Source organism: Mirounga angustirostris, unplaced genomic scaffold (assembly GCF_029215605.1).
Source record: "Mirounga angustirostris isolate CCGP_5_RB_7025 unplaced genomic scaffold, mMirAng1.0.hap1 SCAF_8, whole genome shotgun sequence".
Classification (NCBI taxonomy): domain Eukaryota; kingdom Metazoa; phylum Chordata; class Mammalia; order Carnivora; family Phocidae; genus Mirounga; species Mirounga angustirostris.
In genome coordinates this window covers 82,965,479-83,019,016 of record NW_026991716.1, presented here as the reverse complement: position 1 = coordinate 83,019,016, position 53,538 = coordinate 82,965,479, and the positions used below count along the sequence as shown (strand labels likewise).

Genomic DNA, 53,538 nt, shown 5'->3' with positions numbered 1-53,538 from the left:
GGTGCAGCCACCACCATAAATGAGTTTTAGAATATTTTCAACCCCCTTAATAAAGGTGCCTCATTCCCACTTAGAATTAATTCCCGTTCTCACTCCCATCTATTCTCTGTCTATAGATGTGCCTTTTCTGGATATTATATATAGACAGAATCAAAGAATCTGTGGCCTTTTTTATCTGGCTTCTCTAACTTAGCATAATGTTTTCAAATGTAATGGCATGTACCTGAACTTCATTCCTTTATTCCTTTATTCCTTTATTATTTATTTATTTATTTATTTATTTATTTATTTATTTATTTATTAATATTTTATTTATTTATTTGACAGAGAGAGACACAGCGAGAGAGGGAACACAAGCAAGGGGAGTGGGAGAGGGAGAAGCAGACTCCCTGCGGAGCAGGGAGCCTGACTAGGGGCTTGATCCAAGGACCCTGGGATCATGACCCGAGCTGAAGGCAGATGCTTAATGACTGAGCCACCCAGGCGCCCCCTGAACTTCATTCCTTTTGATAATGGAATAATAGTCCATTCTATGCCTATACTATGTTTTGCTGATATATTCATCATTTGAGTACTTGAGTTGTTCTACTTCTTGGCTATTATGAATAATGTTGCTGTGAACATTTGTGTGAACATATGTTTTCACATCTCTTGGGTAGATACCTAGAAGTAGAATTGCTGGGTTTGATGGTAGCTTTATATTTAACTTTTTGAGAAGCTGCCAAAATATTTTCCAAAGTGGTTGTACCATTTTACATACTTGCCAGCCATGTATGAGGATTCCTGTTTCTTTACATCTCAAAGGACTTGTTACTGTCATATATATCATAATCATTCTAGTCTGTGTGAAGTGGTATCTCGTGGTTTTAATTTGTATTTTTCCTAATGACTAATGCTGTTGAGCATCTTTTCATATGCCCAAATCATAAATTATAAAGACTCTCTTTAGATAATGCATTAATTGAGATGCAGGCCATAGGAAGACAAGTGGAATTTGCAGGAAGGGTAATAGAGCTGCAGTGAACTGTTCGCAGAACACTGAGTTGCATTTGTCCAGAAGGCAGCGAAAAACCTGAGACTGTACCTCAGAATTTAAGGCAGAGGATATAAGTTTGGGACGCAGCTACACAGAAAAGGCAGTTAAAATCATGAAACTAGAGGAGCTCATTAACATAGAAAACATAGAGCAAGAACCTTGAGGAGAGGATATTTAGAAATACCTGTTTGTAAGAAATAGATGATTGCTTTCTTGTTTTTATTTTATAGAATTCTTAAAAAAATTCTAGTGAAACATTACATTAAAAACCTAAAATAAAACAAAATAAATCATAAAAAAAAGAAATAGATGAATTGTGTACAAAGTTTTAGGAGACTTAGGAGAGACTGATATCATGGATGACATTGGAAGAAACTTTTTTTGTTGTTGTTAATGTTAAAATTTTATTGTACTTCTTTGTAGACTTTTCCTTCACACATAAATAGCAACATTGAATCATATCATACATGTTATTTTATAACATTCTATTTCGACTTAACCTTGCATCATGAACATATTTCCATGTCATTAAGTAGTCTTAAAGTTATGTCTTTTTTTTAAAGATTTTATTTATTTATTTAGAGTGTGATGAAGGGAGAGGGAGAAAGAATCTCCAGCAGACTCCCTGCTGCACATGGAGCCTGGTGCGGGGCTTGATCTTATGACCCAGAGATTGTGACCCTAAGATCATGACCTGAGCCAAAATCAAGAGTCAGAGGCGTAACCAACTGAGCCACACAGATGCCCTTTAAGGTTATGTTTTAATGGCTATTTTAAAAGTATTTCATTGCAGTTAAGTACCATAATTAATTTTCCCCTTTTGTTTTATATATATAAACACACACACACATACATATACATATATATGTAAGTATATCCACATAATATATATAATTATATATATAATTACACATAAATATACATATATATATATAGAAGTTCCCTTTTATTTGGACCTTTAGGTTGATTTCTTGTCGGGGGCTGTTTTAACAACAGTGCAATAAACACTCTAGTGTAAAAATATTTATGTGGCTCTTCAGTAACTTACCCAGTATAAGTTCTTAGGTATTGGAATATCTTGGCCAGAGCTTATGAAAACAATTTAAAGACTCTTTTTATATGTATTGCCAAATTGTCATGAGAAATGTTTTTCTCTCCCCAGCAATGTATTAAAATAATATGACAAATATATTGAATATGAAAACTATCTCATAAATACAAGGGAAATATTTAATATCATTACTATTTTAGAGGATCTGTTTCCAAGACTGCTATGAGCATCTACTGATGGGACTGCCTCTGAGCATTTGTGTTTTTTTTTAAGTTTTTGAAATTATTTTAATTTTTTATTTTATTTATTTTTAAAGATTTTATGTATTTATTTGACAGAGAGAGAGATCACAAGTAGGCAGACAGGCAGACAGAGGAAGATGGAGAAGCAGACTCCTTGCTGATCAGGGAGCCCGATGTGGGGCTCCATCCCAGGACCCTGGGATCATGACCTGAGCTGAAGGCAGACACCTAACCGACTGAGCCACTCAGGTGCCCCAATTATTTTAATTTTTTTTTTTAAGATTTTAGTTATTTATTCATGAGTGACAGAGAGAGAGAGAGAGAGAGAAGCAGAGGGAGAAGCAGGCTCCCTGCTCCCAATGCTGGACTCAATCCCAGGACCCTGGGTTCATGACCTGAGCCGAAGGCAGATGCTTAACCATCTGAGCCACCTAGGCGCCCAATTATTTTAATTTTTTAAAGTAAAAATTGTATATATTTAAGATGTACATCATGATCATTTGTCATCCATATACATAGTGATTATTGCAATCAGATTTTGAAAAAACAAGGAGAGGCCAACAATATCTCACAACAGCAGAGAACACTGAAGAAGATTACTGACTTTGGCAACTTCATAACCATTGGTGGCATCTGAGAGAGTACTTTCCCTTGCTGGGAGGAGGCAGATAACCATATTGTAGTTCTCAAGTACAAAATTTTATTGCAATTTTTTTAGTCCACTTAGTTTGTTTCCTGAGAATGCCTTGTAGTTTTGGAAATTTATTATTATACAGGGAAAAAGTTTAAAAATTCAATTTAATTTTCTATTTTTTCAGGAATGTCCATTTTTATCACCACTCTTTTTTCTCCATTTGTCCTTTATCCATACTTCCTCATTCATTTCCTGTTTGAGGGCTTGGATTGGGGTTTTCTGATAAACAGCTTCATATGTGATGCTGTAGAGACAAACCAGGGGTAGGCTGTCATTTGTATAAAGAAAGAATAGGCCTTTGGGATTCAGTGTGTGGACTTCCATAAATATCAAACTTGATTTTTGTTTTTGCATGTGATGGGAATAGCATTTAATGTCACTGTTTAAGTCATTGAATGGATGTCTGTTGAGCTCATTACTGTTTCTCGTTCAGAGAACCCTTTATGGACATCCACTCCATAAATTTATTACCATTCGTGGGAAAATATTTGACCCAAATACTCTCTGCTCCTCTGTGACATGGATCATAATTCTATCACAGTGAGCTGTTTCCTCTTCAACCACAGAGATATACAATCCAGTCATTCCAGATACACACAAATCCTGTTATTTCTTTTATATAGACTCAAACTTGAGCATGAATCTCTTGTTTCTTTTCCTCCCTTTCTGGTTCCCAGTTTGTGAAATCTCTTTCTCACCTTCACATTCAATGAGGTAGCTGGTCCTAAAGCTGGTCATTTAGGAAAATTCAGAATGGCCAGAATTCTGAAAAAGAACTTCTCTAATTCGCTCTGGATGATGCATATTTAGTACCATCTAGGAAGCCATACAGATGTCCCAGTGGATGGACTCATTTCTAATTTCTCTGGGTGGATTAAGTGAAGACTATTGGTATCCTTGCTCCTTGGTGTCCCTTTGTTATGTTGTCATAAAAAATCCAGATGCAGTAATTTCTGAAAAGCTGTAAGGTGAAATCTATCTTATGACATATTTTCTCAAGTTTTGATAGATCTTCTCGACCTGTCCCTAAAAAGAGGTCTGCTTTGTAGGACCTTTACAGTTCTTTACAGTTACCCCCAGCTAACTCTTAAAGTGTTTCTAGTTGAATAAAAGAGATCTAAAAGGTCTGACACTTCCTGGGGGAGAGGTTTAGGATAAAAGTAATATCCTAGCAATTATAATTTTTAGTGACATTCTGACTCTTTTGTTGAAGAAACACTATTCCAAGACATAAAGTTTTTTGTTACCCATTCAAATTTCATTATATTTCAAAGTAATGTGATTTTAAAAAATGAACTAGAAATGTTTGGTAAGAGATATTTTTCCAAATGTTTCTTTGTGGGACACATTTGGGCGTTAAATGAACTCGTAATCTATAACATAACTCTGAAGAGAACCTAACTAATGCTTATAGTGTGAATTAGCTAGTTTCTTAACGGTTTGTGTTGCAGACACAAAGTTTTCTTTAGATAAAATAAATAAGAGTTAAAAATCACTGTGATTTCTTTTGAGGTATAATTGACATATAACCTTATATTAGCTTCAGGTGTATAACTTAATGATTCAGTATTTGTATATATTGCAAAATGATCACCCACAAGTCACCATACTACTTACAATTTTTCTTCTTGTGATGAGACTTTTAAGATCTACTCTTAGCAATGTTGAAATATGAAATACAGTATTATTAACTATAGTCATGATGCTGTATATGACATCCCCACGACTTATTTTATAACTGGAAGTTTGTACTTTTTGACTCCATTCACCAATTCTACCCTCCCCCACTCCCTGTTTTTGGCAACCACCAATCTGTTTTCTGTAGGCAAGAGCTTGATTTTTTCTTTTCAAAAAATGTGGGAATGCAAGCTGGTGCAGCCACTCTGGGAAACTGTATGGAGGTTCCTCAAAAAGTTGAAAATAGAGCTACCATATGATCCAGCAATTGCACTACTGGGTATTTACCCCAAAGATACAAAAGTAGGGATCCGAAGGGGTACGTGCACCCCGATGTTTATAGCAGCAATGTCCACAATAGCCAAACTGTGGAAAGAGCCAAGATGTCCATTGACAGATGAATGGATAAAGAAGATGTGGTATATATATACAATGGAATATTATGCAGCCATCAAAAGGAATGAGATCTTGCCATTTGCAATGACGTGGATGGAACTGGAGGGTATTATGTTGAGTGAAATAAGTCAAACAGAGAAAGACATGTATCATATGATCTCACTGATATGAGGAATTCTTAATCTCAGGAAACAAACTGAGGGTTGCTGGAGTGGTGGGGGGTGGGAGGGATGGGGTGGCTGGGTGATAGACACTGGGGAGGGTATGTGCTCTGGTAAGCGCTGTGAATTGTGCAAGACTGTTGAATCTCAGATCTCTACCTCTGAAACAAATAATGCAATATATGTTAGGAAAGAAAAAAAAGAAGAAGAAGAAGGTAGCAGGAGGGGAAGAATGAAGCGGGGGAAATCGGAGGGGTAGGCGAACCATGAGAGACGATGGACTCTGAAAAACAAACAGGGTTCTAGAGGGGAGGGGGGTGGGAGGATGGGTTAGCCTGGTGGTGGGTATTGAGGAGGGCACATTCTGCATGGAGCACTGGGTGTTATGCACAAACAATGAATCATGGAACACTTCATCTAAAACTAATGATGTAATGTATGGGGATTAACATAAGAATAAAAAAAAGAAAAAAAAATAAATTCCAGTTAGTTAACATACAGTGTAATATTTGCTTCACATGTAGGATTTAGTGATTCGTCACTTACATACAACACCCAGTGCTCATCACAAATGCCCTCCTTAATCGCCATCACCGATTTAACCCATCCCCCTGGCCACCCGCCTCCAGTAACCCTTAGTTTGTTCTTTATAGTTAAGAGTCTGTTTCTTGGTTTGCCTCTCTTCCCCCCCTGCCATGTTCATTGGTTTTGTTTCTTAAATTCCATATGTATGAGTGAAATCATATGGTGTTTGTCTTTCTCTGACTGACTTATTACACTTGGCATAATACTCTCTAGCTCCATCCATGTCTTTGCAAATGGTAAGATTCATTCTTTTTTATGGTCAAGTAATATTCCATTATATATATACACACACATACCACACCTCTTTACGCATTCATCAGTTGATGGACATTTGGGCTCTTTCCATAATTTGGCTACTGTAGATAATGCTGCTATAAACATCGGGTGCCTGTGTTTATATCCCTTCGAATCGGTATTTTCGTATCCTTTGTGTACCCACGAGCTTTAAAATCACTAAGAATTCCAGCAATTCCTCCAATACAGAAATAATAAGAAATTAGCTAAAGACTATCTCAGTCAAAACAGGATAATCAAATTAAAATGGGCCTTTTCTGATAGGATATTTTTAGAATCACAGAAATGATAATTAGAAATAAAATAACTCCTAGTTTAGAATATTTAAAAATTTGATCACTGTAAGAAAGATCACAGATGTGTTTCTCTTAGTTTAACAAGAGAGACATTACTATTTGGGTCAGACAGAATTCACTTATGCTGTTTTTTATATTAATACTCTGAAATGGTATCTGAACATATAGTTAATTGCTGTAAAAATGGACGGGACAAGAAGGTAAAAGTCATCATACTACCTTATGTGATAGAAGTAGAAACACCGCAAAGCTATTCCATACTGGCACAGTTAATGTAAAAAATAAATCTCTAAAAACAACTTGAGGAATTTGTACTATGCAAATTTATTCAGCATAAGAGATTTCTGAAGATGACAATTTGTAAAACAAGTAAAAACTATATTATTACAATAGTAAATATCTAAATGTATTTGAGAACAATTTATGTGCTCACTTAAATGTATCTAAAACATACTGTCACAATCATTTTCTCATTTAAAATATGAATTACTATCAATATGCCAAGTAGATTAAAAAATACCTTTTTTCTTAAATTTAGAAATGGTGTTACTAACATCAGATATATGTTTTTAGGTTGATTTTTTTATTTGTGGCTCTATATTTCACAACAATTTTTAACCAACACCATTTGTGACAACGTTATGCATTTTCATAGTGGTTGGCCAATCTTTCATTCCGATGTATAACTTAATGTTTCTTTTTTTCTTAATGTTTCTTTTAAAGTTATAGTGACTGTGTAAGTTTTGAATCCATGATGGTACCCTATCATACTTCACTTAACCAGTGAACCTAGATTGTTCCAGTATAACACGTTTATGATCTTGTTAAGTGAAAATTGAAACCTTGGGTACCCTACCTATTATTATGGAGACAGAAATTCTTTTCTGCATTTTTCTTTGTCATATTTGATCCTAACATGATAACATAAAATATTTTGATTTGTCGACTTGTATTCTCGTCGATAGCTCTTGCCCTGCATTACCCATTGCTCCTTCTTTCTTTTCTGTAGCCACTTACCAAATGTGATACTGCATTAAGAGACTTAGCCTTTGAAATCCTGCCCTCTTCAGATCTAGGCCACACAGACTCATTAGCATAATGCTCCTCAAACACAGGCGTAATGCTTTTCTCCTCTATTTAAGAGCAGTTAGTAATTTTCTAGTGCCTGTTATATCACATATAAAGCTTTTATCCTCAGAGTTAATATTCTGTCTTCATCTGACCTTTTCTCTTTTAGCTATGTCATTTCTTTTTGCTCTTTGGCAGTCTCTCTGCTACTTCCAAACCATCTGGTTGTTATTAGCCCACAGGATTGGCTTCTAACTGCTTTCCTGCCTGTGCAGAGATCACTCCTTGAATCACTGGGTGCCCACTGCTTCCTGAGACAGTCTATTCCATCTTCCATCTTTGGATAGGTCAGTTAGAGAGCTTTTCTCTTTACTGACCCGAAGTCAATTATAGGATACAGCATAGGCTTTTTACTTGTATCTTTGTGTGTATGGCAGTCTAATGAGGTCTTCTTTCTTCGTTGTTTTGCATATGTGTATTACGTCCACATGGCACTGTTTATCAGCTACTGTGAAGATCTCTGTACGTGGCAATCTCGCATTTCTGTACCCTGATCTCCCACCACCCCAGAACCACAACAGTTTGAACTCTAACTCTGTGCACGGTACATACATATCTGATAATGAAGCTATATTCTAAATATGGAATTATTTATATGTGAAAATATATACACTTAAGTATATGTATCAAAGGATAAAAGAATCTCTATTTCAGAAATGATTGTGAATTTTAATCGTACAGATAGAATGATCTGATCATGTGCATACTCACCCCATACACAAGGAAAAATGCTTAAACATCACTAATTGTTTAACTCAGAAAACATTACATTTTGCCTGTTTTTCTATAATTGGTTAACTGTGACAATATTACATATTGTATATTTATCCAGACCTAGAAGGGCTTGGTTTTCTAAATGTATAATGCACTATTATGTTCTGGATTATAGAACGATTGGCATATTTAGTTCTATATGTGCAATTTCAAACAATGCAGGAAAAATATTGATAGTTTTACATACATTTTACACTGTGAATGTGAAAAATTATCTTGGAGTTGTTACTACAAAAAAAAAAAAAAAGATAGTTAATATCTTTCAAATAGCCTTTGTAGCCTGACCTTTTACTACCAGTTCTAAATTGTTAGCATCTCCAAACGTCCTTGCATTTGGAACTATCTCAAAAATTGTGTTCCCATAACAATTTAAATTGCATCTCCTGTGATACTATTTTAATCATTGTAATCAGCTACATCATATAATTAGATTTCAATCAGAACCTTTACTGCTATGCGGTAATCTGAGAAGTAGACACTTTAAAAATGTTATGTCTGCGTGTGTTTCTTCTCCTGACCTCCCTCTACTCCAGCTAAGTGACACTATAATAAGGACAATAACTGGCCATGGAGAAAAGAGGTTGCCTTTCATTTGTCCCTCATAATGTGGAAAATATTGCCCAGGAGCAGCTGGGTAGGGCCATCATCAGTTGATGTTTGATAGAAAGATACGCATATGGTAATAGACTTTTCACTAAAGGCTGTTACTTCTCTTGTGACCAATAAACACTGACTTATTTGTAAAATGGCTGCTCAGGGTTGGAAGTGCACCTCTGGGCCATGCGGGAGATTGGAATTCTTGGGACATGGTTGGCATGGGGTGAGGTGGGTGGCCCAGGTATGGAGCAACAGTGGGGAGGGCTCATCTACAGCCCACATTGCTGTATTGTACTGCTTTGCAGGTCCTGAATTAACAGCAGTGAATTATTCTTTCTCACTTCTTATTATTACTAGATTTCGTTAAAGCCCACTTTTATGTCTTCCCATTAATCATCTGTGTAATTTTAGAAGGCAAAATGCATGAAGCTCAGAGTTAATTATGCATTCTATTATGCCTTTAGATATCTGGATGAAAGTCATGTTCCATCGCTCAATCCCTTCCCTAAAACTCATTTCCACAAGTGATGACTTAATGATCTATTTACTTTAAAGGTTTGCCTTTAAAGGTTAGCTGATTTGAAGGAAGAGGCTTCACTTCCATGGAATGAAAGAGAAGAGACTTCTCTCTCATGGAATCTGTAAGTATTTAGAAAAATCACTGTAGGCTTTGAAAATGCATTTAATATAACATATGTTGAAACCTAGGCTGGGACTATCCCTAGGTAGAGAGGACCCCTTTATACCCATGCAGAGTATGAGAGCCATAGTGTCCAAATTCTTGTTTCCATTTGTTAAACATGGAACCAACCAGCTGTGGAAACAGTGTAGATGAGGGTAAATTGCAGCTTTGTTTTGCAACTCCAAAGTCAGTATGTGTGAATAAAAGAATGATAAAGTGACAGAATTCTCAAATAGGATGATTACTAATCAGTTTTCCCTGATCAGTTTTGTTCTTCTACCATGAATAGCCAATCTATCATATTATATATCACTAGCTAGATAGGAATGCAAACATTAGCTTCACGTGTGCCTGTCAATTTAATCTCTTAATTTCCTTTTTTACTCTGCAGTTTTGAAAAACATCACTCTTCGATAATAATATCCGTGACTTCTAGGTATAGGTCATGTGTTTGATTACCATAAGGAGATATTTTCTTATGTTTTTAACAGTAGAGTGCAGTGTTTTGCAAGGAGAGATGCCTTTGTGAGTTAGGATATATTCATTCCTGTTCGACTGTGCTTTTTCTGAGCTCTTACGATATAGTTCAATCAGAATGTGTGCAAAAATCCTTCTACTATAAACTCTACATTAATATTTGCTAAAATGTATATCAGAAATACTACTTCAAGCACATTCTGGATTTAGTGAGAACACAAGCAAGGTGGATTTCAGGTGAGGAAAGACTGCCTCCCTCTAGATGTCAGTGTCCAATCCAGAGCCACACTTGCGGCAGAAGATTTCCTTGTTCTGGGTCAGGAAGCCTTCCCCCACCAAGGAGACCGAGCACTTGCCACAGTTAAAGCATTCACTGTGCCACTGGTGGTCTTGAAAGCAGATAAACTTGGCACCTCTGAGACCTGGAAAGGAATTGGAGGAAAAGAATATTCTTTCAATGAATAGATTAAGCATTCCCTCAGGTACTCTCCTAGGAACTGCAGAGAACAGCAATGACCAAGAAGACTACAGCGAGGCAAGTATGTGGCCTTCCATGCCCCTGTGTCCACCTGGAAATGTCACCCGAGGCAATGTCCTCTGATGAGATCCAGCCTGATTCCCAGTCAACCTTTTCTATAATCTACAAAAGTAGGTAGAATCTGAATATACAAAATGGGTATTTTTGGAAACAGAGAAAGTTTGCCTAAGACAGATAAGGAAGTACAGTAAAATGCTGTGGGAAGGGGAGATAGATTTCAAAGTCAGAGATATCTAGGTGTGAATATGTTCTTTCTCTCTTCGTGACCCTCTTAGAAGCAAAATTAAGGTACAGTAAAATAAATATATACCTCCTAGCCTGGTGTCTGATGTTTTAATGACTTTGAGTTCTCTTTCCTCTATTTCTATGTTTAGTTTTACTTAAGATAAAGTTCCATGGTGATACTGTGGGTTTGGGACACAATCTCCAAAAGCCCCCAGTAGAAGATTTCATCCGGACCATTGTGTAGCTAGCCTAACATGACGACCTGATTACCTTGCTCAGAGACAACTTCAGCCCAGGCTTGCAACAAAGATCTGTGAGTCTAATCACTCTGGCCACTGAGGCCATGCTATCCAGTAATTAGCCTCTAGGAAGTGCCTTGTCAGCCCCCACCACCTCCACCTGGGCTTCACGTGAGCCATAACGTTTCTAAGAAAGGTAATAGAATTTGAGTCTTCAGTGAGAATCCCTTTCTAAATTCCTTATATGGATCCAGACTACAGTTTAAGGAATTGATTTTGAGGAGTTGAAAGGGAGAAAAGGTATAGCGGTTGGGAAGGGTTTGAGATACCTTGGGTCTGTTTTTATTTGCCAAGTTTTTTCCCAAGTGCTTATAGTGGTACGAACTTCCCGTGATTTGCTCATTACTCACAGAGTGTGGCTAACATAATCATGTGTTGATTCACATATAATTTCCAAATATTCCATTTGGGGAAGTAAAAAAAGGTGAATAAGAGTTCTACTTCAGATAAACTCTCCTTAAATATGATAATGAACTTTTATTTCCATGCTAGAAATGTTATTTGATGTCTTTACATGAAATTTACTAGTTTATAAACAAATGCACATCAAATTTCTTCACCTTCTTTGATTAAATTTATAGCTTGCTTATTTATGATGCTATCATCACTACTTGCTAATAAGAGTAAATCAATAATGAACCAATTAATTCCCTGAATGTTATTCAAAACAGTAATAAGCTGACTGCAAGAATCATATTCTATATATGCATGAATCATCTCTGTTCACAAAACTAATTATTACACATCTTGCATTTTGATGCTCATGAGCTTTTCTTGATTTTATTAGTAAGCCTGTACAAATGGGGATAAATATAAAAATAATTCTTCCAGAATTTTACAAAGAAAAGAGAAATAGAAGCATCTGGTAGTAGGAATTTAAGAAAGGCGGATTCAACGTGTGAGATGTTTATAAATTATTTCAATTTTGAATACATTTACTCCCTCAAGTCATGAGGCTCATTTGTATTAAGAAAGTCCCCCAGGAAACTGGTCTCTGGCACTTGTTTTATTTGACTTCATTTATTACTGAAAATTCAGCAGAATAAGAGCTAGCATTTGTTGAGCACTTGAAAATGAGTCAGTCACTATTCTAAGCCCTTCACATGTACTGCTTCACTAGCTCTCACCTTACCTTCATGAGTAGATATTACCGTCAACTCTGCTTTGCAGACTAAAATGGATGAACAGAGAGGTTCAACCACTTGCCCAAATCAGCCAGCTGGTATGTGACAGATCTGGGATTCAGTCCTAGGCCATCTGGCTTCAGAACCTGTGCTCTTAACTTCCCCAAATTCAGTCTGAATTTATCTTTTGTAAAGACCATAACCAGGAACATTAGCATTCCTTTCAGAAGAAATAACATTAGAAACTCCTTTTACTCAAAATAAGCAGAAATGGCAGAAAGCAAAGATGTGATCCTATTCAACTCCTCATTTGCAAGCAAGGCAAATGAGGACCTCCGTGGTGGTGAGTTCTTTACCCATGGTCCCACAGGCCTCAGGGGCAGAGCCAAGGCCAAGGTCTTTTACTCGCTAGTCCAGAGCACGTCCCTACGTCAAGCTACTTCATTTATCCCAGAAAATTTGAAAGGTTAATCGTACCTTAGAGGAGAAAAAGAATATAGTTCTACCTTGAGTTTGTTCAAATGAATCAAATTTATTTTGATGGGATTTAAAAAAATCACACCTGAGACTCACAGGTAGATTTAATTAATATAAAAAAGTATTTTGAAAACACCCTAACATAGTTTCTTAGATTGACACATTGTTTGCATGAATGTGCAACTTTCAGAAGATAAATATATGGCAGCATAAGAATTCCCTGTGGTACATTAATTCAAAGAGCTCAATTTTAAAGAAACACTACTGCAAAGCATAATATATATATATATCAGATAAAAAACCAGTGAAGTGAATTGGAAGTTTTTGCAGGCATTTTAGTCTCAGGTGTCTCTCATCACAGCCAAAAGAAGATTATGATCATTATCAAAAAGCTGATTATTCTAAGTTAAATACATAATCCTGTATTTGGATTACTTTTGGGTCAAATCTGTGGTTCTTGATCATACTTATATTACCTGCAGGACAATGTGTTTTTTCTCTCTGAACCTGAAAGACCTGGGCTCAGTGATTAACAAGAAACAACCCAACAGAAAAAAGTCACTTAGCTACATGAATCTGCGATGGATGAGAATTGAAACTCCTCAAGTTCAGGGCTCACATAGGCTCTTCGCAGGTCAGTATTAGCCATTTGGGTACCCAGGAAGTGTTTAAACCCATTTTGACTTGTTTAATTTTCTCATTTCCTCATGGAAGCCCCCCTTTCTTTTTCTGGCTAGTTCAAGAAAAGTGTTCTAGACTAAATCAACTGCATGCATTGGGCTATAATTGCAGATTCTACCAAGGAGATTTATGAGCTCCCAGGACTGACGCATTTCTGGAAGTCCCATTTTCTAACTAAAACTGGTAGCGACAGTGGCTTATTCCCCAGACTGTAGGAGCTGTGAGATGTGTAGAGGCAGGGGAGTGGAGTGGTGAAGAGCTCAAGCTTTGGAGCCTGGTAGTCTGGGATTGCCAACGGAATCCAATGCAAGGGTTGGGAAGGTAACAGAGCTGAGAGATGGAGACGAGTTGTGGGGAACAGAGACCCAGCTGGGAGGTCTGCTCACCCCGGCAGGTTCTTCATGTACTTTTGGCTGCAGAGATGGGTTTTGCACTAGTTGTTTCCAAACATGTGCAGGCCAAACAAAACACACCTGCCAGCCAGCTGTAGCCCTGGACTGGGGTGAGATGCTGAAAAACATGGTGCCCTGTGCAGAAAAATGGGACCTTGTCTGTTTGTCTGGGTAAATCTCTCCCTCCCCTTGCAAGTCAGTGAAAACCGGCCAAGCTGGGTTGCCGTGAAACTCTTTTCTTTGAAGATTTAAGAAGATTCAACTTTTATTTTGTGATGTATTTGAAGATGGAGGGGAGGAAAAGGATAAAATAATCTTTAATTCTGTGTTACATAAACTAAACTAAAAGAAGTGAAATCTGATCTAAGAATCCTAGGAATGGGAACTAGAAGTACAGTTCTGCCTAAAAGAATAGGTGCTGGGGTTCTCAGGTCATGCCAGCTTCATTTTTTTTTTTTTTAACTATAGGATTAGCATTTTGGAAATACTTCTGGGGAAAATATAATGCATCATTTTACCTTGAAAATCTTTTTAACATGGATCAATTTACCATTTGTGATATTTTCAAATCATGTCACGTGTATTTTGTTCGTTCAGCAGAATGCCATCTTGTTTTATTTTATCTATTCATAATTAAAATGTACTGCAAGTGGATTGAGAGAAATGAGAATGATACACTTGTTAGAAGCATCTTAAAATGAAGTTTAATTAACTCCTGACCTATGCCACCCTAATTATTACAGCTTCAGATTTTTGTACAATACTTGCATTTTTAATTAAAACTTTTTCTATTTTAGGGCCCTTTGCCCTTGTTTGGAATTAAGCAGGATTTTTATTTATAAGTATCCCTTTCTCCCACTCAAATCATTAATCGGCAGGCCTCCTCATGAAGTTCTCTGACCTCTCAGCTCATCCTGTTCTCCTCTTTCCCTGAACGATTACTTAAGTCATTACCATTAGGTTTAGTATTAATTACCCTCTACAGAACATGGCAGCCCTAATTATGCTCTCCACTTGCCTTGACGGGGTCTGTGTAATATTTGTATTTACCTGTGGGTACCCCTGTGTGTGTATCTCAGAAGATTATCATTTTTTACTCGCGTTTCCCAAATTAACTATATAGCAAATCTACATAGCCATTGTAGGACCATACTAAACTGAAGAACTCACCAGTAATGGGTTTGGTGCAGGCTGCACACTTTTTGGCATAAAGATGGTTGTAGCAGTCCAAACAGAATGGATAATCATCTCTGGACATAAACTCTTCTTCGCAGAGCTCTTTCCTACAGCCACTGCACAGAAAACACTCTTTATGCCATGGTTGGTCATGAAACGTTATCCCACCTGAAGTTATCACCTGCCAAAGGATCACAAAAAGGCAGTGACCATAGAAGCTAGTACAATTCGGACCTGTCACGATCCTCTTCTGTGTCCACAAGTGGTAGTTTTGGCTACTCTATTACCTTGTGTCAGGATGTCCTTTCCCTGTGATTTTTTTGAATCAATATGAGAAGCAAAAGGTTATAAGGATTAAATAGAACTGGCAAGACATATCCTAATTTTTCTCTTACAGTGGAATAGAGAAGAAGCAGGGCCATCATGGACTCAGGAAAATGAAAAAGAAGTAGATCCTTGATTCCTTTTCTCATCTTTCTCTTTCTTGTTGGGCTTCAAAGATCTGCCATCAGAACTAAGGTATTTTCTACACCAGGTTCTTATTTCCATGTCTAACTTTTAAGGATGCTGAAAAAAACTACTTTCCCCTGAAAGCTTTATTCCAGCAGTAGCAATGCTGAATGGCATTGTTAAGGACCATCATCCACTAATCATGACTAATATTTCTGAAGTGAGCTTTCAGTCTTCAGCCCTGTGCTAAGGGATGACCACTTCTTTTGTTCTTAACATCCGACACAGCCAAGACTATTATCTTGCCCCCTTTAAGAGATGAGAAACTACTGAGTATTAGAGTGGTCAGGTCCCTCGCCAGGTCACGCAGAACTAGTATGCAAACCTACACAGTCTGACTCCTGAGCTTGTGTGCTTAGCCAGTAAAACAATACTGAGGCAAGGTTACTTTTTGCTCATGAACAGTTGATAAGTCCTTGTCAAATGAATGAACAAACACCAAGGGGAAAAACATTTGGACAGCAATTCTGGTATTGTATCTAGCACAAATGGGGTGCTTTGCCGACTGCATGGGTTTTCAGCTTTAGAACTCTAAGTAATGATGAGCACAGCTTATATGTTGAACCTTAATGTGTGATGTGCGAGGGTTTTGTCAGAGATGATTATTATTCCTCCATAACATATATATATTTTTCTAAACCGGTTTAATCCATGGGTTGTACTTTTTAAAAGGCTGAGACATCTTTATTTAGAATCAAATGGGTAAATATTGGACACCTGTTCTTGGGTAGCAATTTTTAAGTCATAGCGTCTTTTGAACCCATGGCTGTTGAGCTCTTGGAGTAGCTGTGGAATCTGGAATGTGTTCATGTGCTCTCTGAGGCGAGTGCTGTAATCTTTGTATTCAAATTAACTGGATATAGAAAATGTAGAGCCTCTTCTAAGCCATCTTATTGATGAAAAGTTAAAAAAAATGTTATCTATGATACATGCTGTTGAAAAGATGATTCTAAAGATATTTTTGAATCTTACAACAAATATCTTAAAAATTAAAGATATTTGATAGAACAGTTATTTTACCTAAAGGAAAAGATGTATACTAGTCTAAATAAGTAAATGGGAAACATAATGGTGTGTGTGAACTAAAGCAATTTAAAATACCCCCTACTGATTTCAAATGGCTCACCACAGGGACAGCAGAATTCAAGATTCCTTTGATTTGTTTGGTCAAATTATTAGCAGGCAATGCTTAAAAGATTCCAAACTTGAAAAATGTATTCACAGCAAAAGAAAACTTGATAAGTATTCCAGAGACTGTTTAATTAGGGAGAAGAAACTCTGGAACATTAAAAATAGTTTGCTTATGATTATGTTCCTTTTGAGGAGGCAGACAGGCTGAGATGAAGTCGAATATCCAGGTGTGGTTTTTGCCATTGATTTATCCCAGGATTTGGAACAAATTTCTTCTCTGGCAAAGTGGAAGCAGTATTGGTTTTGTGCTTCGTAGACCATAGCCGATGAATCAGAGAATACTCTATTTGAACCTCGAGGAGTTTGGATTCAAAGCACTTGGAGTTTGAGGTTCCTTGTTTTTGGTAGAAAATAGCTTTTATTTATTTATTAATTTATTTTTATTTTATTTTATTTTTTTAGAGAGAGGGAGGGAGAGAGAGAGTGGGGACAGTGGAGGGAGAGGGTGGAAGAGAGAATCCCAAGCAGGCGCCACGCCCAGCAAGGAGCCCAATGTGGGGCTCCATCCCAGGACCCTGAGTTCATGACCTGAGCCAAAATCAAGAGCCGGACCCTTAACCAACTGAGCCACCCAGGCATCCCAGAAAATAAGTTTTAGTTTCACAAAATAAAATCTATGAAAAAAGTTCTAAGGGCCTGGTTGTCCAGTATTTTTTGCCTATTTTGTTTGTTTTATTTGGTCTTTGGTTTGAGTTGAAACATTGTTTTTCTTCAGCTTGGATCATCTCGATCAGAAACATTTATATCCAGCTTTCCTTAAATGACTTGTGGTTTTAAAAGTTAAATAGAAAATAATCTGGCATGTCGTGATCTGTCTACTACCCAACATAAATATTTCACAAAGTTTTGGTGACTTCAAGTCATGTCCTAAATATAGAACAGGCTCCTATAACTTGGGAAATGCCAGTGCTTTGGCCTCAAATGGTGCGTAGCCTGGGTATACTAGAGAAATTCCCCGTCTTGAATCTTTATAGCATTGAAAGAAACTTTATATTGTAGGCCCAATAAATGATTTTAAGATAATTCCCCCAAGTCTCATTAATGTTTTAGCTTAAGTCTTTAAAAAATATAACATGAACATGGACAACTTAGTTGTCCCATAAAACAGTGAGATAAATCTATCATTTTATTTCCAACATCTGTTTCTAAAATGCATGTCTTCAGGGCACCTGGGTGGCTCAGTCGGTTGAGCATCCAACTCTTGATTTCAGCTCAGGTCATGGGATTGAGTCTGCTTAAGATTCTCTCTCTCCCTCTCCCTCTGCCTCTACCTACCCCCCTTGTGCGTGCTCTCTCTCTCTCAAAAAAGAATATAGTAAAAAAAAAAAAAAATGCAGGTCATCAATTCTGGTAAATCTTCTGAGCTTCATATATTGCAGGGTCATAGGATCTGAGAGTTGCTTATAAAGTCATTGTCTAAGTCAGTGTTACTGGTAGAGTAATGAGAGTCTCTGGGTGTAGGATGGTTTTATATCATGTTACTATCAATTGTAATTTCAGCCATCATTATAGTGTAATCTAATGATTATGATTTAGGAATTTATTGTTTCCTCTGCAAATGCAGTCCTTGTATTTTAAATACATGTAGAAAATTACCGTGCTCATGTGCTCCCATAGAAAGTGGTAGTGAGACTTCTAGCTGTCCAGATGCAATTATACAAATGGTCCTGAGATCTGCCAGAGCATCTCATAGATCAAAAATGTTTAGACACCACTGCTTTCCCATCACAATTTATAGTGTTATTTTAAACTTTATGATGCCTCATGGGTCAAGGATTTCTCCAAGTACATCGATATATATTTTATGAAATACAGAGGTTTTATCAAGGTGATAGAGATGAGTGGCTCTTTCATATAAAAGCTTAAAGGCTAAAAAAGAGATGGACAAAGTTTACTTGAAGGCAGGACTTCGTTCTTATTGGAAGATATGTTTTGAAGGGGTCTCCGAGTCAGAAAGCCTTATATGATGCTCTGGAACTGGAAGCGAACCACATGCTGCCCTTCGTCCTCTTTCTGTCTTTCTGTCTAGTGAATTTCCCTAGTGATCTTGTCACTCTCTTGAGACTACTTACTTACTCTTTAGAAATATTAAAGCTTTAAGCCAAGAAGACATTTGTGTTGCTGGGACATAATGTGAGAAGTTAAACATCCTGTTTAAATTGGTTCTGTCAGCGACTTTGTGAGACAAATCATATTTCTCTGAAACGAAATGGATCCAGAACTATTTTCTAAGAAATATCTTGTATTCCACAAACGATGTGTGCCCTCTGCCAGAATACAGGAAATCTTGTGTGGTAGCAGTGAATGGAACTGGACTATCTTGAGCTTTTGGAATCTTACATTCGTGTCCTGGGGGAAATTTATGATGATAAAAATAGGTGGCCATCTTCATTGTGATGGACGGGTAGTGTGCTTCTGGACATGCCAGAATTCAAAACTAACATGCGCATGCAAAGACAGAATGTGATAGGATCAGTGCATTCCAAATATCTAGGGATGTTAAAAAGCAGTGGTCTGGAAGGTTCCACAAGCTTCATCCTCTTTAGATAATTACCTTCTTACAAAAGCTGCAGTAGTGAGCAAACTCCTTCTCAAAACATGGCACACAGTAATTGCCACTCTCTTTGGAAATCAAAGGCTTAGTTCCTATTGGCTGTCGGCAATGGTCACACACAAAACAGGTTTCATGCCAGTAGTTTCCCTTAAATTCCATTTTGCGGGAACCTGTCCCCCCCACCCCAAATAAGAACCTGTTAGTACAAATGAAACATCATTTTACTTATTTTAAGTAAAGATATGTCAAATTACTCAAAATATATATATTTTAACAATAAGATGATAAACTTAACTGTCCTTATAGAAAAAGTGTTTTGTTGCCTTCTAAAACATTTATCTGAAAAAAAAGAAGGTAGAGTTCATGATGAAGGTGAGTCACTCTTTTACTGAAAACTCTTGTGCTGTGTAAGCTACAATTTTGAGATTTGAAAGTACAACTAATGGAGACTCTAAAGGGCTGCATGTGGTTTAGATAGATTGGGCCATAATTATCAGTACTGGGATATTAGGAATGCCCGAGGCACAAACTCTTGAGATTGATGTTGTGCAGTTATGGTCTCCTAGAAACTCTCTGAATTCATAATAAGGAAATGAGAGAGAATCGTGTTTTATGCTGCTGTCCATAGGGATTTAGAAGAGAATCAAAACAGAGAAAGTGCTTGCCTGAAACTATAATGATGTACATGAATCCTTGACTTGCCTAAAAGGAATAAAGATGAGGGACCCCCAAACCATTTTTTGTCCTGCTACAAAATGATGGTTGGCCCCATTCTCCTATGATGGGTTATGCTTCTGGATGCCATTGTTTATGCCTAGGACAGGGTGTTTAATGCAGCGTTAGTGTTACTAGTTTAGATTTTATCTTTATTCTATGGCTCAGATAGTGGTTGAAAATGTCTCTATGAATTAATTAACTTCATGAAAATACGTCGAACACTGTAATTTACCCATACAGAATAATTACGCAGAAAGAATAATCCTTTTATTTCTAAAAAGACACAAAATGAAATCAAGAGATAGCAAGGTAGATGTCTTTCTCCAAAGGAGGGCTTTCTTAGCTACTATACTCTTCCTATGCTTGGGCGTAATTCAGAGTGTTGCAGCTTCAGTGAGAGACCGGAGCTCCCTTGGGATCTTACCAGGCATGATGGTCTTCTTGCAGTGGAAGCACTTGGAGGAGCACTCGTTAGAATAGCACTCCGAGCACAGCAGGCGTTCATCCTTGGCAGCAAAAGGCTTTTCCACCAAAGAGTGATTGCATTTGGCGCAATTGAAGCATGCTTCATGCCAGTGTCGGCCTTTGTAACAAAGATCCTTCGAGACAGTAAATATGAGTTAATTAAATGTGCTAGTAACAGAACAGGTCATTTGATAAGACAAAACTGAACACTCTTGGGACTCTGGTGTCAGTAGTTTGTGCTGGTAGCTTGAGGGAAAGTTGTCATTGATACTATTACCCATGGAGAGGAGCCTCCCTGGGGCAATTAAGAGCTAGAGCCTGAGGCTTTCTTAGTTGGTCACTAAAGACAGATGGAAAATAAACTCTTTCTTATTTCTTCAGATTTCCTCTTCCTTTTATCAACTATAAGAGGGGTTTTTCATGGAATGATTTTTATTTTAAGTTGTAATATCCTATTATTGTTTGAGATTAAACAAAATCTCAACACCACAAAACAAAGACAAAAAAGAAAAAGAAAAAGAGAAAAACAATAATGTGCATTGTGGGAGGAATGGGCTGTGTGAGGGCCCAGTGGACTTAGGGGGGATGAGCCTGATTTGAAGTCAGAAAATACAGATTTTTGAGGGCGCCTGGGTGGCTCAGTTGGTTGAGCGACTGCCTTCGGCTCAGGTCATGATCCTGGAGTCCCAGAATCGAGTCCCGCATCGGGCTCCCTGCTCGGCAGGGAGTCTGCTTCTCCCTCTGACCCTCCCCCCCTCATGCTCTCTCTCTCTCATTCTCTCTGTCTCAAATTAATAAATAAAATCTTAAAAAAAAAAAAGAAAATACAGATTTTTGAAATCTCTACACTTCTAATGATTTATGTATTTATTCATTTATACTCTTGTCATTCCAGAAATAAACCAGCATTTTAGCTGTGTAACTCTGGGCAAATAACGTAACCTCTTTAATCTTTAGCATCTTAAATTATCTTCTAAGATCACTGTGAGGATTAAAGTAGATGTTTTGGTTCATAGTGCTAAGCACAGTACCTGGTCACTGATGGTAACTTTGAAGATGCTTATATCCAGGAATATAGCAATACAGTATTAACAGTCAATACCGAAGGAAATGAGGCATTCCGAAGCATTTCTCTGCTTGTTTGCATGCAATCATTCTGTAAATTGAAAACCTACCTTGGAATCTGATTCGATTGGTTCTTTGCACTCTTCACAATAGTTAGAAAAGATACGATCGTAACATGAAACACAATATGGATTGTCATTCTTTAGTACATACTTCTTCCCAAGAAGTGATGCTGTGCAGTATTGACAATCAAATTGAGCAGCTGTCATTTTGGTTCAGTCCTGTGAATAAGAAAATGCTTCATGTACATGAAAGCAAATTTTTATAAGATAAATTATAAAGCATTACTAGGAGCCAAACACTTGAATGAATTTATATCTTAAGCAAAAAAACAAAACACCAATTTAGGAAAATATGCTGTAGTCATGGTGACATTTGGAGTGATTTAGGAAAGGCTACTCTCCCATTTTGGCAGTTCCTGTGTGTTTTGCTAACAAAATGCAGTAAGCCCGCAGCCAGATTGTGAAAAACATCTTGTATTCATCATTCACTAACGTGAACTTCAATGAAAACGTGATATGTGTTGAAAGAGGACGGTTTCACCTCAAGGATATAAATATGAACTGTTGATAGGTCTTTCACTAACTGTCATCACTTCCTAACTTGCTGGAGAGTTCTGGAGGCAGAGTTCCTTGAAAATCACAACAGTCTGAAATGGAAGTTAATAATCAAGTACACTGTCATTTTCTAGGCCATTCTTTTATTTCTCAAATCTTTATTGGGCACCTAAGGAGGGTTCTGCACATTAGTCCTCACATCTTCCTGTACTACGTACTCTCCGTTGGGACATCCTCCTTCCTTGTAGCTTGAACCTCCCCAAATATGCTGTTGACTCCCAAATCTGTAGCTAAAGCTACACTTGCCTCCTGGGCATCTCCTTCTGGATGGCCCATACTAACCTGGCCAAATACAACTCCTTAGCAGGTAGGACTTAGTCCAAGGGCTAGGTCTTTCTGGTTGCTGTTGAACAGTTGCCCAGATGTAGAATCAGGGGAAACCATCAGTGGTAGAAAAGAACTCTAAGCTTCTCCAGGTTTTAGGACTAAACTAAGATGTATATAGAATGGTGACTAGCAGCATTTGCTGAATGAAAAACTGATACGAAACATAGAGCCAAGGCAAGAATAAGGAAACCAGTAAAGAACAGAACATACGGATTTCAAAAGGTCTAATTAGGCATTGAACATGAGTTTTTCATTGTCACCAAAAACACCATCACTGCTTTTCTTGGAAAATGAGATTTGTTATCTTTGGATTTACTGGAATATATTAGGAGCTTTGAATATTTTCTAATTCTCTACCTTGGAAATTTTTTTTAAATTGTAGCAAAATCAGAAAATCAGTTATTGTGACGCTTTTCACAGCATTTTTATTTTTTTATTTTTTTTAAAGATTTTTTATTTATTTATTCATTTGAGACACAGAGATACAGAAAGAGAGAGAGAGCATGAGCAGGGAGAGAGGCAGAGAGAAGCAGGCTGCCCGCTGAGCAGGAAGCCCGATGCGGGGCTCGATCCCAGGATCATGACCTGAGCTGAAGGCAGATGCTTAACGTTACATCTGAGCCACCCAGGCGCCCCTTTCACAGCATTTTTAATGCTAGTTTTTATTTAGTACATTCAAATTGTATTCTCATACATTTTTGCCTTCTTTTATTTTAATGATGAGGTGTCCAGCAGACTGTCTTGCTGAATATATATTGTCATTAATTCTGTACATAACAGCTTTGCTATATTGTTCTTCACTAACAGAGAAAAGACAGGATTTAGAACATGTGGGTTTTTTTCCCAGGAAAGATGAAAATTCATACTAGAAAGTTCCCAATGGAACATGCCAAAATTATCTGCAAGGAACATTGAATTCCCTATTTGATTAATTCCACAGAAATGTCCCCTCCAAGTGAATACAAACACACTCAAAGAGTTACTGAGGGCTTAGAAACAGGAGGAAAATAGATCTGATTCCCTTGAAAGATTTTAAAATGTGAGTTTTATTCACATTTACGGTGATCATGTGTTTATCTCTTAATAGTGAAATCAGGTTTATATACCTTTAACTTTCATCACTTAGTATGGAAAATGCCATCTTCATTATTAGTACTTACTTGGAGTTAGCTGTACATAATAGCATCATGGAGCAAGGGAACTCCCAGTCTACTTCCATTTGGTGAGGCTTTTAGTATCTTATAAAACGAAGAAGCAACTGAGGGGATTACAAAACTGGTAGTGTTTCAGCACTTTAAACACAACATTGCAAGACCTATATCTTATTTATTTTATAAATATATACATATTGATATCAAAATATGTAATCAATAAATATAAATACTTGTCTAGATAAGTATCCCCATCCTAGCCACATAATAGGCCTTGCTCCATAGAAAATTCTTAACAAAATGGACCATATTTTATTATTTTTTTTTGAGGAAAGTTACTTCTTATTTTGTTTTTCTTTTTTTTTTTCTTAAAGCAGCATTGGACAGTTGGGTTGGGTGGGAACAGTCATTTCAACATCTCAAAACCTTGTGATTTTGCATTTTATAGAACTATACAGTGAGACAAGGCCTTTAGTCTAGGTATCTAGTCTGTAATATTTGAACTCCCTGCCCTCCAGAAGTCTGGATTCTCTTAGTTTAACTCTTACCTTGGTAATAGTGAACATAATTTGAGCTAAGAGAACAAACTAAATGTTCACCTTCTTATTCTTGGTTGGGGAAAATACACTCAGAAATTCAGCCCTCATTTTCATGAAGTCTCTCATTTACCTGTGGATATGTGAACCCATCCAAATAGAGGTGTTATAACCATATACGTGATACATATTCTACTGGAACCATGGAATCCTTAGGGAACTAATAGAAAAGAGGGTGAGGAGCTACAGTATCAGGAGACCTTCCTGGGAAGACTTTAAGGAAGGTAAGCCGTGGGAACTCAGGAAGGAAGGAAAGAAGTGAGGGAGGGAGGATCAATCCTGATTTGGCAGGAAAGGAAGGGGAAAAGACAAATGGGAGAATGGCGCAGGATCTCTTCTGAAGTTGGGAAATGGTGAGTCTTGGGAAACAAATTTGGGTACATTCAGGATTAAAGAAGACCTTGAAACTAAAGCTTCTTAAAGCTATTTGAACTCTTAATACAAGCAGTTCTAAATGTGGTGGGGGCAGGCAAGAGAAGCGAAAGAATTTCTCTAATCAAATCACTTTTTACCTAACCTTATTCTTTTCTAAACATCATTCTGCCCTTTTTCCTCTTCTTTATCCCTAACATTAATATTTTTAAATACTCAGGGAATAATTCTGTGTCCAGGAGAGCAGATCCAATGGTTTGCTCTTAATCACTTCCTAACAAAGAAAGCTGTACGAAAGAAGATAGGACCCTGTGATTCTTATCTCAGGAACCCCCATCTGAGAGCTAATTTGGCAAAGATACCAGGAAAAATTTCTCTTTCAAAGATTTTTTTTTTTTTAAAGATTTTATTTATTTATTTGACAGAGAGAGAGATAGCGAGAGCAGGAATACAAGCAGGGGGAGTGGGAGAGGGAGAAGCAGGATTCCCGCTGAGCAAGGAGCCCGATGTGGGGCTCGATCCGAGGACCCTGGGATCATGACCTGAGCCGAAGGCAGACGCCTAACAACTGAGCCACCCAGGCGCCCCTCTTTCAAAGATTTTAAATCCTTTTCTTTCAAAGATCTAAAAAGCGGATCTAGGGCGCCTGGGTGGCTCAGTTGGTTAAGCGACTGCCTTCGGCTCAGGTCATGATCCTGGAGTCCCGGGATCGAGTCCCACATCGGACTCCCTGCTCGGCGGGGAGTCTGCTTCTCCCTCTCCCACTCCCCGTTTGTGTTCCCTCTCTCGCTGTGTCTTTCTCTGTCAAATAAATAAATAAATAAAATCTTTAAAAAAAAGTAAAAAAAAAAATAAATAAATAAAAAGCGGATCTATAATTATGAACCATAAGAAATCTTAATATTAACAATGTAACCCAACTGGATAGCATTTCATTTTTTTAGGTATGAACTCAGGAAATGCTAGTATCAATATCAAGTTCTTGGCAGACTTCTTTCAAAGGGATTATATGTATCAATTAGATATATTCTAGTCAAATTTCTTTCGAAGTCATTCTGCAATTATACAATAGTTTGAGTACAGAATTTTTATCATTGCCTACTGGGGTTTTAGAAGATCGATTTAGAGATACACTGACATATCAAAGAACTGACATATCTAAAAACAAATAAATACCTCAGAAATCCGGTGTCATGACCAGACTTGACTTTCATTGTCCAGTTCCTCCTTTATTTTAGATTCTACTTAGAAAGGTGTGAGTTCATTGGCAATAGTTTCTATACCTGAGAATGCCATTTCTTAGATGTTATTTTTTAAACCAGGAATAATTTTGTGTCAAGTTATATTTTATGGTGAATTATTGATTAGAAGGCTAATGCTGTGAGCAATATATCCACTTATATTTTTACTCTGCTGAGCAGAATTAATAGATTCACAAGAAATGTACTTGAGACTATGTCAAGCAGGAGGGAGGCAGGGATTTGATGCCCTGTATCTTTAATATGCTTTTGTTTGCAAGGCATCATCCATCATTCATTTATTCATGCAGTCAATCAACATTTAAGGTTTTTTTTTTTTTTGCAAAGTAATCTGCCAGAAGTTATGAAGGACATAAAAGAGAGTAGATTCCAATCCTACCCTCAGAGAACTTATAATTGAGTAGGAAGAGTAAGGACATTTTATAAATAACTAAACAAAAGTTAGGAAGTGATGAGGGGAAATGAAAGATTGTAAGAATTTAGAGCAGCAGTTCTAAACACAGAGGATACATTAGAGTTTAAAAATTTCCAAAGTGCACCCCTACTCCACACCAATTAAATCAGAATTTCTGGAGGCAAAGAACAAGAATAAGTATTTTTCAGGTCCGAGGTGGCTCTAATGTCCAATGAGGTTTGTCCAATGGTGGTGAAAACCACCAATGTAGAGGAGGCAGAAGAATGATGACTTTTAGTTAGGAAAAATCCAGGAACAAGTTGGAGAAGGTGGAGTTGGAATGAATCATGCGGTAGATGTTATAGGTTGGCTCTCTCAACCTTGGCTTTACCCTCCTCGCTGGAGAGGTCAGGAAGCTAAAAATATTTCCTGGCCCCTCTTCAGCTGGTGTCTGGGAGGCAAATTTGGCTCTGCTAACTCAAACCATGTGTGTAAACTGGAAGATGGGAGGGTATGGAGGATGTGTTCCTGCCGCTGTTGATGCTGGCAGACTGTGTCTGAGATATGTGAGTGGTTTCTACTATTTCAAAATGCCTGGACTCAGGTTGTCCAGGGTCCAGTGACTAGATTTTTGGCTGTGAGAAACAGTTGTAATGGTATCCGTGGCAGCAGCAGCAGGTCTCTGACCTCTGGGTTACAGAGCAGAATGGATGTAGAGGTGGGCAAAGAGCAGTCGCTCCTACCCTTGGTATTTTATAGTAAAAATACTACCAATGATATAAAATATTCCTGTTCCCTGTACTAACCACTTTGTGTAGATTATCTCCTTTAGTCATCACTTGACCCTCTAGGAGGGGTCTATTATTATTATCCCCATGAATAACATTATTCCATTAATGAAGAAACCAAAGCTTAGTGAGGCCAAGAGAACCTGGCTGGTAAAAATGCTGGATCTGGAATTCAAATCTACGCTTGTCAGAAACTGAAGCCTAGGGTCTTAGCCTGTGCACACCTTTCTTTCCCTGGAGATGTGGGGAAGGGCATTTAAGATAGAACAACAGAATTAGGGTAGACATTCATACTCAGATATGTGAAGCAGGCATAGGAAGAGGCAAGGAGTTTATTCAAAGTGGCTTGCAGGGCACAAGAAGGCAAATATTGGAGGAGAAATTGGAAACATACACTGGGCAAGATCATCAGTGGTTTAAGTTTCAACCTAGAGTTGAACATATTTTTTTCTATAGAAAAGAAAATAACTACTGATGACTGAAAATAGATGAGTGAAATGTTTTGAGCTGAGACTCATGAAAATTAATTTAAAAATAGTAATAGAAGGGGTTGGAAGATGGACATACCACAAACAGGTAAATCAATTGGGATTCCATTTGATCAACAAATATTGTTCTTCCTATGTAAAAAAGTATGTTTTACATGTTTCATGGGGAATATGAAGGAGAATTTTTTTTTGAAAGAGAGAGAGAGAGAGAGAGAGAGAGAGAGAGAGAGGTGGGGGGAGGGGCAGAGGGAGAGAGAGAATCCCAAGCAGGCTCCATGCCCAGGGCGACCTGAGTTAAAATCAAGAGTTGAACACTTAACCGACTGAGCCACCCAGGCGCCCCAGGAGAATTCTTATTGAGGAAATGATGGCCAGTCTTCCAAAACTGACAGATTACATCATGCTACAAGTTTATAAAACAAAATAAAGCAAAAACTATGAACCTCGACCAGGCTAAAAATACACACACTGAGACATCTCAGGGTAAAACCTCTAAAAACTAAAGGCAAATAACATCTAAAATATAGGGTAAAAATATTACTTTCATTGTAACAACAAATTAAGAAGTTACTACTTCTCAATAGAAAAACATGGAAGCTAGACAATGGAAAGATAAGGTAAAAATTCTGAAAGAAATTAGGAGCCAACCTAGAAGTCTATACTCAGATAAAACAGCTTTTGATAATGAAGATGAAAAAAAGACATTTTTCAGACAATCAGAAACTGAATATATCCAGAGCACACCCATATTAAAATAAATGCCAAAGACCATTTTTTTCAGGCAAAAATGATCTCAGATTGAAGCTCAGAGATGAAGAAAGCAGTTAAAAAACAACAAAAATTGTAAATATGGAGGTATATCTAAATAAATATTGGCCTTGTGGAAGAACTTTAGCTAAAGAATTAGAAAATTTTGATAAAATGGGAAACTTCTAAGATAAATAAAACATTACAACTGATACAAGAATATAACATTTCAAACATTAAAACTGATACAAGAATATAAAATTTCTCTGATAGTTGGTAACTATCAGAGAAACTGAATTTGTTATTAAAAGCCTAGGTACCCAGTAAAATGCAAGCCCAAATGGCTTCACCAGTGAATTTTACCAAGCCTTAAGAAATAGCACCATGCCTAATAAACTATGCCAAATATTATAAATAGGAAACATGTTAATTTTGAAACATGTTATCATTAAAACTCTGATACCAAAACTGAAAACATTAGTGAAAAAAATTTATAGGCCAATTACGCTTATAATAAATAATAAATTTTGCAGTACACACAATCTCTCCTCAAACAATAACTAACTGACCCTAGTGATATGTGAAAATGTTAACCATATCATGATAAATCGCATTTATCCCAGGAATGCAACTTTGGTTTAAAATTAAAAAGAGAATCACTGTATTTCACCAGATTTATCAAATAAAAGATAAAGTCATATAATTACCTTAGCAGATGCAGAAAAGGCCTTTGATGAAATTTGACTTCAATTCATAATTAAAAACTTAGTAAACTAAGAATAAAAGGAATAAAAGGAATTTCCTCAATGTAATCAAAAAAAAAAAAAAAAAAACCTAGCAAACATATTTAATGGTGAATGCTGATAGCTTTTACTCTGGGATCAGAAACAGAAAAAGAATGCCTACGATCACCACTTCTATTCAGTTTTGTGTGAGAAGTCCTGGCCGGTACATTAAGATGAGAAAAAGGAAAATACCAGAATTGAAAGGGAACAAATAAACTGTCATTATTTGCTGCTGACTGATTTTTGTGTGAAGAGAATCCAAATGATTCTATAATAAACAATTAGAATTTGTAAGTGGGTTAATAGAGTTGCTGGATAAAACGTCTCTATATAAAAATCTAATTCTTATAACAACAAACAGAAAATGAAGTTTAAAACATATATCATTTTTGGTACCATTAAAAAACCCTCAATACCTTGTAATAAATTTAATAAGCATGTGTGAGAACCCTACACTGAACACTTTGAAGGAATATAAAGAAAACCTGAGTAAGTGAGTGGAAAGATCAGCTATGTTCATAGACTTGGAAACTCACTATTGTGAAGGTGGTATTTCTTTTCTAACCCTTTTAGAATATAAGAAGATATCTTTATTAACTTGTAATAGGGAAAAATTTCTTAAGGCAGCCACATAGGAAAAATTTAATAAATTGGACTACATTAAACTTAAGACCAGTATTTAAAAAAAAATTCAAGATAAGAGAGTGAAAATAAGAACCACAGAATCAGAGAAGGTATTGTAACTAATGAACCAACAAAGGAGTCATATCCAGAACACAAAGAAATTCTACAAATCAATAAGGAAAACATGGACAACCCAATAAAGGTGCAAAAGACTTGACTAGATACTACACAAAAGAGGATATCCAAATACTAAGAAACATGAGACTGTGTTCCATCTCATTATCATTGAAAGGGAGCAAGTTCCTTGATACAAAATCAATACACAAAAATCAACAGAATCCTTATACACCAGAAATACAATGTTAAAAAATACCATGTTTGAAAACAATAAAAATAATACTGGTATTAAATGTAACACCATATATCTACACTTTATGATAGTGGGAACACTTATCATATGAAATCTCAAAACTTAAAGTCATTAAGGAAATGTAGTTTAGAACTGGATAAACCTGATATGAGGAATTCTTAATCTCAGGAAACAAACTGAGGGTTACTGGAGTGGTGGGGGTGGGAGAGATGGGGGTGGCTGGGTGATAGACATTGGGGAGGGTATGTGCTATGGTGAGCGCTGTGAATTGTGTAAGACTGTTGAGTCACAGACCTGTACCTCTGAAACAAATAATACGTTATATGTTAAAAAAAGAAGAAAAAGATAATAGGAAGGGAAAAATGAAGCGGGAGAATTCGGAGGGGGAGATGAACCATGAGAGACTATGGACTCTGAAAAACAAACTGAGGGTTCTAGAGGGGAGGGGAGGTTGGGGGGATGGGTGAGCCTGGTGATGGGTATTAAAGAGGGGACGTACTGCATGGAGCACTGGGTGTCATATGCAAACAATGAATCATGGAACACTACATCAAAAACTAATGATGTATGGTGATTAATATAACATAAAAAAAAAAAGAACTGGATAAACCAAGAGACGGGTGGAATAGAATGGAAAACCAAATCAGATGTGAAACAAATCATATCAGATAAATATGATGTATTTATTTTTGATATATTTATATTTATAAATATTGATATATTTGACATATAAAGAATGATATTTCAGTTTAATGGGAGTAAAAAAATTATTCAACAAATGGTCCTGGAATAATTGGTTACTTATATGGTGAAAAATTAGGTTGGAGCCCTACCTTATACTATACTCAAACAATTCCATCACCAATATGAAAAGCAAAACTAAACTATAAGAGTAAATTTCTATGACCTCAAGCTAGTGAAAGTTTTTGAAAAGATGCAAAAACACAAACCATGAATGAGCAGATTGACAATTTGGAAAAAAAATTGGTCATTGAAAGACACTATTAAAAGAAAAGAGAACCACAAAATGACAGGTTAAGAGATGATATTTGCTACATATATAACTGACAAAGGATTAGAATACAGAATATATAAAACACTCCCATGAATCAATAAGAATTAAAAATAAGCTATTGGAAAAATGGGCAAAAGATATATGCAAATATTTTTCTTTTTTAAATGACAGATATTTTAAAGAGGGCTCAATCTATTCCATGGAATTGGATTTGATCTGTTTAGCAAACCATAATGAAATACATCTACACTCATAAAGTCAGAAAAAATGAACAAGTCTGACAATATCAAATACTGGTGAGGATAAGGAGCAACAGAAGCTCACGCACTGAAAATAAAAGTGAAAGATGGACAGATAAAATCACTCTGAAAAACAGTATTTCATAATATTGTAAAGTTGAACATGTACCTTTTGTATGACTCAGCAATTTCACCCATTAAGTGTGTAAATCATAAAATCTTGCAGAGATCATGCGCAAGAATGCTCATAGCAGCATACTTTATAGTAGCCATGACAGGAAACTCTGAATAGCTATCAAAGGGAAAATAGATACAGAAGTAGATGTATGGTCATACAGATGAATTGCAGGTAATTCATCCTCATAGATGAAATTTACAATATTGAGTGAAGCAAGTAGTTTGCAAAAAAGTAAATACACTTTTATAAAGTTCAAGAACAGCCCAAACTGATTATTAGGAATTATAATAAATAGGTTAATATATTAAAAATACATGTTAGTATGTTAGTTAACATGTTATTAAACATAATAAATATATATTATTCAGGCTATTTTAAAAAGCATGATGATGGTAAACACAAAAATCAGGATGCAATTTAAGATTATCTAACTTTTGGAATTAGATGGGTATTGAGAAGTTGCAAAGACGTTTTCAAATATGTAGGATCTAGGTATTTACCCAAAGGATACAAAAAAATATTGATTCAAAGGGATACACGCACATATAGCAAAATTATCAACAATAGCCAAAATATGGAAAGAGCCCAAATGTCCATTGACTGATGAATGGATAAAGAGGTTATGGTATATATAAACAATGGAATATTACTCAGCCATCAGAAAGGGTAAAATCATGTCTTTTGAATGACATGGATGGAGTTAGAGTGTATTATGCTAAGCAAAATAAATCAGTCGGAGAAAGACAAACACCATACAATTTTACTCACATGTGGAATTTAAGAAATGAAACAGATGAACATAGGGGAACAAAAAAAGAGAGAGGCAAACCATAAAATAGACTCTTACCTGTAGAGAACAAACTGAGGGTTGCTCAGGGGAGGTGGGTGGGGAATGGGTTAAATGGGTGACAGGGATTAAGGAGGGCACGTGATTGAGCACTGGATATTATGTGTAAGTGATGATTCACTAAATTCTACTCCCGAAACTAATATTACTATATGTTAACTAACTGCAATTTAAATAAAAACTTGAAACTACAAAAAAAATCCACACAAATTGATAGGAAATGTTTGATTTCTTAGACTAAGTTGCTATTGTACTTTGCATATAAATTAGAAATATTCTTTCCTATATGTGAAATGCTTATTTTTTTTTTTAGAGATTTCAAAAAATGAGTTGAGGATAAATAGAATAGTATGTATTAAACAATTCTTTCTTATGTTTGTCAAAAGAGAAATAATCCACAAGGGTGTAGCAATATCTAGAGAAAGGTTTTGCATGCTGATGATGGTCATGGAAGTTGTCTAAACAAGGAAGATCTGGGATGCATGTGGACTGAATCAAAAGAGACCGTAGGGAGACCATTTTATTTCATTTTTTATTTTTTAAAGATTTTATGTATTTATTTGAGAAAGAGAGAGATTGTGCACCAGTGGGGGAAGGGGCAAGAGGGTGAGGGAGAAGCAGACTCCCCGCTGAGCAGGGACCCCCCCAATGTGGGGCTTGATTCCAGGATCCTGAGATCATGACCTGAGCCAAAGCCAGATGCTTAACTGACTGAGCCATGCAGGCACCCAGAGGGGGACCATTTTAGATGCAAGAGAGGGGAGAAGTTCTCTCTCTCTCACACACTCTCTCTCAGTACCATGAAAATGTGCAAAGCAAGGACATGGTTACAATATGCATGAGCTTTGTGCATGAACATTGTACAAATCAAGGACAACCTGTATGTATCTTATTACTCTCTGGTCATGGATTGCAAGTTTCAAATGTGAGAGGACTTTTCCTTCCTATGGTGGAGTTGAAATGTACAAGGATATAATTTGAGCCTTCTGGCTTCCAGTAACATCTCTACTGTCGGTGTATTTTTGAGGAATTTTATTTATTGGGGTAGTTGAATTACCATATATTTTTTATTCTAAATATCAATTATAACTTACATTGTTTTGATAACAGCTTTTTGTTCCTTACGGAGGCAGGTGATAATGTATAAAATTCTCACATTGATTATAATTCTTAAAATAGAGGATATACAATAAATGGTATTTAAGATTACTTCTGTCTCTAATACATGATCTGTAAATTTTGCTAAATAGATGCAAATCATGCCATAACTACTACTTTTGCACATATGTAAAAGTACACAGTTCTTTAATTCAAAGTTTACTGGGATTTCTGGCTTAATTCCCATCCGGCTATTCAAAACAGCTTCACTCAGTCTATATAAATACATCTCTGCTCCTAGGAGAGTGCTGAGGACTATTTCAATTGCCCAGGCAGGCTTTCATTGATTCAGTAAAGTAGATGTGTTTCTGCTTTTCTTTGGGGAAGAACTTGGGGAGAAACTAAATCTAAATGGTGTAAGGAGTATTAAAATCCTCTTGGAAAGTGTTAGTATAAAATGTTTAAGTCTTTGAAGTTTCTGATTGATATACCAAACTTCAATGGAAACAGAAACTGGATGAAGAATCTTAATTCAAACTATACTTAACTGAATTTACCTGTGATTTTCCCATTTTGGATTTAAATTTGAATTGTTGCTCTGATGGCCAGTCAGGAGCATTTTGGAAACCTCATTGAACAAAGTATATTCCTCTATGCTCTATGGTTATAGAAACCATCTACAGTGCATAGTTAGAAATCACCTAGTTTCCTGAGGCAACTGTTTCCATCATTCTCCTCTCCTCCCTCCCTGCCCGCACCTCCTATCTGTGTTTATCGGGTACCACATCCTGTTGATCCCACTTCAGAAGCATCCCTTAAATCTTAGTTTAGGCCCTCCTCATATCTCCGATGGGTCATAATAGTTTACATCGACCTGAAGAGATTATTAAAGATTTCTTCCTCTATTGAGCGGAACCAAGCACATTTCTACTACATGACTTTTGTTCTCTAATGATAAGCTCAATTTCCTCTAGGGAGTTCTAGAACATCCTCCACATGCTCAAGAAGAGTCTTTCTCAACCTCCTCTGATCATCTCCCCTCACTGGAAAAAATCTCCAGCAGCTCATTTTTGATTATACAATGAAGTCTAAACTCCATTAGTTAGCATAAAGACCATTTATGCTATGCTTTAAAGAACCTTGCTACTGTTCCCCTTTGCTCCAGCCCTTTCCAGACCCAGCACTGCCCAACACACCCTCATCCCACCTATGCTTTAGCCACACCAGCGACTCCCTATTCAAATACACTACACCCATTTGTGTGGTTGAGCATCCATCCACCTGTGGCTTTTCTTCTGTATCTAGTACCCTCCTCCCTGTCACACTGACCTTGTCTGCCTGATGCTTCTCCTCATCCATCAAGGTCCAGTTAAACATCCTCCTCTCTGTAGCTTTCTCATATCCCTCAGGAAAGAGTTGTTGCTCTCATTAGTTCATACATATGTCTGTTTTCCTTTTGTCACGTTTTGTGACAGTATTTTTGTCCCATGTGTGTCTCTCTCACTTGTGAGCTCCTCAAAGAGTAAGGATGTTGCTTACTTCATTTCTGTATCTCAGGTCTGAGCAGAGCAGCACCTTGGAACATGGTTTATGACTGAAAAAACAAAGGCCTGGAAAATGTCCTGGTCTATGAGGGCTTGGAGTCCAAGACAAGTACTGAAACATATATGCAAAGAGGATTCTGTCAACAGAATAAAGGATAAAGGCTCAAGTAGAAAAGAGTTAAGAATTTGTATGCTATATGTCCACTTGAGTAGTGAATTCATTTATATCTGTTACATCTGTGGCAAATATGTCAAAGGACTGAAAATGAAGGTTAGGGAACAGAAAGTAAAGCCCTCAGGGCATGTCTGTGGCAAGGAACATTCTTTCACTTTCCCTGTGAGGGCAGCTGAAGAAGACAGCTGGAGGGCTCCTCCATTACCAGCTGAGGAAGATATCAAACAAACAGCAGAAGTAGGTGGTTTATCTGTTGATATTATTAAAGGATTTTTCTCTAAACTAGGGGCACTAATATGCTTCTATTAATAGTTTTTTTTTTAAAGATTTATTTATTCATTTGAGAGAGAGCAAGCATGCAGGGGGAGGGGCAGAGGGAGAGGAAGAGAGAGAATCCTGAAGCAGACTCCCTGCTGAACGTGGAGCCCGATGTGTGGCTCCATCCCAGGACCCTGAGATCATAACCTGAGCTGAAATCAGGAGTCGATTGCTTAATCGACTGAGCCACCCAGGTGCCCCTATGAGCAGTTTTTGAGCTGTTGGATTGTCTTCAATTGTCTGTTGGAAGTTACACCAGGCTTTTTGGGTCTGTGCACAACATTTTGAGACAAACCATGTCTTTACCAGGATCGCAAGATCTTTGTCTTCTGAGATCTCTGATGTTAGCTGAAATGCTGTTTGAGTAAGTGACTGAATTTGACAGAGTTTAAGGGAGTTAAATGAGATATATGAAAAAGTAAATCTTCCAAAGTCTGTGTAAACTAGGCCAGATGGGGTAAGTATATGTTTTACAGCAGAAGAAATTAAAATGCACATATTTTAAAAATATGAAGGAGTTTGGATAACTCATAAAGAAGTTCTACTTTTAGGTTTTTTTTTCTTTTCCTGGTTCTGAGGGTTGAGTTGAGCAGACCTGCATGTACTTCCTTAGCTGTTTTTGCTTGTAACCCAAGACAGAACATACTGAGAACTAGGTTAGAATCCAGAAGCTGTAGAACGTTGCCCTGGTTGCTTGAGCACTAGCATATAACTTAGCCACCGTTGTAGAAACCATTTAACCTTTCTGGCCCTTATGTTCCTTAACTATAAATGAGAACAATAATAGCTGCTCACAATCCCACCCAAGTATCAACTGAGATGTAAGAATGGGAAAGTCATGGGTAAATCGGCTGTAGGTATACTTGACGGAAAATGCGCAATTATAACTGTAGTTCCCATTTTGAAGAAGGAGTCTATTTTCTTCCCCCCTCAAACACTACTTTTTAAAAAATCAACAAACAATTTTAAAAATAACTGAAGCCATAACTTCAGGCCATCAATCAAAAATAACCTAAAACAAGCATCATAGAATTGTGGTGGAATGTTTGATATTAGTCTCTAGGGACATATTTGCAAACCCAGTTTGTTGGAAGCTGAATGTCTTGTGTGGAGAGAGGTCAAATGCAAATTCTTCTGAGAGCTGATGAACTACTCTCCCATGAAACAAAACAGCTGACTAAAGCTTTCCATCTGGTTAATTTGTTCTGTGGATACTAACAAAGAAAAAAAAAATGCTTTGATGGCTTTCTTGGAGGGATTACATTCCGAATCATTTAATTATAGGAGCTATTACTGAAATAGTGGTAAATATACCATGGTAATATATAACTATATTTTATTAAACATTATATTCTTTAAAAATAAAAGAAGTAGAAGTCTTATAAAATATATAGGTTTGATTTGATACCATCCTTGATTTCTTTTTTTCCTCACTGGGGTATAAGAAAATTGTCAAGACCAAAAAAATACTCCTTTTAAGATGAAACTGAATTATCTAAATCTCTGTCTATTCAGATCCCAATTTTCTGTTTTTAAATTCATCATTAAGTTTGCTTCTACAATTTTGATCACAAAGGAACCACAAGCCTTTCAGGATAAGTTGAATTTTCTACTTCCTGCAAAATTGCTGTTATTTCTGGAAAAGGTGTGTTGGAAGAGAAGATCCAGTTCCTAGGTTGACTTAGGGTCTCCTCAAAGTCTTGTTTGAAGTTCTGATTAAGTGCAGGGTTTGGTAAACATAGGGACAGCACTAAAAGAGACAATTTATCTAAAAGTATTTAGCATAGGGTCAGCACATGGTAGGGGCAGGGTGAATGTTTCTTGTATATGAACCCCCCAGGTCAACCCCATTTCCTACAGATGGAGTCTGTGAGGACACTGCACATCTAATATAAATATTAGAAAGTATTACCCCGGCCTCCTCTCTATACTTTTTTGGGAAATTCAACAAATACTCTATGGAACTCCTCAAGGGTAGTAAATATATCAGTTTGTTTTGTTGATCTTCCTTTCATCTGAAGATCACCTTCATCATACTCATTAACTACCATCAGTATGTAAACACTAGTAGCTGTTTTCTGAGGGAAGGGAAACAAGGGAGCTCCCTTGATTCATCTATTTAACATGGTTTCTATCTGCTTCCCTTTGCATCTAATGACAAATACAAGCTTATTTAGCAAGAAGAGTGATCTGCCATTGTAAAAACTAAGTCTACTGAGGAAGGACTGAATCTGGAACGTCGGCCATGCCTCTAACACACACTAATCAGCTGAGTCACGCCCACAGGGGCAGCTGTTTGAGCACATGAGATCACACGAAAAATATGCTACAGTCTGGGGAATAGACTTCATCAGAGAGGAAATACAGTGTCTTTTGTACCTTTTTTTCTTTCCATTTTTGAGTTCAATATCATGTGTTACAAAGAGATTGTGAATTGTTCGCTGTAAAGCCAAGATGGCTATTTTATTGTCCCAAATGTTTTAAAATAAACTCTAATTTCCCTCCATAATTAGTGACGGGAAAGCTCAATCCTTACTCAATTAATTCATCTTAAGAGGATGACAAACATGTTCAATTTAAGCAGGTTAGGTTAATACCATGGATTCAGGCACTTTGCCGAGTACTCCAATCATCACAGGATAGTCGATTCATTTGAACCCTATAAAATCTTGAAAAACCAAAAGTACATACTCATAATATAGGAGAATCAACCAAAAAAATGCTTTCTATGATTTTCTTTTAAACAAATATGTTTTTAAATATAAGAAATAAACCACCTGTATTCTGATAAAACAGTATTAGAAACTATCCAAGAAAATGAAGAGTGTTCTTTATTTGGAAGGTGGCCAATATAAAATAATAGATGTATTCTTTATCTAATAGAGCCTATAAAGTAGTTTTTTAAATCCATGACTTACCTAAATGACAACTCCAGTTAAACAAATTAGGAAGAACTTTTAGACATTCAACTAAGAGCAATAAATAAGATTTCACAACCAATCATATAATTCTTTCCTGAGAATAAGCCAAGTCTAACCATACAATATATTGACTTTCATATATCCTGGCATTAATGTGCATTATAGCTTCTGTTGGTTTATGATCTTCAAATTCATAAAACACAATGCTGAGAGAAGAGTTCCTTTTTGAACTTTCTGAAATGAGGACAGCCTGTCAACAAGTTCTATTTCACCTTGGACTTAAAGCTGCAGACATTTCTGAATTTTAAGATATATAAAAGCACATTTGTAAATTGTATTATGAATGTTTAATGAATGCCCTTTGTGTTTCTCTTAGATATTGTTTATATTCTACCTTATACTATAAATGTTCTGGAGGTTTGTTGTATTTCTTATAACCATAATATAAGTTCACTGAGAGCATCCACTGTGTCTTACTCATTTCTGCACTCTATTTGAAGCCTAGTGGTGCCCTGTACTTACTGGGTGACCTTTAAAAATGTCTTGGATAAAACTGATGGTAATAAGCCTGGTGATGGGTATTAAAGAGGGCACGTTCTGCATGGAGCACTGGGTGTTGTGCACAAACAATGAATCATGGAACACTACATCTAAAACTAATGATGTAATATATGGGGATTAACATAACAATAAAAAATTTTAAAAACCTGATGGTAATAATTAAAGGATTTCTATGTTATTGAAAGTGATAATGGCTCAAGATCAGGAAAATAAGCTGTAGCACCTCCAGTCTTAGTATCTTCTGCTGTGGGGATGGGGGTGGGGGTGGGGGCGGCGCATCACATGATTCCCCAGTGACTGGAAGCTCTCTTCAAGTATCTTTTCCTTGATTTCTGGAGTGGAGGCTCCAGATACTCTTTCTTTTCCTCGGAACTAATAGGCCAAATCGAAGGATAACAAGGGTCCTATCTCTTTGCGGTTGTAACAGCAGTTTTGCAGATGATGGTAGACGTGGAGTAGGTATTTGCTGTCTCTTTGGGTCTTTTTATTCTGTGTTCAAAATTAGTGGTTCCTGCAGCTTTTTGACTCCTACTGAGCCTACTGAGGGCTGGGGAGGGGAGGGCTGGACCTTGGAGGGGAGGAGCTTCACAGATGTGGGGAGGACTCAGTCCCAAGCACTTCTGTGAAGCCCAACAGCCTGTTACTAAGGGCTGGTGCTAACGCACATGCACCCCTTGTCATACGCATGACATTTCTAAACTATCACCAAATTCTTTAATTAATTATTTTTTAAAAAAGAATATTTATTTGAGAGAGAGTGAGAGTGAGAACGAGAGAGAGAGAGAGAGAGAGAGAGAAGCAGACTCCCTGCTGACCAGAGGGCCTGATGCAAAGCTCGATCCCAGGACCCTGGGATCATGACCTGAGCCAAAGGCGGACGCTTAACCGACTGAGCCTCCCAGGCACACCTATCACCACATTCTTAACTTTCAGTTGATTTTTTGGGACAGATAACAGTACACTTTATAAAACCACTGAGTTACTAGCATCCTAATTTTTGGCATTTCGGCAACACCAAAATACATATATGGTAAAAAAAAAATGGCATTTATATTCTGCCTTGCAAAATAGAATATTGTAAATGATGTCCATAAATGGTGCTTTAGAGCAAATGAGATAATGCATATCAAAATATCTTAAAAACAATCATGAGTTATGCAAGTATAAACATTGCTGAGGAGGAAAGTATATAGGAAATAGAGTAATTATAGGTGGAAAATGACAAATTTTAAGAATATTTACAATTTGTTATCCTAATAGTGTTATAGTATTTGGTATTGGTCAAAACCAATCTTGGCTTCTTAGCAAGTGACATTTCACTTAAATAATACTTAGAGTCAGGGCGTCAGGGTGACTCAGTCATTTAAGCATCCAACTCTTGATTTTGGCTCAGGTCATGATCTCAGGGTCATGAGATTGAGTGCTGTATGGCCAGGCTCAGTTCTGGGCGTGGAGCCTGCTTAGAATTCTCTCTCTCCCCCTGCCTCTCTTCCCCCTTCCATGACGCCCCCCATCCATTCACACTATCTCTCAAAAAAAAAGAAAAAGAAAAAGAAACAACAACAACAAAAAACTCCCAAAAGAACAAACTTGGAGTCATTCTTGGAGAAACCACAAGACAGAGTGTAATGAATAGACAGGGAAGATTTATTTTTCACTATTTAGTGAGATTTACTTTTCACTGTCTATATAGCCCTTTGTACCTTTTGAATTTTGTTCCAAATGCGTGTGGTCTATTTTAAAAATTAAATAAAATCTTAACACAAATCAAAAGACTGAATTTATTTCACCTGACTCTCTTGTTCCTAATCATAGAATATAAGAACTAGAAGAGATAGATGAGTTACTACTCATTTTACAGATATGGAAACTACATTCTGAAGATAGTATCCATTGCTATTTTCCAGAAAGATTAGGAAAAATGGAATATATCTTCCAAATAAAATTTTGTAAGCACTTAATAGAAAATACCCACATTGCTAATCAAAATTAATTTTTTATATATCACACACTACTTTATTACCACATCTGTCATTTGCATGAATTTTAACAAGCTTCTTTTAGATTAGATTACTGCTTTGTAATGAGTGACCTATACAGGACCAGGTTGTTAAATAAACATGAAAGATTTTCTTTAAGATCGGCCAAAATTGGGTGCTAGTTTAGTGACCCACTTAAAGGAATCTTACACTTACCACCATTTTGGGAATTTTTTACAATTTGTTTCTCAGCTCTGCTCTGTATGACCTTGTTTTCTCAAGGAGAAAGAAAGAATTAACTTCCACCCTCCAATAAATTAGTTGCACAACCAGTCTTTCTTATAATAGTTTACTAAAAAAAAAAAAAAAGTCAACCATTAGAACTAGGCGGGGAAGGAGGGAGGAGGGGGACCCCAGAAGAGAGTTTTGGGAAACTCAGGAAAAGGAATCCCCTCTGGGTACAGTCAGATATTTAGAGATAAATCCTCTTAGTGCCACAGTCATTTTGATATTTTTCCTTCCCTGTAAAATCATGCTTCTGATCCAATCCCATTTTGACAGAACCACTAAATCTAGGAGCTGGGAGGGATTTTTGAAATTCCTTAGTTTGTTCCTCTCATCTAACAAGTGAGAAAAACTGAAGTTCGGGCAGGCACATTGACTGTTTTTTGAAAGCTGACAAAGTGGTTTGTGGAAAAGCTTCCGCCAGAGTTCAGATTTCCGGCTGCTAATGGAAGCCATTTCATATATAGATGGGCAAAAAGCTTGTATGGAGTGACGGCTTTGGTTACTGCTGTGATTTTGTCCCAAGGTGAAAAAAATGAAAGCTCTCCTTATTTGTATCTGGCACTTCAGGTTTGAATTACTGACCAGGTAACCACCTCACATGAGTAAGCAGAGAGGTTCACTCCGTAGCTCAAGCCGAGCTGCCATTAGCTGTGGAAAACAAACCGATTATCCTCAAAAGCAAGTACATGTCCCCTCCAACATTCAAGGCGATTCAATTTCTATTGGGTTTTTATTTATTATAGTTATTATTGGTGTACTCTGGAGTTGGGGAGAAAAATCCAAAACCACATTTGGTTTTATTTTCTGGATCCTCACCTAAAAAAAAATGAGGTAGCGACGTGTGTATGTGTGGTTTGTATATTTGTGTGTATGTGAATCCATGTGGGTATGTGTGCAGTGTGGCTTGTGTTTGGGTTGGGGGATGTAGGGCGGGTGGTGGAAGTTGATGTTAAACTAGTTTTTCTAGTATTTCTGCCTGAAGCTAAATAATCTTCTTCCTGCAAGAATGTGATTTAAAAAGACACAAGGCAGAACTGTATCCTGTACTTTGGTGATAACAATAATCAATAATTTCAAATTACTCTCTTGACAGTTCAGAATTTGTTGGTGATGGAGGGGGTGACCATTTGAGCTGTTGTATGGTGATATTTAAAACCAGCTTTTTTTTTTTTTTAAAGATTTTATTTATTTATTTGAGAGAGAGAGAGAGCACAAGAGGGGGTAGCGGGAGAGGGAGCAGCAGACTCCCCGCCGAGCAGGGAGCCTGATGCGGGACTCGATCCCGGGACTCCAGGTTCATGACCTGAGCCGAAGGCAGTCGCTTAACCAACTGAGCCACCCAGGCGCCCAAAACCAGCTTTAATTTAATTTTTATCTGTTCTCAGTCTTAAAGATTTAGGTAAAGTTGGTTCTCGGCATCTATCAAAGGAAAATGACCACAGTCAAAATGCTCGCAGCCTCACTGGGCAACTGTGGTTTACACCTACACGATGTGTTGATCCCAGGTTGCTCGTGCTAATTTTGGAGGTAAAGTAAATGGGAACATCTGTTGTCATTCCCTTGGAAACCAAATGTTCACAGTGTTAGCTGACAAATATTGGTTATGACTCAGCGTTATTTTCATTTTCACCCGAAGCCTCACTCGGTGTGTGAATTTTTAAGGCACGCCAATGTGTCACACACACAAGTGCAGAGACTTCTCCTGCCTGGTTCAGGGCTGTGTCCCTGGCATCTAAAACAGAGCTTGGCTCAAGTATGTGTTGAATGAATGCAGGAAGAAAGAAGTCAGATGTTTGGCCACAGAGTCTTAAAGATTTAGGCCAAAGAGCCACTTTCCTCTGGTTTTCTAAATAGAGACCAATCCAGAGTCTTTGGATGACTTGTGTTTGAATCATGCTACTTTCTGTGACCTTCATAATCCAAGCTCATTAACATAGCATTCCAGACCTTTCATAATCTGGCTTTTTCAATTTTAAACCCAACAATATCCAACAGCTCTCTGAACACAGTGTACTTTAGTTCTGTGGGTTTCACAAAGAGCCTTGGAGTGCCAACTTGGGCCATCCACCGTGCTTGGCAGTGAAGGTCAAACAGATCTCCCCTGTGAAAAGCTTCCATCCTGGCGTGGGAGAGACTCACAGAAAATTTCATTACCCATGACCCTTCCACCGGATGAGGAACCTGACTCTTAAGTTCTCACGGCTCTCAGTACTCCTCAAATACAGTTGGCCTTAGCTCTAGTTCATCATCTTTCCTGCTCAACAGTAAACTTCAGGCGGGACAGATGCTCTGTTCCCACCGGACTCCTGCTGTCTAGCATCATACCAGCATATGCTGAGTACTCAGTAAATATTGCGGTTGGAAGGAATGAGGGCAGAAAGGAGAGACGACATGCAGAGATACTTGGACAAATGCATGGAGTGCTCTGGAAATTTCAGGAAATTTCTAGAAAACTTCAAGTAAAGCTTCTTCTAGAGCTGTGTTGTGAAGGTTGAGTAAGACTAGCCTCTAGGAAAAGGTGGGGGAAGGTTCCTAGGCAGTGGGGAGTCCACACAGCTGTGGAGGTGGTGAGTAGCATGCTGAGGGCTGTGGGCAACAAGCCAGGGAGCACTTGAAAGACCACACCTGGAGGGCAGCATTTCGACCATAGTTGGACAAGAGAAAAGTCACTTAGAAACAAAATATTTTTACATGTCAGAACTTTAAAAACTCAACTATACATTGCTATGAATATATTTAGCCTACTGTTTTGCTCTTGGTCAACTGAAGACCACGCTCTGTAAAAGCAGGTCTGTGACATACACTGTTAACTAAAAATCTCTGACTTGGCATTTCTGCAAGTCACCTTGATGACTTAAATTTATAAGAAGCCAAGAATGCTTTTTTGAATTAAAAATCATGAGGAAAAAAAATCATATGAGAGCTCTCATTTCCTCAGGTTTCTGTACTTGTCATTTAAAGGACTTCTTCTTTTGAAATTATGTGGATAAAACGTTCCCCCCTCCCCACCCGGCTCTCTGATCCTGTTACACTTGCAGAGTCACTTAACTGAGAAGTAACTGGGCAAAGGGGTCCTCTCCAGGGTAACCCATTTTCTCCCCACCACTCTGGTGGAAATGGCCGGTGCATGGGCCTCAACTCTGCTCTCTCGCTGGAGGCAGCCCACTGTAGCCGCTCAGCCCCAGGAAGGAGCGCTGCTACTGTTGGGAGCCCACGTGCTCTTCCCGCCCTGGGCTGGGAGGGGCAGTCTTTGGAAAAAAACCTTTTCCAATTCAGCTTTAATAATAATAAAATTGATAATAAGTCAGTTCACATATGACACCTGTGTCTACTCCGCAATTGTCTTAGAACTCAAAAAGTCGAGATACACGATGAAGTGGAGCTTTCAAATCCACACATATGTTGCAATAAAGGTGGTTTTATTCTTCAGTCTGTTTGTTGTATTGTGTGAATGTGTATGTGGGGAAAGGGGGGGAGAGAGAGACAGTAATACATATACCAGCTTTTATTAACCAGGATGTTGAAAATTAGGATTTTCTGGTTATGCTAGCTTTGTAGTTTAAAACTTAGAAACAAAATGAAGGAATGATTAGCATTATTTCTAAGCTCTTGGTTCAGTCGAAAACCAAACAAAACAATAAATATTCTAATTACTTTGATCAGAATAACTGTTAATTCTTATTTTTAGTGTGTTTGGGAATGTGACTTCACTATTTTCTCTTTAGGTTATGGTTTATAAGGTTTTTGGATTTCAAGTATCAGTTTCCCAGGTACAATTCTGGTAATGGCATACCTTTCTTTCTATTAATCAATTTTTTCAGGTCATTTGGGGTTTAATTGAATAATGTCATAAGTAAAATATCAACATGTGTTTTAATAATGATTTATGGTTGGGGAGCTTGGGTGGCTCAGTTGGTTGTGTCTGCCTAAGGCTCAGGTCATGATCTCAGGGTCCTGGGATGGAGCCCCTGTGGGTTGTGGTGGGGCTCCCTGCTCAGTGGGGAGCCGGGGGCGAGCCTGCTTCTCCCTTCTCCCCTCTGTGGCTCCCACCCCCCACTTCTGTGCATGCTCACTCTCTCTCATATAAATGAATAAAATCTTTAAAAAAAAGATTTATGGCTTACAAAGCTCTTTCATGTATATTATCTGAAACAGTGATTTTTAAACATTTTAGTTTCAGAATTTATTTAGCATCTAATGAAAGCTATTTACCTCTTCTTAAGAATATATGCATAGGGCGCCTGGGTGGCTTAGTTGGTTGGGCGACTGCCTTCGGCTCAGGTCATGATCCCAGGGTCCTGGGATCGAGTCCCGCATCGGGCTCCCTGCTCTGCGGGGAGCCTGCTTCTCCCTCTCCCGCTCCCCATGCTTGTGTTCCCTCTCTCGCTGTGTCTCTCTCTGTCAAATAAATAAATAAAATCTTAAAAAAAAAAAAAGAATATATGCATATACATGTGTTCACAGAAGCTTCTCAAACCTGGTGAAGCCAGTGTCCTTGGAACCAGGCTTCAGATTAGAGGTTGCCTTCTTGAGCCCAAGGACCAAAATCTAGCCACTGCCTGTGTTTGTATGGCCTGAGACCTAAACATAGCTTTTACATTTTTAAATGATGAAAAAAACCATAAACCCAAAAGAAGAATACAATGTTTTGACATGTGAAATAATAGGAAATTTAAATTTCAGCGTCCATAAGTAAAGTTTTATTGGAACATGGCCACACTCTTCCATTTATATACAGTCTGTGGCTGCTTTATTTTATTTAAGATTTTATTTTTATTTTAAGTAATCTCTATATTTACTGTCTGGCCCTTTACAAAGAATGTTTACTGATCCCTGATGTAAAGTTTCAAAGTATATTTTGTGTTTTTTAGTTCTATTTTGTTGACTGTTAAATTATGCTTAAGTTGGGGATTTGAAAAGGACTTCTACATGCTGCTTAAAAGAATATGAAATTATTTACTAAATGACTTTTAAAATAGTACTAGAAATCATTAATATGGTGTTTGGAAAAGAATTTAATGACATGGCAAATGGTTCTGATATTGCTTTAATTGTAAAAAAAGAGTATGAAGTGAATAATCAGTGTGATCTCAACCACATAAATACTATTAAAGAGTAGAAAACAAGTTTAGAAGAAAATACACTCAAATGTTAGGCCTCTTGATTGAAGTTATGGATTTTTTAAAACATTTTTACTGTTCAGTACTTTATAGAAATTGTACAACATATCACTTTGATAATAAGAGAAATAAAAATATTGAATAAAATTAAGAGTACAGTTGTTTAATTAAAAAAAACTCTCAAAGATTAGAATCCTCTGTGATAGTATAACTATAAAAATGTTCAAGAGAACAGATTAATAGAGTGAATGCAATTATAGGATCAGAAATAATTTTTAAAAATTAAATCTTACTTCATTTAGATAGCATGACAGCTTGGTGTCAGATGCTTTTTTTTTTTTCCTCCATGCAAATTATACCCACAATCTGCTAAAGAAGTGTTGATCTTTATGTTAAGACACAATTTTCCACAAATTTGAAGCATTGTTAGTTCTATACTGAGAGGCATTTGGTCAAAATTTATGATAGACCATTCCTTGTTCAAAGGAGACTCAGGAAATGGTCATCAACATAATTCAGATATTCATGCTCTAAAGAAAACTGAACACTTTGACCAGTTTTTCTGTAGGTGCTATACTGGCTTGGTCTACTTGATGAATGAATGAGTGAATATATGAATAACTGAATTACCTTTATGTATGACTTTTTGGCTCTGTAGGACAGCTATTAATACTCTTTTAAAACATACTAGGAGTAACATGACCATGTTAATTAAATTGTCTTATGAACAGCTGTAAGGAAAAGGAATCATTAAAGGGAACAGGATCAAGCTGGGAGACAGGAACCCCAGAAGCCTATTCCCCACTATCTTCAGGGCTATAATTGTGATTAAATCACAAATAAACCCAGAAAGTGTATTCTTAAATAACGTAATGAATCTGATACATCAAAGTGATCTACTGAAAAATAAAACTCCGGATCCATTTGGTGAATATTGCTCTGGCAAAATGAACAAAGGAGTATCTCAAATCTTTGCTAGAAGCAGCAGAATTGTAACAGAAGAATTTGAGAAAAAATAAAAATAAAATGTGACTACTGTTACTATTACTCTAATACAAAATTCTACAAAATAGGTGTTTTTATTCCATCTTTAAGGCAGGGAGGCAAACTCATCTGCCTGAGTTCACAGGGGACTCAACATGGACCAGATTTCAAAGCCTTGACTCTCTTCTCTGTATCACACTATCGCCATTTCACGGACTTATTAGCCTTGTTTATTTATTTTATGAGTTTAAAACTTTTTTTCTCCTTTCCAGTGTGTTAACAGTCCAACCCAGAAGCAGCATTTGGAGGGTTACATCCAAAATTTCCCTTTTCTCAAACCAGATCTTAAATCTTTCTGTTCCCTGTCTCCACTTCTCATTTTACAGGTCTTTGGAAATGTGTCTATAAAATGTATTCATTCTTTACTGATCCCTGCAACCTGCAAAAGAGTGTGTGAGACACTAGAAAGTCAGCAATAATTGCCACAGTCCTTTACTCTAATGGGACAGATAGTCTTATAGGAGATACAGATAAACAAAGGAAATTATAATGTGAGGCCAGAAGGCACATCGGTAGTGTGAGAATACTCAAAAGTGGTATGAAATGTGGACTTGGGTGGAGGGTGGTCTGTAAGTACTTCCTGGAAGATGCAGCACCTGAGTCGATATCTAAAAGATGAGGGTGACTGAGTTCACTTAGGTCTGTGTACAGAGCGGTCTGCCAAAAAGTGCCTATGGGAGCTTGAAAGAAAAGAGGCATTTGCTATATTCTTAATTTGCTGAAGGTCATTCGGTATGAGTGAGCAGTAGTTTGTGTGTGTGTGTGTGTGTGTGCATGCACATCAGTGCCATAGTAAAAATTGGTTTGGAGAAGAATGGAGATGCTAAGTTATTATCATTGACTAATGATAATAATAAGTAGCACTTAACACTCTGTGCCAGGCACTGTAGCAAGTAATTTTAATATAACATGTTTATTCCTCATAACAACCCTAAGAAAAAGGTATACCATTATGATCTCCATTTTCTATACAAGGAGAAGGAGACGCACAGAGGCTAAGTGACTTCTTCAAGTTCCCAGACCAAGTGAGTGACACACCTGGGACTTGAGCTCCAGCCAACCTAGCACGAGAAGCGTGGTCCTTGGATGAGTATTATCAGCTTCACCTGGAAAGCTTGTTAGACATGTAAAAACTCAGGCATCAACCCATGGGGCACCTGGGTGGCTCAGTTGGTTAAGCGACTGCCTTCGGCTCAGGTCATGATCCTGGAGTCCCGGGATCGAGTCCCGCATCGGGCTCCCTGCTCAGCGGGGGTCTGCTTCTCCCTTTGACCCTCTTCCCTCTCGTGCTCTCTGTCTCTCATTCTCTCTCTCAAATAAATAAATAAAATCTTTTAAAAAAAAAAAGAGTGGTCTTAGTGGGAAAGAACCATGAGTTTGGTATCATGGGAACCCTGGGTAAAGAGTGTCTCAAGGTGGGGAAAGTGAAGAAGAAGGTTAAGTTGATTTGAGACACTGAATAGATGAGAAATGTCTGCTGGGTTTAACAAGACACTAGTGATTGACAGCCTCCATGAGAACTGGGGAAACTGGTGAGGATGAAAGCCAGACTGCAATAGATTGAGAAGCCAGGCTCAGGAAGTAGAGATTAACAGAATGTAGACAAACTTTCGGGAGATTGATCTATGAAGCTGAGGGAGAGGGGAACTGTAGGAGCTCAGTAACGAAGGAGAGGCATTTTAAGACGGGAAATTTGAGCATGTTTAAGTGCTGATGGAAGGAGCTAATAAAGAAGGGAAGGTTAAAGATGGTGAGCCCTGAAGGGCAGGGTATGAGTTAATGGGCACTGGTTTAGATCTTCCCTTTTAGGTTCCAATACCGAAAGGTAGGTATGGAGATTCGGGAGGATGGTCAGAGAAACAGGAAGGCCTCTCTGTAGTCATCTATTCCACATTCTGGGGTCTTCAGTGGGTTCATTCTATCACCCTTCCATCCTAAGCCTTGTTCTCCACAAAAGGAGCTGTTCTGCTACTTGATTACTCCACTTTTATTTCCATGACCTGCTGTCCAGGACAAATATGGCCATGAATTAACTAAGCACCTGCTTTAAAAATTAACCCTTAAACTAAAATCCTTTCCTTAGCCTTACCTGTCTTCAGGTGAGGACAGTTTAGAGAGACAGTTTAGGCGTTCTCCCACCCAAAGCCTTTTAAAGATTTGGGGAATGCACTGGCACCAAGGTATGCTTAAAGTTGAGGTTTTTGGCTTCACAGAAAACAGTGGTTCATCATCAGGATCCCTGGGAATACTCAAGGACACATTTCAGGAATCTATCAAACTCAGAAATGTCATTGAAAATCTATTTGCCACAGGCTTTTTTTTTTTTTTTCTTTTTTTTTTTAGAAAAGGGTCCATTGATTCTGTTAGATCCTTAAGGGTATCTTTAGTCTGTGGAGACAGATAAATGCTCAAGCTGATCATTTCCAGGGTATCAAAACGTAACCAAGAAAAATTATGGCAATCAGAGAGGAAAAAGACAATTACAAGAACACAGAAATACATGTTTGTTTAGCCGACATCTGACTCAGACCTCCCCATGTGAACCCAAGGATTTGGTTTTCAATTCTAAAGAAATCATGTTTCCTAGATTGAAAACATAAAAAACAAATCAAAGCTTTTCCAACATGTTCTAGATGAACATTTATTTTCAATATTACAGTAGAAAGTTGCTAGGCTTGCCTAAGGAACCCAAATTAATCCACCTTTATTCAAAATGTTGTTGGCAAGTATAATAAAAATAAGAGGTAAACTTGTCAGTGAGGTGATGTGACATTAAAACCCAAAATGCTGCTCTTGGTTGGTAGAACAGGCTCAGAACTGGCAACTAATGATAACGTGTGGAAATAAATAGAGCAAGTGTGGAAAACAGACATCGGAGTTTACCTTCCCCATCAAACGGCTTGGATTATGGCTTCAGGCATATATCATAACAAATATGTTAAGAAATACCTTGTATGATACATGTTTGCAGTATTTGTGTTAAATATTAATCTATAGCTTTTGCCAATGAAAATGTTAGAATTTATACATGACGATGTTGTGGATGTGAAACGACAGCTAAAATCACTTGAGGATTTTCTTACATTTTATTTATAAGGATTACACATTTTATTAATGATTCTTTTTAGTTTCCACATTTCTGAAACCCAAACTGACAGCTGAGGATTTGCATTTGGTTTTCAAAGGGCTGACAGACGCCAAAGGGAGTCTGACTGACCGGGTGAGACAGCGTAAACACATGTGGGACGCATACTGTTTCTGTAGTGATGGTGTTTGCTTCAGGAAGCAGTGCTTTTGATTCCTGTAATAGGTCATATATTTGTGTGGGCCAGACCCACAAGCATTTCAGCTCAATCTCCGAAAACCTCACATTAGGAATGGTCGTTAAGGCTGCGTCTGGAAAGTAGGCAGATTTTTCTCGAAAATAGCAGGAATCTTACTAACTCACTTAAAATCTGTAAATGACTTTGAATTGTGCTCTGGACATATAAACCCAGCCATAAAATAAACACAGTAATAAAGTTAGTCATTCAAATAAATTAAGCCAAATAAATCCCCAGAATCCTGCCACCCCCTTTTTATGGCAACGAAGCTATACCCCCATGTATAAAGACCATTTTCACAACAGAGGCGACAACTCTGAAGAGTTATCTGACCACTGTGTAGCCTCCGCATGCATATTATTGAAATGAGAAATCTGAAAAGCTCAGTTTATAAAATATGACAACTGTTGGCTCAACTGGCTTTTGAAGAGTTTCTAAGAAACTTCAAGACCAAGTAAAAATTTTCTCATAAGCAGTCACTAGAAAGTTTATAAGAATCTCTCATCCTTAAAAAAAAAAAAATTAAAGCCGAAATACCACATTAAAAAAACACAAAGGAAACATTACGGAAAAGAAAACAAAACTTACTTTTTCTTAAAGCTGTTTTTTCCTGTGATTTAAAGAGTATGAAAGGAGAATATATGATGATTATTTTTCTCCTCCAACACATTCAAATGTCAACTCCAAAAGGAACAGAAAGGACCACCAGAGCTATCTGAGGGTCCCTCCCAATTGCAGCTTTTTCAGCTTTGTAGAAGGAAATAGGAGGGTGAGTGGGTTTCCTCCAAGTCTTGTGATGTGCACGTAGCTGACTCCTACTGGGCTGAAAAAGCACTCCCTGTCAATTTTTATTTCAAATTGTAACAAATTCTCTGCAGGATATCCTTAAAGGGAAATCCTGCCAAAATTAGTATTTGGAATATCTGGATAAGCTCCAAAAAGTTTAAAATACAAAGTGTATATACAGACAACTCACATACATACTCAAGAAATTTCCACTGCTTAGGCTAAATGAAGGACATATTTAAATTTTTAAAAATTCCCAAAAGGATGATGTATTTTCTTTTTCCTTGTTTTTTTTTTTTTTCAATTTTTTTTTTTGTTTGTTTGTTTTCTTGTTTTCTAACGACTCTCTGAACTTATCTTTTAGGGTTAGAAATGGTTGCCCTACAGAGCTTTCCTGCTGAACTATCTAGAAAGAGATGAGGCCCCATGTTCTTACCTGCTGAATTTTTGGTTGCTTGAGACATAAATCCTGGGTTGTGGCCTCTATCACTGCCTTCTTGGGAAATTTGAGAACTTTGAGCCGTGGATTTGACCGGAATAACTCCAGGTATTTACCTGCTTCCTGAACCTCACTGTGGACTCACCATTCCCTGCCTTTGCTTATTGCCCTATGAGCTGGTAACGATTGTTATGTCACAGCATGGCTGTGTGACTTCATTTAAACAGAGACTTGTCTGGTCTTTCGAAATCTGTGATTAAAAAATGAAAAGTGGAGTGGGACACCTGGGTGGCTCAGGCAGTTAAGCATCTGCCTTCGGCTCAGGTCCTGATCCCAGGGACCTGGGATCAAGTCCCGCATCAGGAGCCTGCTTCTCCCTCTGCCCGCCACTCCCCCTGCTTGTGTGCATGTGTGCTCTCTCCCTCTCTCTCTGACAAATAAATCCTTAAAAAAAAAATGAAAAGTGGATAGAGATTTCGAGAGTTGCATTTAAAGAAATGTTTGAATATTGAACTAATCCACAACAGGAATTCTCCGTGGGTCAATTTGATCCATAAAGCAAATGACGTTTGCTCCTAGAATCTTCTATTTGGCGCTGTTTTTTCGTTTCATAAGGTGGGGATGAGAGAAGAAATGTTCTGCCTTCACCCCATTTATTCCCAGACAAAAACCGTTCTTATTCTAAGTGCTAAAGGAATTATATACGAATATTTTCTGAGATCGAACTCAGGCAGATACAGTAAAAAAAACGTGAGTTAGGGAAATGCAAAGCTAGTCCACTGTGTGCATTGCTATTCCCCTGGATTTGATGATTAAGACCTGAAAATGAAAACATGGTGAGCAGCGACAACAAATCGATTCAGTGAAAGGACACAAGCACATTCAACTAGTAATAGATGTTAACCCTCATGATACTACTGCTAGCCAGGCATTATTTTTATCCTTTTCTAGGAGAGGAAGTGGAGTCTTGGAGATATAAAATTGCATATGTTCCCATGTAAGTATGGGGCCAGCACCCTCTTTGTTTACTTGTCTGCTTCCGGAGAGGGTAATCTACATTCACTGGTAAAACTTCTGATCCTCCCGCTTCCTCCTCAGACAGTTGCAATAAGTCTTCTTCCCTTTGAACTACTCCACCAAAAAAAGCTTCATTGAGTTCATAAAATGTCTTAATTAGTACTTTAAAGGGCACTGTCTTTAACCTTACCTGAGACTTCTCATCTCTGGCCATGTTTATTTCTTTTTGAAATTTGCCCTTGGTTTCACTAAGTTACATGCTCCTGATTTACTCCTTGTTCTTACCATCTTCAGCCTCCTCTCCCTTTATTCATCTCACCCTTCCCTAGAGCTTCCTCCTCAGTCCAGCAGGCTTCTCTGTACACTCTCCATGGCGCTCCTTATGGAAACCACTAGCAAATTTATGACTCCCAATGGTGTCATAGAGGTTCCAGACCTGTCTCCTGTTGTCTGTTGGCCATCTTTTTCCACAGGTTCCCAGGCACCTCAAACTGAAAAGTCCCTACGAAACCACCTCATCTTCTCACTCCAAACCTACTTAGTCGGCTGGAGTTCCTCTCTCAG

General features: G+C 37.5%; 1 protein-coding gene and 1 long non-coding RNA gene across 4 annotated transcripts; one reads left to right on the top strand and one right to left on the bottom strand.

The window, feature by feature from the left end:
* Positions 1–8,555: 8,555 nt before the first annotated feature.
* Positions 8,556–51,553, bottom strand: FHL5 (four and a half LIM domains 5). Of its 3 annotated transcripts, XM_045867246.3 has the most exons (7): positions 51,321–51,553; positions 31,506–31,628; positions 21,615–21,785; positions 20,399–20,573; positions 19,258–19,427; positions 14,997–15,183; positions 8,556–10,512 (listed from the first exon to the last, which is right to left on the bottom strand). In XM_045867246.3, the coding sequence occupies exons 3-7, from the start codon at positions 21,771–21,773 to the stop codon at positions 10,349–10,351; spliced, it is 855 nt and encodes a 284-aa protein (XP_045723202.1). In that variant the 5' UTR covers positions 21,774–21,785; positions 31,506–31,628; positions 51,321–51,553; the 3' UTR covers positions 8,556–10,348. The 3 variants fall into 3 exon arrangements, with proteins under 3 accessions (XP_045723202.1, XP_045723201.1, XP_045723203.1); XM_045867245.3 differs by lacking the exon at positions 31,506–31,628; XM_045867247.3 differs by lacking the exons at positions 31,506–31,628; positions 51,321–51,553 and adding an exon at positions 23,669–24,934.
* On the top strand, positions 10,893–52,346 carry LOC135365585 (uncharacterized). Its single transcript, XR_010413705.1, has 4 exons — positions 10,893–11,166; positions 13,236–13,387; positions 15,400–15,521; positions 51,883–52,346. It is a non-coding gene; the product is annotated as an uncharacterized LOC135365585 (long non-coding RNA).
* The last annotated feature ends 1,192 nt before the right edge of the window (positions 52,347–53,538 follow it).

Coding starts and splice junctions, on each gene's coding strand:
- FHL5 (XM_045867246.3), bottom strand. CDS start 21,773: ATGACAGCTGCTCAATTTGATTGTCAATACTGCACAGCATCACTTCTT. Junction 19,428..20,398: donor CAAGAAGACCATCATGCCTG/GTAAGATCCCAA, acceptor TGGGGGGGACAG/GTTCCCGCAAAATGGAATTT. Junction 10,513..14,996: donor CTGCACCAAACCCATTACTG/GTGAGTTCTTCA, acceptor ATTCCTTTCCAG/GTCTCAGAGGTGCCAAGTTT.